Consider the following 72,089-nt stretch of genomic DNA (forward strand, 5'->3'; position numbering starts at 1 on the left):
GAATGGCTGAGTGCCATCGTGGACGTCCTCTTTTGTGGGAAAAATGAAATATTAAATTTGGGTCCCTTCTCAGAGTGGGTTCTTTGCTGGCCACACATTAGAAAATACTCATTACAAATTAAAATACTGAATTGATGACCTTCTCGACTTTTCTTTCTAACTGCAATAACAGACACTAAATTTACATTGATGGCCTTGACTTCTGTTCATATTTATTAAATTAAAACTTCTACCCAATTTATATTTCTTTATATATTATATATTCAACAATTCTACCTTTAATTCAAAGTTAGATTCTCCTTCTTAGCACCAATATTTTCAAAATTAAACCAAGAGAAATGAAATGCTCATATTTAAGTCATGAGTTGGTCGATTTGAGGATTTACCTATTTCAGTTGGATCTGAATGACATTATATATTTGTAAATAATATAAAATTATAAAATATTTTGCGTGACAACTCAATAACATATATTAAACTAACAATGTAAAGAAAAATATTTAATATGATTAAAATGTTCTTTCCAACTAAATTATCACAATCAAAAGATAAAATCATAACAACAAAGTTAATATGAGATCAAACAAAAAAAAATATAACCCTACATAGTTTTTCAAATTTCCATCTAAAATAAATAGCAAAAATTTAACAAGTTAATCACAACATCCATACATAAATATGAAAGTCTCAATAAATCAACAACATAGCTAATAAACATTTTCATCTAATTTCTTATGATTAATAAAGTTCGTAATTACGTAAAACCAAGTCATGCTGGTCTCGATTGAGTTATACAGTGAGTAAATTTCTACGCGAGTTAATCAAGCAAATCACCAAAGCTTTGTCCAATTATCACTTCAATCACCGAACTCTTAAAACTGATCAGCTACCACTCAGCTCACTTTCTTCTTTCACCGCCAACACCTATACGAGCTTCCAACAATAACTAACATCCTCAAGGTCGTGCTTTGTAGATCAGCCCGACCTCCGCGTACCATCATCCACGCTATATTTGTCTCACCTCCAGCCTATCCACGCTCAAAAGCAATCTGACGGGACTGCAAACTACAAAAGACCTCACGCCACTTTCTTCTTTCTTTCTTCTTCGCTCTTCCCTTTATCCAGATGGAATCAGCCACAATATCTTTGGAAAAGAGATGGATCTAATTTTTCCTAATCAAGTGTCAGTAGAAGACATGGATATTTAAGACACGTAAAGAGTAATTTCGCCAAGCACATCAATGTGGTTTGTCGTCTTATTAGCCAACGCAATAGATCTCGCCTCCTACTAGTACGCTTTCTTCTGTTTTCATCAGTGTCTTCCTAACTTCTCGATCGCTCGACCGCTAGTCAGTAGTATTTAAACTTGTTGAATAACATTTGTTAACACCACCGGGTCGAAGCTTTATTAACCCACTAGGTTGTTGATAATTGAAATTTGCTTCTGAATTTTCATATGGCCATACTCACTGCTTTCATTAAGCTCTCTTCATCAAACTCAAGTTCTCATCAACAAAACATTCTGGCACATCTTTTGTTCTATGGGATCATAGCATTTATGTTCTGAGATAAAATAAAATAGAGTGAATTCTCGCCAATCAACTGGGTCAGATTCACGATCGGCTTTTGAGGATTGGGAAATAAGGGACCTTTTGTTTGAATCCATCCCTTCAACTCGAACCAAGAAAGCAAGAAGAAAGTGGACGTGGGAGCTCGGGGTTAAGTTAGCAAATCGCTTTCCGACGCGGATGTGCTGTGTGAGATAGATGATGTAGCATCGATGGCATGCTGAGTCAGCAATTCGTACCGCCACGTAGGATTTAGTTGAAGGAACTTCTCTAAAGCGATCATCTCTGTGAAAAGAAATCACGTTGATGTGACTCATTTTGATATGCTGGAAGTTCTCAGATCAAGCGATACTGTAGACAAAGTTAGGTGATTTACTGATTAACCAAATGGATGTTTTCATACACTTAAATCGTTAAAGAATAGATCTTGGAGAAAGAGGGATTTAAGTTTTCTTTATACATGACATGTATGACATCTATGGCTTTCTCTCAAGGTTGATGAAAAGAAAATAGAGAGAGGTCTTTGGTCACTGCACTGATCTAGAATGCTCTTGATTAGGTCTCTTCCTTTTCCTTTCATGAGAAAGATTTATCCCTTGTAGTAGGGCACAGTCTAATTCTCCTCTTTTTAGCAAATGGATGAGATTGAAATGGAGAACCAGCCGAGACAACGATGACTATGAAACGCAAGGAATGATGAAAATATAAATGAGGATGTAAGTCCGCAACTAAAAGCATATTCAAAATCTCAAAATGCAAACCTAATTCATAAACCCGGTTTTCGCCTGGATTGATCTTGGGTCAGCACGTCGAGCATTAACCCGCACTCGTGACCGAGTGTCCGGTTCCCCACTTTTTCAAGACCCGATCGCCTGGCCCAGCTTTTACCTCGCCCAAAGACTGACCACCGTCGATGGTAACGACTGGCACCTCACGCCTATGTATGCTACATGCTCATTCGCTACAGCGGAAACACCATGCGTAGATGGTCGTATATTAGTACCTTCCGAGATGAGGCCAATACGTACGCACCCTCTCGTACCGCATGCTACAGTGATGAAAGGAATCTCTCTTGAGCATGGATGATGTCGTCACTCTATGTGGCCACACGCAGACTCACATCGGAGCTGTGACGCCCTCGTGGTGGAAACCAGCTCTTTAGCAAAGGATAGCTCCAAGTCTATACCCTTTAAATGATGCAGCGCCCGTGCCTACTCCGACGCGTGTCGAGAAATGCCAGTTAGAGTGGTACTTCGCATGGACATGGTCATTCTCGCTTCACCCCACATCACGGAAAGCCAACCTCGCTCGATCGGTTGTAAACTCAATATAGGTTGGTGGATCTACACTCGCATCAGTGCGAGGTAAGAATCGCACCTCAATAGGGCTCCACCATTGTGACAAAGCTTCAAACGAAGTCGTTCTCCAAGTGAGAGGCCTCATGTTCTCACCATCTTCGTCCATGTTGGAAAGATTGAAGCTCAAGAAAATTCTCACAAAGTCGCAATTAATCCAACCGGTCAGCGAATGGGAAGCACCCCAGTAGCCTTGATCTTGCTTCTCAGATGAAACCAAAAATCACCAAATTGGAGCTAGATCTATGAGAAAACAAGGATAAGAGAGGGGAAATCTAGAGAAGAAGAAGAAGACTTGATTTCATTGATTCAAAGCTTTTCAAAATTACAGAGAAAAGAAAGAGCTCTATGTATATATATGAGCTCTCTGTTGTACAAAAGCTGAGAAAGAGAGCAGTTATAATAAAATGCTAACATGGCATAAGTTTGCCAGCTTAGCCTAACAACCTCTAAGAAATATCAATTCAGTTACAGCACATGTTGCTCACATGCTATTCAACATAACAAAATAACTGGTTGTTTTCATCTCACAAATGAATAACTCTGTTGCTTTCCATTCTTCAAACCATATGAAAGAATGTAATATTCTCCTCATTTATTGAATAATTCTTACTTCCAACACCCCCCCTCAAGTTGGGGATGTTCTAAGACATTCCTAACTTGTATAAAATAGAATTATGAAGAGGACCCGGTAATGCTTTAGTAAATATATCTGCAAGCTAATGTTTGGAAGGAACATGCTCAAGAGAAATCTGTCCAGAATGTAATTTTTCTCTTACAAAGTGGCAATCAAGCTCAATGTGCTTGGTTCTTTCATGGAAGACCGGGTTTCTTGCTATGTGTATTGTTGCTTGATTGTCACACTTTAAAGGTACTGGTATAATGGATGGAACTGTTAACTCATTAAGCAAACGAGTTAACCAAGCTAATTCAGAATAGACTCTCCTCATTGACCTGTACTCAGCTTCAGCAGAAGATAAAGCTACTGTGCTTTGCTTCTTGGATTTCCAGGACAAAGGGGTGCTACCCAAAGTAATATAAAAACCACTAACTGAATGTCTGGTTTGAGCACAAGCAGTCCAATCTGAGTCACAATAGGCTTGTAAAGAAAATTTTGAATCAGAAATCATGAGAATTCCTTGACTGGATTATTCTTCAAGTATCTTAGAACATGAATTGTAGCTTCCATGTGAGAAGTATGAGGATTAGACATGAATTGGCTCAAATGTTGGACAGAGAAAGATAAATCTGGTCTGATGTTGGTTAAGTAATTGATTTTACCACATAACCTTCTATACAAAATGGGATCAGGTAATGGATCTCCCATAGCAGAAGTCAATTTAAGACCATGTACTAAAGGACTTCACACAGCAGTTAAATTGTGACAGTCAAATTCACTCAGTAGATCAATGGTAAATTTTCTGAGTTAGAATCAAATTCTGTCCTTGGGGAATTGCTTCTATCTCAAGAAAATAGTGTAAAAAACCCAAGTCTTTGATTTTGAATTCATGATCAAGGAACAGCTTCAAACTGATCATCTCTTCTTCACAATCTCCAGTGAGAAGAATGTCATCCATATAGATTGCTAGGAAAGTTTCATGTGCATTGGAACACTTGTGCAACAAAGAGTAATCATTTTTAGAATTCTGGTAGCCTCTTGATTTCAATGCCTCTGATAACTTTGAGTACCACTGTCGAGAAGCTTGTTTAAGCCCATAAAGTGACTTCTTTAATTTGCAAACCATTCTAGAATCAGGAATTTGTAAGCCTGGTGGTATCTTCATGTAGATGTCTTCATGCAAATCACCATGCAAAAAAGCATTATTCACATCTAATTGAAAAGGCTTCCAATTTCTTTTAACTGCTACAACAATTAGGCTTCTTACTGTTGTCATCTTCACAACAAGTGAAAAAGTTTCAGTATAATCTATGCCCTTCTTTTGAGTAAAGCCCTTGAATACCAAACGAGCCTTATATCTTTCAATGCTCCCATCTGAATTGTATTTTAACTTGTAAAGCCACTGACGACTAATAGACTTCTTTCCTTTAGGCAAAGAAACTATCTCCCAAGTTTTGTTTGTTTCAAGTGCATCAAATTCTTTCTTCATGGCATTCTGCCAATTTGGATCAACTAGGGCCTTTTCATAAGATTGTGGCTCTTGTGAAATGGTTAGTGAAGCAAGCATTTGTTGTTTTTCAAGATGCAATGAAGCGAAGCTGACGTGTTTTGGTATAGGAAAAGAGTTTGTGATGGTATGTGAACAATTGATAAGACAGGAATAGGAAAGTGATTGTGAATCTAAAGGTGAGTTTGTTTGGGCATTACTACAAACATAATCTTGTAGATAAGAGGTAGTATTATGAGCTATACATGATTTGCGAGAAGGTAAATTGGAACCATAAACATTTGGAATTGAAGATTGAGAATGGTTTTGTGACATGTCTAATGGAATGTTAACATGATCAATTCTGTGAGGAATATTTGAGGTATTTAAAATAGGATAAGATATATCTTGTGTGAAAGTAGGTAAGTAAGTTGAACAATTTGTGGATTGAGAGGAAGTAGAATTATGTAGAAAAGGAAAAATTGTTTCATGAAACATTACATTTCTAGAAACAATGATCTCTTGTGTATCAAGAATCAAAACTTTGTAACCCTTTTTTCCAAAGGGATAACCAAGAAAAACAGTAGTAAAGGATCTGGGTTGAAATTTGTCCTTATGTTTATCAACATTTGTCACATAGCATAGACAACCAAAGGTTCTAAGATGTAAAAAATTAGGCTGTTTTCCAAAAAGTATTTCAAAAGGACTCTTGTTATGTAAAATTTTACTAGGAAATTAGTTAATAAGATATGTAGCAGTCAATACACATTCTCCCCAAAATTTTAAAGGCAAGTTGGATTGAAATAAGAGGGCGCGGGATGTTTCTAACAAATGCTTGTGTTTCCTCTCAACCACTCCATTTTGTTGTGGAGTGTGAACACAAGTAGTTTGATGTATTATACCTTTATTGGCAAAGAATGTTTTAAGATCTAGGCTACCACCCAATTCTAATGCATTATTTGATCTAACCTTCTTAATTTTTGTCATAAATTGTGTTTCAACCAGTTAAACAAAGGTTTTAAGAACAAAAGATGCATCCTTCTTAGTTGTGAGTAAGTAACACCATGTTGCCCTACTAAAGTCGTCTACAATAGTAAGAAAAAATTTATAAGCTTCATGTGTAGGAGTGTGATATGGACCCCAAGTGTCGATATGAACAAGTTCAAAAGGTGTAGTGGTGTGTATATGGCTCTTTGGGAAAGGTAACCTATGTTGTCTAGCCTTAGGACAAACATCACAGAACATATTTTAATTTGTAACATTCCCAGATTTGTTTATTGAAAGAAATTTCATTTTATTGAAAGGAAGATGTCCCAATCTCTTATGCCACATTAAAGTGGCTAAACAAGAAAGAGAAGAAAAGTTTTGAAAAGAAACAACAGAATTATGAACAAGTAGCTGAATTGGAAGATTGTGCAGAGTCCAAAACTCCCTTCTGTAAATGTAGTAGATAAAGCCCATTGAAGGATCTACCAAGAACCAGTGGCCTCTTCTGTGAAGGGCCCTGTACAATACAAGATTCAAGAGAAAAAATGATATCACAATTCAATTGTTAAATCAATTTTCCTATTGACAGCAAGTTATAATGGAAGCAAGGAACATAAAGAACATCTGGAACTGTAAAATTATCTAAGAGTTTAACTGTTCCATATTGAGTAACAGAAATCTCATGACCATTAGGTAAAGTAATTTGGAAAGGTTTTGACAAAGGTTGCAGGAATTCAAAAAGATTTGTAGCATGACACATATGGTATGAAGCTCCCGAATCTAATATCCAAGTATCAAAAGTGGTAGAATGCTTGCAATCACTACTGAAAATGTAAGAGCTATGATTTTTATTAAAGAGTTCAGACATACCTGCCATAGAGGAAGCCAAATTTGCATTGCCAGTAGCTTTTCAGAATCAGAATTTTGAATAGAACTACTCAAGAACTCCATCAATTGCTTGCATTGCAAGGGTGTTAATTCAGGAAATTGTCCTTTTCCAGAAACTCCAATAACCTGAAGTGATGAAGAAACCTCATAATTACTTGTTTGAGCAGAGTTGTTTCCCTGGACAGAAGCTACAAACTTCTTATCTCTCTTCCCTTTATAGTTATTAGGAAATCCATGCAATTTGAAGCACTTTTCCTTTCTATGTCCTGCTTTTTTGCAGTATTCGCAAAACAATTTCCTGAATTCAGACTTTCCTCTATTAGCAATTTGTGTCACATTTCTGTTATAAGTATTCCCTGCATTAAAAGAAACTCCATCTAATGTAAAATGTGATCGAGATCTAATTTCCCTTTGCTTCTCTTCTTGAATCAAAAGTGAATATGCTTGTCTAACTGTTGGGAGAGGCTTCATTATGAGCATATTCCCTCTAACATTAGTATAGGATTCATTCAATCCCATTAGAAACTGCATGAGTTTCTGTTTCTCTTCAAGTCTATACCAGTCATGTTTAGCCTCGCAAGTACAATGTGGAATCTCACTCAGAGCCTGAAATTCATCCCAAAACTTCTTGATATTGGTGAAATAAGAAGTTATGCTACTAGTGCCTTGGGAGATTTGGCTTAGTTCCTTTTGTAACTGGAATTATTGTGGACCATTAGATTGTCCAAACCTTTCTTCCAACTCCTCCCAAATCTCACTAGCTTCAGTCATGTAAATCACACTGTCAGAAATTTCCTTGGTTAATGAGCTTAAACTCCAAGAAATGACAATGTTATTGCACTTTTCCCATTCTTCATACTCAATCGAATCCAGATCAGGTTTCTTACAAGATCCATTGAAAAAACCTAATTTGCTCCTAGCCTTGAGAGCAATTTGAATAGCCCTCTTTCAAGATCCAAACCCTATTCCATCAAAGGGTTTTGGAAACCAAAAATACTCCCAGATTATCTGAAGACTGAATAGAGAAAACATCTTAAGCTCTACCACCATTACCAGAGTTTCCAGCCATGATTCAGAAATAGAAAAGCAAGAACAAGAACTATGGAATTCCAACAGTAAACAGCAGCAAGAAAACCAGCAGAAAACAATAAATAGCTTCAAGAAAAATTAGAAATCTCAAAGAATCATCTCTGATACCATGTTGGAAAGATTGAAGCTCAAGAAATTCTCACAAAGCTGCGATTGATCCACTGTTGTATAGTAACCTTGATCTTGCTTCTCAGATGAAACCAAAAATCACCAATTTGGTGCTAGATTTATGAGAAAACAAGGAGAATATAGGGGAAATCTAGAGAAGAAGAAGACTTGATTTCATTGGTTCAAAGCTTTTCAAAATTACAGAGAAAAGAAAGAGCTCTATGTATATATATGAGCTCTCTGTTGTACAAAAGCTGAGAAAGAGAGCAGTTAAAACAGAATGCTGACATGGCATAAGTTTGCCAACTCAGCCTAACAACCTGTAAGAAATAACGAGTAAGTTACAGCACGTGTTTCTCACATGCTATTCAACATAACAAAATAACTGCTGGTTTTCATCTCACAAACAAATAACTCTGTTGCTTTCCATTCTTCAATCATATGAAAGAATGTAATCTTCTCCTCATTTATTGAATAATTCTTACTTCCAACAGTTGAAGGAGTGGAGGAAGGGAGGAGGAAGGTGATCTAGGTGGCGGAAAGAGGGGTGGAGGAAGTGGAGATGATCTTGAAGAGGTTGAGCTCAATGGCTGCTTTGAAGGTCATTGGGACGGCGTAGGAAGTCATGAGTTGCATGGCATGGATGCCTGCTTGCTCATCGGTGGTGGCATCAATGATGGAGCCCATGATGATGGTGGTGGTGATGGTGGTGGAAGTGAAGAGATGTGGAGGTTATATATAGTGGGGAGGTAGGGTCCATTAGGGAGGGAAAATTTTTTGAAGACATTATTACATTATTTATTATATATTATTTGAAGGTCACATTGAGTTTCAAACTTGGAATGTTGAATGGAAAATTTTTTGTTTTGTTTTTTGTCAAATTTTTATTTAATTATTATTAATTAAAATTAAATATTTTATTTATATTAACATTAGATTTATTTTACTCAATATATATATAATGATAATAATTTTTTGTTATGAGATGTGGATAAGAGGCATTAGATGCAAAGTACTTGGTGTTAAGAAACTACAAGGTTATTGATAAAATATAATTATTTGATATGTTTATTTAAATAAGTAAATTATATAATTGTGCATTTATTCAGTTACCCATATTAGATAGTTACTTAATCAGTTATAGCACCTTGCATGTTATTCATTTCTTACCCATTTATATATTGCCTCAATGCTTACTTAATTAGCTGCGCCAACTAGGTGGTTAGTCATCTCTTACCTTGGTCACTGACTAGAATGTTATTGGTCTCTTAAAAAACTGAGCATTGACTTCTCGCTATATTTTTTTGGTCCTTGTCATCTTATCTTATGAAAAAAAGAATTAGCATTGTGAATAGATTTCTACCATAAATATAAAATAAAAAAAAGAAAAAAAAACATTATAAGCCCGATTTATTCTAATATTGTTGAATTAAAGATAAATCAATGTGTATATGTGTAGAGATGAGGAACCCCACCCTATTAGATAGCTTTTTTTGGATTATGAGTCTTCTGCTGTATACATCATTGGTGTTTTCGTAGAAAACATGTGGTGTGCCGTTGGGTAAGAGGATGACCGAGTAAAACACAACTTAATGAAATGTTATTAGTAAAAGAAAAGAAGAAAATAAAATATTGGCATTTTGAACATTAAAAAATTAATTTGATTTTTGCAATAATTACAAAAATAAAATTGTAGGTAAAAGAATAAATTTGTTGGCCAGTGCAAAAGTTTTAAAAAGAACCTTTTAGTGCGTACACGCAAATGTCCAAAAACAACAATACAATTCTCTTATTAATTAAAAAATAAAATTTTAGTTTGCTCAAAAGTTTTCAATTAACTCCCACCTCACACCTTCCTAAATTCATAGTTGGTAGGATTAGTTGTGAATAGATAAAAGAATTCTCTGGAATTTGGAAGTCTTATGAATATGACTTAAAATTTCTATAATTATTTAAAAAAAAACATATTTACCCTTTGCCCAAAGTTTCTTCAAAATTTCCTAACCTTAACCCAAATACAACTGTTTGCTCCCAATTTATTGTTCGTGATCAAATTTCCTCTAATATCTATTAATGAAGAGATTTTGGGAATTGTAGAAGATTGTTTTATTTTATTTTTATTTTATTCATTGTGCATAATTTTATTTTATTATAATATTTAATCATGTCAAATAAATATATTTAATCATTATTAAAAAAAACTATAAATAATAATCATTAATTAGAAAAATAAAATTTTATTTACGTAAAAAGTTTTCATCCTTTCAAACATTAATCTTTATCTTAAATTCCATTCAAACACAAATATTTATTCTAAATCTATTGTCGGTCATTAAAGTATTTTTTTTAATAACCATAAATGAAAAAAATTTTGGGTTGCCACATTAATAACTTAGCGGTTAAAATACCTGACTTTCATATAAGAGGGTTTAATTTCTTCCCAATATCTAATAAAAAAATGTGTGAATTGAAGTTTATATATACACTGTAAAAAAAATTTTTTAGAAAATTTTCTTAATTAGTGATATTGGGTGTATTGAATAGCAAGCCTGTGTCTTTTTGGGCAAATGGGACATGGCCTAAAAAGGGTATTCTGGTAATTTTTCAAGCGGTGTAGTTTTGATATTTAAGGGTCTTACTTGAAAGAAAACAGGTCATTGAGCACAAGTCACTAGCTTTTCTTGTGAGTCATGCCAGTTTTCGGCCGAATTCCATCATCTTCCATCATCTTGGCCTCGAAAACAGCAATTTTTCCATTTTAAGAAAAATTTGATTTGATTACATCTTAGGCTAGAAATCTCTTATTTGTAATTAGTTTGCAGCAATAGTCTTTATTTTGTTAAGCCTTTTATTTCTTGTTGATATTTGAGAATTTACCATTTTTGGTATACTTTCAAATTATCTCTTTTCTTAGTATTATTTTCATTCGCCTATTTATTATAATTATATTTTAATGAAAAAAATTTTAATTAGGATAAAATATCAATTATAAGATTATATTAACAATTGGCATACCATTATTTTAAAATTTGTTAGATTTATCATTTCTATATTTAACTATTTTATAATATAAAATAAAATTTTCACTTAATAAAATTAATGGTTCTCTAATATATTTAAATTTAATCCCCATCAACTAATATCCAGTTTGAAAAACATTATTAAAACATTATATAATAAATATTTAATAAAATAAATTAATAAGTACAAAAGTTTTCAGTTATTTCAATTTATTTGAAATTATTTTAAGTATTTTTAAATTCTTAAAAATTAAATTTGATTTATGGCAAATATATATATATAGCAGTTGACAAGGTTTGAAATCATGACTTCATGACACAAACACACTTAAAACATCACTCTAACTAATCCACCAACACATTTTCAATTGACATTGATCCTTTATTAAAAGATACAAACAATAGACATATTTTATATTACTTGCACCCCACATATGCTAGAATAAAAAAAATAACCATATAAATTGCCTATAAAGGCAATGTCAACTAATCCAAATATTTTTTGTGATTTTTCACATATTTTTTATTTTAAATTATATTTTATAATTATGTTTAAATAAATAAATAAATAACCCGGTGGGTTGACCTGTGAACCAGCGGGTTTTGGCCCAGCACAGCCCGCTCATTTTGGCACCCCCAAGATGATCTATGACCCGCTGGGTCAGTCAGGCCAACCCGGCCGGTGGATCAACACTATTGGTCAGGTTGCTCTAATTCACTATTGGCTGTAAACAAGAAACAAGAAAATCGTGTATGATCAAGATTTGACAAAGGCTCTGTCAAAATTCTTTGTAACCTGCAACCTCTGTGATGGGAAATTAATCAATGTGTGCAACAGTGATGCTATTACTGAGGAGCTTTATATATTTTCAAGAGTAATAAATTTCATATGCATCTTCACAAAAATGGGAACAAACACCCATCAAAGGTTAGCATGCAGCCAATGTTGTCTTTCAAGAACCAGGAAAGTACATACATTAGAGACAATAAGCGCGAAGACAGCATGAACGTCACAATAGAATACTCATTCGCTAAAAATAAGGAATCATGTAAAATTATCATCTGTCATTCATAGACAAATCAAATATTCTGTCATTTCAGAATCCTTTATTACAAGCTGGCTTGAAATAATGCTGTTTGAGCAGCCTGCATTGAGAATTGAAGACTATGCTAGTGCCCACCAAGATTTTTTGAAGTAACAGTGGTCATATCCCTGACTTTGTAACCGATGGCACAAAAACAAGGCATCTGGGTGCTCAACCTTCAGGCAGAACCCTTCAAGAAAAAGATATATGCTTAATTATCAATAGTAAACTCATCAAAAGGATATTTCTATTTTTATGCATACCAGTTCCAGGCAGGCATGCAAATTGCAGAAAAAAAGAAATATTTACCTGCCCAGAGAGGAGAATTTATCTGAGAGAATGGCATGCATCATCCACCAACTTCCGAATTTGAGTTAATGAAAGCATTACTCACTCGTAAACTGGTATATTTTTGTCAATCTTAAAGCCAGATCATATTCTCCATGCTTATAACAAATAATGAGCAGCTGTTTCTTTGTCTCAGGAACTGGAGTTTTTTGTTACACCTTAAAATCCAAGAGATACATAGAAAAATACCAAAATACTGATCAGAAAATAGCTAAGAAATTTCCAGAAATTACTCAGCTCCTCCCTGCTCTCAACACTGTGAGAGAAACCAGGGCCTCAAGTCTCCAAGTCCAAGCTGCCCTCTCTTTTCCCCTTCTCCACCTTTTATCTTCTGTTTATGGACAGGTAGAATGTACCCGCGGAGCCTGCAGTTTAACCTCTTCTCGCGCTTCCCTCTTCGACATGTGTCCCTTGCCTTTAATTCTCCACTTTTAGTCTCGTGCCCACCATGCTCCTCTGAATTAAACTCCCTTTTGACCAGGTTGACCGGTAAGTCAACAATGCCCCTCTCATAAGCAGTGACCTTGTCCTCAAGGTCAAGCTCTGGATATTCATGGCTTAATTGATCTACATCCTCCCAAGAGGTATCATCAGGTGCTAACCCGTGCCATTGGATCAGTACACGAGCCACTCGTCTTGCTCTGCGGAGAACTTGACGGTATTGTAAAATCATTGCCGGAAAGATAAGCAGACCTTTAGAAGAAGATATGAGCGGTAACGGTAGTGTTGTCGTAGTAGGATCACCTTGACATTGCTTCAAAAGAGAAACGTGGAACACCGGATGTATTTTAGCACCCTCAGGGAGATTCAATCTGTAAGCCACAGTCCCCACCCGTTGCAACACCTGGAAAGGTCCAAAGTATCTCATACCAAGTTTTTGATTCCGGCGAAGCAATACAGAATTCTGTCGATATGGTTGTAATTTCACAAAAACCCAGTCGCCTTCAGTAAAAACTAGCTCTGAACGCTTGGCATCAGCATATCTTTTCATACTTGACTGAGCGCAAAGGAGATTACTCTTCAATTTAGTTAAGATTTTGTCTCTGTTTGTTAGCCAATCAACCACCAAAGGAGGATCCGTATCCGTTGCCATATATGCTACTAACCCCGGTGGGTCTCTACCATAAACAATACGGAAAGGAGTCATTGCTGCACTAGATTGATATGACGTGTTGTACCAATACTCAGCCCATGGTAATAAATCTACCCAATTGCCATGATAATCAGTAACAAAGCATCGAAGGTACATTTCCAAGCACTTATTTAGAGCTTCTGTTTGTCCATCAGACTGTGGATGATACGCCGTGGACATTTGAATAGAGGTTCCCATTTTAGAGAAAAGGTGCTGCCAAAATCGACTAGTAAAAGTCTTGTCGCGATCACAAACGATCGATCTAGGAATGCCATGTAGTTTGAATACTGAATGAATGAAAACCTCAGCCACTGTTACACTAGAAAAATCACTCTTCAAGTGCATGAAATGGCCGTATTTTGAAAGCCTGTCAACGACAACAAGAATAACAGAATAACCCTTAGAACTTGGTAACCCACAGACAAAGTCCATGGCAATGTCCTCCCAGATTTGCTTAGGGATTGGGAGCGGCTGTAACAATCCACTAGGAGCTGTGGACAGGGTTTTAGCTTGTTGACACACCATACATCGCTGAACAAACTGATGGATATCTTGACGCATGCCCTTCCAGAAGAACTGAGCAGCAATTCGCATAAAAGTGCGAAGAGAACCAGAATGCCCTCCCAATAATGAGCTATGGAAATCATGCAATAACCTGTGCTTGAGACTGTCGTCATCTGGTACGACCAATCGACCTTTCCAATATAATAATCCATGTCTCAGAGAATATGCAGAATCCCCATTGTGCTTGTCATGTATTGATTGTATAATAGGGCCATAGAAGTTGTCATGTGTTTGCAACAATTTCAATTCAGAGAAGAAGGATTCTTGTGGTTGAGACGATGTAAGAGCAAAACACCGCGACAAGGCGTCAGCAGCAACATTGTCCCTGCCTGTTTTATACTCGATGACAAAATCGAATCCTAATAGTTTTGGAAGCCAGCGCTGTTGCTCAGGAGTCTGGATGGTTTGTTGACAAAGGTGTCGCAATGCTTGTTGGTCAGTTCGTATAAGAAATTGATGACCCAACAAATAATGCCGGAATTTAATGACCGATTCTGTTACTGCAAAAAGCTCGCGAACATATACAGATTGGTTTTGCATTCGAGAAGACATTTTCTTTGAAAAGTATGCAATGGGATGATTATTCTGACTTAACACAGCACCGATAGCCACTCCTGACGCATCAGTTTCTAGAATAAATGGCAATGAAAAATCCGGTAATGCCAACACTGGGGCTGACGTCATTGCAGTTTTCAAATTGTCAAATGCTTGCTGCGTGTCTGCAGACCAAAGGAAGGAATCCTTCTTAAGTAAATCAGTTAAGGGCCTAGACAATGTAGCATATTGTTTAATGAACCTCCTGTAGTAGCCACTTAAGCCTAAGAAGCCCCTAAGCTGTTTCAGTGTTGTAGGAATTGGCCATTGGAGGACTGCTGAAACCTTAGAAGGGTCCATTTCTACACCTTTACTAGACACCAGGTGCCCCAAATAATCGATTTGCTGCTGTCCAAAACTACACTTAGACAGCTTAGCATATAGTTGGTGTGCTTCCAAGGTCAAGAGAACGGTCTCCAAATGGTGCAGATGAAGTGACCAAGACTTGCTGTAGATAAGTATATCATCGAAAAATACCAAGACAAATTTTCTCAAAGCAATATGGAAGATTTGGTGCATGAGGGACTGAAAAGTGGCAGGTGCATTAGAAAGGCCAAATGGCATCACTAGCCATTGATAATGTCCTTGATGAGTACGAAAAGCAGTTTTATACCTATCTTGTGGATGCAAAAGAATCTGATGATAACCTGAACGAAGATCCAATTTAGAGAAAAATTTTGCTCCGTGAAGTTCATCTAAGAGTTCATCCACAGTGGGAATAGGATAGGCATCTTTTACTGTAATTGCATTCAAGGCCCTATAATCGGTACAGAATCTCCATGTTCCATCCTTCTTTTTAACTAAAATCACCGGAGAAGAGAACAGACTTGTTGTATGTTCAATTAATCCTTCAGTAAGCATTTGTTCTACCATCTTTTCTATTTCAGCTTTTTGGCTGTGAGGATATCTGTATGGCCTCACTTTAACTGGGGAATTATCAGGAATAAGTGGAATTTTGTGATCACAGCTTCGAGATGGAGGCAGTCCAACAGGTGTTGAGAAGACATGCTGATATCTCAATAGCAATTCAATTAATTCCTGTGGAGTTGAAGACGGCAGTGAAGCTGAAATTTCTGTCACCAATTCCGGTTTGTTGCTATTCCCTGATTGATTGTCAAGATCATCCTGATAAAATTGAAGGGAGTAACATTCCCGTACAGCATGAGTAGAACACAGACGTGTTAACTGAGGTACAGTAGTAGAAGCCGGTCTTTCCATTTGTTCGCCTTTCAAAACCATATACTGGTTGTTGTGGTAAAATTTGATAATTTTCTTGTCATAATCAATGACATGTGGCCCTAATTTAGCCAACCAAGATGCTACTAAAATTAAATCAGCCCCTTCAATAGGCAGCACATAAGCAGGTACAGAAAGGGTATAGCCTTGCACTTGTACAGATAATTCAGGAATTTTCCCTTCCACTTGCAAACTTTGTCCATTACCAACCAATACTCTTAATGGAGTCGAAGATAGAACATCCAAATGCAGAAATTTAACCACTCTAGGTTGAATGAATGTATCATCGCTACCACCATCTAACAGAATTTTAATCTGTTGTCCCCCCAATTGGCCTGTGAAACGCATGGTACCCGACACAGTGACACTAGACATAGCATTAAGAGACATCTTAGTACTAGGATCTTTACCAGGGTCGTGTACCTCCTCCTGTGGATGAGGATCAATGAATATTTCACTGTCAGAAATCCCTGTATCATCATCATCCCACTGTAATAACAAGAGACGTTTGTTAGGACAATTATGGGTGGGAGAGTATTTTGCATCACAATTAAAGCACAGCCCTTTCACTTTCCGAAGTTGCATTTCTTGTAACCCCATCTTTCGAAAAGCTGTTGGGGGCTTGGCATTCACATTTCCTGAGTTAAGAGATTGAGTGGTGAGCTGACCATGTCCAAATGGTACAATGGAAGTAGAATTAGTGGCAAGAGGAATTCCTGGAAGAGCTTTAAACTTAGTATCAGGCAGATATATATTTTTGTTCCCCATCGGTTTCCTTCCCAACTGAAGTTTTTCTTCAAATAATTTTGCCAAGGTAACAGCCTTGTCAAGATCTTCTGGATGCCAAGGAATCAATTCAGCTTGTAATTCCTTGGTTAAGCCACTAACAAAGCAATCTAATAAAACTTGTTCAGGTACCCCGTCAACTCTATTCGAGAGGGCAATAAAATGAGCATAATAGTCCGCTACAGTGCTTTCTTGAATCAAACGAAATAGGGAATAACTTGGGCAATCAAAAACTGAAGGCCCATAAGCACATTCCAAGGATCTGGTAAGAGCTTGCCATGTAGTTAGTCTGCCGGCCTTTCGAAGTCTTTGGAACCATGGAACGACCTGTCCATCCAAATGAACTGAAGCAATCTTCAAACGATGATTATCAGGAACCCCATAATAATCAAAAAACTGCTCGGCGTGGAAGATCCATTGTAATACATCCTCACCGGCAAATCGTGGAAAATCAAGCTTGATATTTCTGATGGAATAATTTTCCCCAGTAGTGTGAACTGTTTCAGCTGAAATTTCCTCCAACAATGGAGTAGAATTTGAAGTTTCTCCCGTGTGTTTCACCAGCTGAATCGTTTCCATCATTTGAGATAACCCAGCTAAGGACTGTTGGATTAATGGTAAGGTAGTGAGAGATTTTTCAATTGTTTTAAATCTCTGTTCCGTATTATCCATTAATGTAAACAAAGTTTCTACTTTAGCCTATAGCTCCTTCATGCGGGTGTTATCAGCCATGGTTGAGATGGACAACGAAAGCACCAATTGTTACACCTTAAAATCCAAGAGATACATAGGAAAATACCAAAATACTGATCAGAAAATAGCTAAGAAATTTCCAGAAATTACTCAGCTCCTCCCTGCTCTCAACACTGTGAGAGAAACCAGGGCCTCAAGTCTCCAAGTCCAAGCTGCCCTCTCTTTCCCCTTCTCCACCTTTTATCTTCTGTTTCTGGATAGGCAGAATGTACCCGCGGAGCCTGCAGTTTAACCTTTCTCGCGCTTCCCTCTTCGACATGTGTCCCTTGCCTTTAATTCTCCACTTTTAGTCTCGTGCCCACCATGCTCCTCTGAATTAAACTCCCTTTTGACCAGGTTGACTGGTAAGTCAACATTTTTCCTCTCTTAAGCATCATGTCGAAGATTTTGTGAGCTGCCTGCAAACTTTCCTCTTCCATATAGCCAAGTGAGACCATTTCCTCAAATAACATAAATGCAAGATCGCCGGCATGACTTTGACAGAGGCAGTCAAGTAATCTACGACATGAAAATTTGCTAGGGAAAAACCCTCTCTTTCGCATCATGTGAAAAAGAGATAATGCCTCCATCCCTCGGTCAGCAATAGAATAACCTTTTATAAGTGTATCAAGAGTAACATTATCAGCCATGCAACCATTCCTGTTCATCTGGTTAAATAATTCTGTCGCACAATCAATCTCACCAGAATTGATATGGGCACCCATTAAGATGTTACATGTTACTTGGTTAACGACAACACCGGCTTTGTCCATAGGATCTATGAGGGCATTAACATTGTTTCTCATATTACCTCGGCAAAACCCATTAATCATCCCATTGTAAATATGCAAATTCGGAACCAAGCCAATATCCGGCAGATGTAGTATATACTCCCAAGCTAGCTCAATTTTTTCTTTAGCAGTTCCACATCGAATATTTTGAGTTAGCTTTCCTGGCACAATAGTATTTCGTGATAACAACTTAAAAAGTAAGCACCCTGCTTCTCCAAATTTTCCAACTAAAGAAAGTTCCATTTTTTCATGCCGCGAGACATTTCTGCATATACCACTGATCACAACTACAAATGTAGCAAGATCAGGTTCAACCTGGTTCCTCACCATCAATGCAAATATATCTAGTCCAAAGCGAACATCCCCTTTCTTAAGGAACTGGTGTATGAGCATTGTGTAAAGGACTGTGCCTGGCACAAAACCATCCTCCAGCATCATACGCAGATATTTGACGGCCATTCTAAACATGTTAGCCTTTACCAGTCCATTAATAAGAGCACAGTAAGCATGGCAACTCGGTCGAATATCACGATAGACCATCACATCAAACAGGTATTGAGCGTCAACAATCTTTCCCATCTTTGAATAACCGTTGATGAGTGCATTGTAGATCCTTTCACCTGGCATGACGCCTACCTGTAGCATCTTGTCAACGGTGAGCTCAGCTTCCAACATCCTACCTACTTTGCACAAAGATCTTATGATTGAATCATAAACATCAACAGGAGGCCTAAAACCCTGCCGTATCATCTTATCAAAAGCTCTCAATGCTAAATCTATGTCTCTTCGCTTGCAGTGAAAATTTATAACAATTGAATGTGTAGTCAGATTAAGACATAAAAGAGAGTATAATGAGAAAGAAGCATCCTCTATTCTACCCTCCTTGCACAAACATCTTATTAAGAAATTATAATGAGAAATTGAAGGCACAGATCCATGATCAACCATATTCTCCAATAAGAGATGAGCAATATTAAACTTACCCCGTGAGCACACAGATCCTAACAAAATATGGAGAACCACATTCAATGGGATTATATTGTTTCCTGCCATCTCATCAAAAAGAAGCTTGACTTCCCGCTGCAATTCCTCATCTGAATCAGAAGTAAACAATCTGACAAAGCTCAAAACGTTGATATTGCAACCATTCCTGGACAGACAATCCAAAACCTTGCCCATCATCCAAGGCACATGATCAAATGGAAGATACTTAATCAGCAACTGAAACATATGGTCATCAGGGATGAGCCCACAATCAAGCATCTTCTCAAACCACTTTTCCACCTCCACCAATCTCTTTGCCTTGCAAAGTGCGGTCATCACTGAAGTATAGGAATGCAGATTTGGGGTCACATCATAATGCTTCATTGTGTCAAGAAGCCTTAAAGCAGAATCCACATCAGAGTTGTTACAGTACCAATTTATCATCGTATTGAAAGTAACCACATTTGGCTTGAGGCCACATCCCACCATTTCATGGAACAACTCCCAACCCCCATCAACAAAATTAAGCTTCAAGAGCCTGAAGATCATTATATTATACGAGTACACATCTGGTGGACAGTCAATCCTCTCTTTCATCTCCTTAAAAAGATCAAGAGCCATATTTACCCTTCCTTCCTTGACATACCCATGAATCATCATCATGCACAGCCTACGATCCAAAACGAACCCATGTAACTTCATTAGCCTACAAACTCGCTCAGCGTCCAACATTCTATGCCATTTGCAAAAGCCATAGGTCAAGGACCCCAACAAAGGAAGTGAGGGCCCAATGCCATCACCAAGCATTACATCAAACAGGACGCGTGCTTCATTCAGGTAACCCTTGTAGCACAACCGAGAAATCAAAGCGTGATAAGAGGACGCAGGCGGGAGAACACCAGCTTTGGCCATGCGGAAAAAGAGTGAGAGAGCGTGCGACACCTGTTCTTTGACACACAATAGCCGAAGCAACGCGCTGTACGAGGCTAAACTGGGCAAAGTTCCAAGCTGTATGATGGAACCAAAAAGAGATTGGGCCCGGGGAAGGTCTCGGAGCTTGCAGTAACAAAGGAGCATTGAGTCAAGAAGAGATGGGTCTGAGATGGACGGAGATGTGAAGGAGAGGAAGACCTGGGACGCCTTCGTGAATTGGCGTGACGAAAGGAGGGAGCGGAGGAGGCGGGCAGTGTCCACAGGCATGCCTGGCATAGCGGACAGAGAGGGCTTCAGAGGGAGAGCCACGGCGGTGGAGGCGGGCAGGGTCCACGGGGAGGCCTAGGTGTGATGAGGAGGAATAGCGGACGGAGAGGGCTTCAGAGGGAGAGCCACGGCGGTGGAGGCGGGCAGGGTCCACGGGGAGGCCTAGGCGTGATGAGGAGGAATAGCGGACGGAGAGGGCTTCAGAGGGCAAGCCACGGCGGAGGAGGGAGGCAAGGAGGGAGAGGCAGTGGTCAATGTGGGTGGGCATGGCAACAGGAAGAGCAGAGGAGGAGGAGGAAAGAGTTTTGGCTGTAGAGAGGAGGAAACGAAGCAACGAAGGCATGGAGAGGGCGGCTAGGGTTTCTAAATGAGGGTAGGAAATGAAAGGCGCGGTTGGGTTAAATCCCCAATACAAAATTACTGTAAACTGCTTATCATTCTCCATATCAAAACAAATAGGGAAAAAAAAAAAATTGAAGAGCAAGTTATTTATTAGATTGAAAAATATTTGTTTTATAGAAAATGTAAATCAACAAACAAGAAGTTATTTAAGCATGATGTTTTTTAGACCAATTTGCAAATAATAATTCTTTATAAAAAATGTGAAAATAATAATTGAACGTAAGTTTTTGTTTTGGTTTATATATAAGTAAATTAAAAAAATTAATGACATCAAAATATAAAATACAAAATATGAGAGATAGTGAAACTCTATAAATTGAATGCATATTTAAAAGGTATATCTGGATTTATTCTCTCTTGGGTTGCTCTGCTTGGCTTAGTCATCTCTTTCACGAAATCGTCGCGTGAGTTCGTTTCGAGAATAAAAGACTAACCAGGAGGCGTTCGAATAGAGGGACTCAAAGGGCAGAGTGACCTATGTAGAGAGATCGTTTAGGTTATTCTACCTATTTAAAAATTATGATTACAATACTAACCTCATTAATTTTTATTTTGATTTTTTTTAATGAATTGTACAAGAGGATGTAATAGCTATTATTGTGTAGTTAATTTGTTTTACTTTTTTTTTTTGTTTCTTTTTCTTTTTCTTTTTCTTTTTAAACTTTTTTTTTATTGATTCTCCTTGTGGATATTGTCTTATTTGCATTTTAGGTTAATTTTTTTGGGTAAATCATTGAATTTTGGTCAAAATATTATTTTGATCACTGAATTTTAATTTGTTTTTGTTGTTGCCTAGATACAACAATGAATTTATATGTAATTGACCTTAAGCTTGTAGACCTTCGAACCCGGAGGTTGATCGAAAGATGTTTGAGTTACTTTTTCCTTAAAATGTCGAGACTTATAACAATGTGGAGTTAGTGAAGAATAAATGCTAGTCTTTCCCTTCGATGACTACAACGAAAACCTCCTCTTTGTTTAAATGAGATATGCTATTTGTAGTAGTAGGGTTAACAGTTACATAACAAGTAAATGCTTTACATGTTTGAGATCCTGAGTGTTATATGAGATAGTAGGTATTACGTGGTTTAATGGAAGTTTGACTCATTCTACATCAGTTGATTCCCACTTCTATCTTTAGAGTTAGAATCCTAAGGATGGAGGTAAGTCTTTATCTGCTTCAAATTTTAAAACTTCCTTTAAACCTATCCTGATAATAATAATAATAATAATAATAATAATAATAATAATAATAATAATAATAATAATAATAATAATAATAATAAGGAAAATTATCATTACCCCTTTGGAATTTTAAATATTCCTAAACATGCCCTCCAACTTTGTCAAACCCCGGACAACCCTTCAGATTATTGTTTAAGTTCCCTTTTTACCCCCTACCATTCACTTCAAATGGGTCCATGTATGAAATTTCATTTTTGCCCTTTGAAAATGGTGGGAATAAAACCGCCTAATTACATCACGTCCGAGCTTTTTGACTAATTTTGCATTTTTTTCTTTTTCTTTTCTGCTTGCTTTTTTGTGAAACAAAGTTTACAAGGCTTAATCACATATTCTTCTTCTTCTCGTCATTTGGTTTTTCAATTTGAGTTCTGCCGATTTTCTGATAAGATGAGACTTTCTTGAATGCTATCATCTATGATCATTCTCGCGAGGGAGGAGAATAACACAATTTAGAAAAATGCAGATTTATTATGGAGACTTTTTGTGGTATTCGCAGATCTAACCCTGGGAGGCAGTGCTTAATGTTCACGATGTTGACTTGTGGGGAATGGATGTTAGCTGAGATATATGAGCGATGGGGTCTAGATATTTCATGTGTCAAATAAAGTATACTTTGTGATGCATGTGTGCTTTTTGGGGCCATTGGAAGCATGTGCTCTACCAATATCATTGTTTCATTTGCAGGCAGACCTTTCCAGCAATTTTTCAAGATTTTCAGTCCCTTCTCATCACACCAGTCATGTAGAATCCACTATAAAGTTCAACACATAATTAATGTTTATTTATATTAATAATAAAGGATATATATATGGTTTCTTAGTTAATGTTGCAAACGCAATATATATATATATATATATATATTATGATAAAATATTAAATATATAAAAGCTTTTTTTTTAAAAAAAGAGCTTACTTAAGAAGGTTTAAATAAATACATGATCAAACATTAGATTCAAAATTCTAATAGATCTCGGAACTTATAAAACAAAAAAATTAATCAATATTATTATTTTACAAATTAATCAATAAATAATCTTGCATGCTTTTTATTTTTTTATTTATTACTCTACATATTTATTTTGTAAATGTGAATAACTGTGTATATGCATATACCAAATTACAGATGCGTATATTTATGTAAACAAAGATATTGCAGATACTTAATTTAAAAATAGAAAATTGAATTAACTTTGCCTCTTCTATTTAGTTATTTTCTCTTTTCTTCCCTATTATGACACCCTTTTTCTATTGTTTATGCATTAAAACATATTTTTAAAATAAGATAAATTAGAGTATTCATATAGAAAAAAAAGAAATAAATAAATAAACAAAGACAGAGAATATATATATATATATATTATTAGTAAGGATCAAAACAAAGTAAAAGTCCTAATTTACATAAATAATTTAACCCGTCTTCATCCAATTTCTAAGAGCTTGTTTGGATGTAAAATAAAAAAAATATGGCATAATTTTATTATGTAAGAAGTGTAAGTGATTATTATCGAAATTATAGCATATTTTATTCCTACAGAATTAGTGTTTGATTAACAAAATAAAAAAATTACGAAAAATATTCCATTCTTTTATGCCATAATTTTATATTATGCCATAATTTTATATTATAAAATAAGCACCCAAACAATAAATATGGCATAATTCTCAAAAAAAAAATAAATAAATTATGATATATTATACAGATTATATCATAATTCTGACCTATCGAAACAGTCCCTAAGTCTACAACAACACTTCAGTAAACTCAAAAAAATATATGGTTCATGATCAAACAATTCTCCTGACATCTAATAAAAATTCATATAATAAAGAAATAAATAACCAATGCTGTCACAACTTCAACTAATTAAATAAATATCATATTTAAATAAAAATATCGAGGAAGGCTTAAAATCTCATTTAGTTGAATATAATATAAAAATATAAGCAAAATTCATATTTCTTTTCTTCTTTAATATGCCTTTGACCAAACTCACTAAATATTATAATAATGCATAACAATTTTCTACTGAATTAAAATAATATTATCTCAAATAAATTTATGAAGAAATGAAGAAAAAGATTAAACCTTCATGAAGATGGCATCACCACTTGGGACACTCTCAAACATGTCCCCACCAACATGCTCCACACCTTCATCAAACACATACAACCAAACAAACACATCAACATTTACTAAATTTATTCATATTACTACCAGTCTACCATGCTTTTTTTTTTGGTTATAGGTTGTTCTTTCATTTATGAGTTGAAAATGTGAGAAGAAAAGCTAGTATTTGCTTTTTGTGACTATATAACACAAATTTAAATCATTAATAATGTAATAAACATAATGGGTCTATTTACTATGAGGAATGAAAATGGATGGAGATTAAAAAATATTTCATTTAGAGATAGAGAAGGAATGGTTAAGAATTCTCTTGAGCGAGTAGTTTTGTTGATCTACAAGCTTTCTGCAGTATTGAAGAAAAGGAAATCAGATCTGAAAAAAAAACTCACAGCTCCAGCAGCTTTGCATTTCACTTTACTGAAATTCTGTACATAAAACATTATGTGCAGAAGCAATATATATTACATTGTGTGAGAGAGAACTGGGCCTCTATCATGACATGAATAAGATATCATGGGCCGAAGCTCTTGAATAGAAACAACAACTTATAAACTCAACACCCCCCCTCAAGTTGGAGGGTGAGAAGATGATACAGATACACCCAACTTGGATAAAACATGCTGATGTTGAGGACCTGTGAGACTCTTTGTGAAGATGTCAGCCAATTGATTTTGAGTGGGCACATGTTGAAGATTAACCAGTCCTGTTTGCAATTGTTCTCTAACAAAGTGACAATCAAGTTCTATATGTTTGGTTCTTTCATGGAAAACCGGATTTTTAGCTATATGTATGGCGGCTTGGTTGTCACATTTCAACGGCACAGGAAGAATCGAAGAGACAGTAAGCTCATCTAATAATCTGGTTAACCACGCAAGCTCTGCACAAACCCTTCTCATTGATCTATATTCGGCCTCTGCAGAAGATAAAGCAATTGTTTGTTGCTTCTTTGATTTCCAAGATAGAGGAGTCTTGCCAAGCAAAATAAAGAATCCACTAACTGACTTTCTGGAGTTGGGACAGGCAGCCCAATCTGAATCACAATAGGCTATTAGTTCAAAGGATGAATCTGCACTCATCAATATACCTTGATTTGGGTTATGCTTGAGATATCCAAGTGTATGCAAAGCTGCTTCCATGTGAGGTTTCCGAGGCTTGGACATGAATTGACTTAGAAACTGCACTGCAAATGTGATGTCTGGCCTGGTATAAGTCAAATAATTAAGTTTGCCAATCAAACGTCTATATAAGACAGGATCCTCAAGTAGAGTGCCTTCATCAGGTCTTAGTTTTAAACCTGCAGGCAATGGGCTGTAGAAAATAGCATGAGATTCACATTTAAATTCAGAAAGAAGGTCCAGAGTGAACTTGCGTTGAGTTAAGATCAAACCAGTAGCTTCTTGGAGTACCTCAATTCCAAGGAAATAATGTAAATGTCCCAAATCCTTTATCTTAAACTGTGTGTCAAGAAAGGACTTCAAGGCATCTATTTCTTGCTCATCATTACCAGTGATTAGAATGTCATCAACATACACGGCTAAGAACACTGCAGAATTCCCTGATTTTTTGTAGAACAATGAGTAATCATTCTTTGAGTTTTGATATCCTCTAGTCCTTAAAGCATCTGAAAGTTTAAAATACCATTGTCTTGAAGCTTGTTTTAAACCATACAAGGATTTTCTTAGTTGGCAAACTATGTTTGGATTATGTACATCAAGACCTTGGGGAATAGTCATATATATCTCCTCATCCAATTCCCCATGTAAGAAAGCATTGTTAACATCTAATTGGAACATTTTCCAATTTTTTTTAACTGCTACAGCAATCAAGCTTCTCACAGTAGTCATCTTTACTACTGGAGAGAATGTTTCTCTATAATCCACTCCTTCCTTTTGTGTAAACCCCTTAACAACAAGTCTTGCTTTACATCTCTCTATCGTTCCATCAGCATGATGTTTGATTTTATATACCCATTTGCAATTAATGGGTTTCTTCCCAACAGGTAATTCAACCAAATCCCAAGTGTGATTAGCAATTAAAGCATCAAATTCCTGTTGCATTGCATCCTGCCAAATTGGTTCTAGAACTGCCTCTTCATAAGTGTTAGGTTCATGTATAGAAGTAATTGAGGCAAGCAACCTTTGATTGTTTGAATTCATGGCATTAAAGCAAATATGATTGGGTACAAAAAGATGATTTGTTAAAGTATGACAACAATTCAGAAATGAGTAGGGTGAACTGGTATTGACACTGTTGCAAACATAATCTTGAAGATAGGTAGGCATTGACCTTGTCCTGTTAGATCTTCTCACAGAGGGAATTGGCTCAATAGAAGAAGAGGAAATTGGTTCAATTGAAGGTACTTCATTGGATTGAGGATGAAAAACATCATGAGCACTTGCAGGGAGATAAGAAGGTTCAGTAAAATTGACATCATGAAAAGGAAAAATGTCTTCATGAAAAATTACATCTCTAGAGATAGAAATTTGGTGTGTTTTGATATCTAAGACAAGATATGCCTTTTTACCAAAGGGGTACCCTATGAAAACTGAAGAATTGGCTCTGGGTTGAAATTTATCATTATTTTTCCTAGGAGGAGACACATAACATAAGCACCCAAAGGATTTAAGATGAGAATAGGTTGGCTTGGTCCCAAAAAGAAGTTCATAAGGAGACTTTCCTTGCAAAAGTTTAGAGGGGAATCTATTGATGAGATATGTGGCAGTTAGAACACATTCCCCCCAAAATTTTAAAGGTAAATTGGATTGAAAAAGCAAAGCTCTAGCGGTTTCCAATAAATGTTTGTGTTTCCTTTCAACAATTCCATTTTGTTGTGGGGTGTAGGTACAAGATGTTTGATGTAGAATTCCTTTTTCAGCCAAGAAAAGTTTGGTTTCATGACTTGTTCCTAGCTCAGCAGCATTGTCAGTTCTTATGGTTTTGACATTTACATTGAACTGAGTTTGAACCATATTAATGAAAGTTTTCAGGACAGAAAAACCATTACTTTTGGTGCTAAGAAGATGTGTCCAGGTGGCTCTACTATAATCATCAACAATTGTTAGGAAGTACCTATAACCTTGGTGAGTGAGAGTATGATAGGGACCCCATATATCGATGTGAATCAGTTCAAAGATTGAGTTGGTGTTGATTTGACTGTGAGGGAAAGGCAACCTATGCTGCCTAGCTTGTGGACAAACATCACAAGTAAATGAAGAATTAAAAGTGTTGATACTGTCATGAAGGAATTTCAATTGTTTCATTTTACTCAGAGGCATATGACCAAGTCTATGGTGCCAAATTTTCATAGAACCAAAAACTGATCTACTAGAGATGTTACATGAAATGTCTGACAAAACATTATTTTGAGAAGAAAAAGAAAAGGGATTACAACCAAGTTGAGCATTACCAGGACAAGCATGAGAGGTAGAAGAACAGGACAAGGCAACCTTACTATGAAGATGCAGCAAATATAAGCCCTTGTGAGCTTTACCAATCACCAGTGGCCTCTTCAGAAAATGGCCCTGCAATATGCAATGATCAGACGTAAATATGACCCCACAATGCAATTGTTTGGTCAATTTTCCAATGGATAATAGGCTATAATGAAATACAGGAACATGAAGAACATTTTTCAAGGTTAGATTTTCAGCAATTTTGACATCACCAAACTGTACAACTGAAATTGTTTTGCCATTTGGTAATGTTATGGGAAAAGGTTTAGGGAAATTGGTGAGTGTGATGAACATTTGGGCATTATGGCACATGTGGTTACTCGCGCCGGAATCTATTATCCAAAGCATTGGAGAATCATTAAGTTGCTTGCAACTATTACTATATGCGCATGGGCTAACAATATTATGAGGTAGTTCAAGAATTTTACCAGCAAAATTGGCGGCATTAGTTGAATCAGTGATTTGAGAAGAAGCACCAGAATTGCCTTTTACATTTAAGATATCCATCAGCCTCGTATACTGCTCCATGGTTAACTCAGGAACATGAACACCAGAAAGGTTGTCACTGTTCTGACTTTGTTGAGGACCAAAATTTACAGGATTTGTTTGCACTTGACCAGCAAAACTTTTCTGTCTCAGATCTCTATTTGGAAATCCATGTAGCTTGTAACATTTCTCCTTTGCATGTCCAGCCTTCTTGCAATAATCACAAAAATTAAGTGGTTTGCCTCGTCCAAAGCTTCTACTCCTCTGTGAACCTCTACCCGCATTATATGTGTTGCTAACATTCATAGATGCGGCTTCAAGGTTAAATTGACTGCTGGAGGACATCTCTCTTTGTTTCTCCTCTTGCATTAATATTGCATAAGCTTGATTGACAGAGGGAAGGGGTTTAAGCATAAGGATGTTACCTCGCACTGTAGTGTAGCTTTCATTTAAGCCCATAAGAAACTGCATCAGCTTTTGATCTTCTTCAAATTTCTTACATGCTTGCATTGCCCCACAAGTGCATGGTGGAAAAGCCCGTAAAGCCTGGATCTCATCCCAAAGTTTTTTTGATTTTTGTATAATATGTGGCAATGGAGTTTGAACCTTGAGATATCTGACTCAACTCCTTTTGTATCTGAAATAGTTGGGCACCATTAGATTGACCGAATCGTTCTTCCAATTCATCCCATATTTCCTTTGTCGTGGTTGAATACAACACACTTTCAGATATTTCTTTGGCTAAGGCATTGAGAATCCAAGAGATCACCATGTTGTTGCATTGCTGCCAATGTCGCAGATTTGGAGAATTCTCCTCCGGCCTCTTGCAGTCCCCATTAATGAACCCTATTTTATTCTTCGCCGAAAGAGCTATTGTCATGGCACGCTTCCAAGATCCAAACCCTAAGCCATCGAAAACCTTGGAGACAAGGATCATGCCGGGATTATCCGAAGGATGAAGATACAAAGGGTTTGCCATGTTACTGATGGAGGAATCTTGAGAAGATGGGGCTGCCATGGATGTGGAGAAAAGAGGAACAAATGGAAGACAAAAGAAATGCAAATTGATCTGAAACCAAGATCAAGAGATACCCGAGTTGATCGTTAGAATCTCTGATACCATGTTGATCTACAAGCTTTCTGCAGTATTGAAGAAAAAGGAAATCGATCGAAAAACTCACAGCTCCAAATGACTTTGCATTTCACTTTATCGAAATTTGCATATGAAAACATTATGTGCAGAAGCAATATATATTACATTGTGTGAGAGAGAACTGGGCCTCTATCATGACATGAATAAGATATCATGGGCCGAAGCTCTTGAATAGAAACAACAACTTATAAACTCAATTTGAATTTTTGTGTATATAAATAAATAAATAAAAACACATCCATAAGATAAATCTATTTTTATATATATATATATAGAGAGAGAGCTCTCATACTTCACTCTCAAAAGAAATAAGTAAACTAAGAGAAATTTTTTTTTTCAGTTATTCACTCTTTTTAATTTATTTTTAAAACTTTAGTAAAATCAATATATTATCATAATTTTAAAAATTTTAAAATAAAAATTATTTTTCTATGATTTAAAATCATAAATAATAATTTTAATAAACCTTATTATAAGTAATAAATTATAATAATAATAATAAAAATTATTTTATATAAATATTAATAAAATTTAATTTACCCATCATATTTTCAGCTATCCTAGTCAAACATTCATAACTTTTTGAATAAACTCAATTCATTATTCCCACATCAACATCCAATTATTCCTATCCATTGATACACCCTAATAATTATAAATGCATAAAGTAATAATTATAATAATAATAACAATAACATAATAGCCAACGGTCGATTAGTCAAAGTGGTAAATGTTTTGGTACCTTAAACTTATAGTTTTTAGTTTAAATTTACGTTTAGGTAAAAAGAAAAGAAATGTTTGAGGGATACCAACTCATTTACAAAACTTTTAGTATCTCTTTTCAAACTAGTTTAAAATGAAGTCATCTCATCTGATTATGGAACCAAGTTATAATTCTCTTATCCTTTCTTATCACAATTTAATATAAAAACATACATGTTAGGATATAATAGAGGATGATCAGAAAATACCTTGTTTTTGAAACTATACAAGATGAACACATGATCAAAGAATATCCTAGACTTAAAACTAATAGTGAGTTAAAAAAAAATTGAAAAACATGCAAATAATAAAAGAGAGGAAAGAATACCTGGAATAGTGAGAGCTTCAGAGATAACATGAGGGAGGTCAAAATTATTACCCTTAATATGTTTATGTTTAGCAATAACCTGAGCAAGAGTTGCATCAACAAGAACCTTAACATCATCAAACCCTCTATACTTTTCAAGAATCCCATTCATTACAATCACTGAATGGCTCTTCATGGCTTCATTGAATAGCTTGTTACATCTGGTACTCAAACGAAGTCATGCCATGAGCCATGTTGAAGGAGTCCCCTCCATTAAGATAGTACCAGGGTTCTACTAGGACCTTATCAAGTAACAGACCAACAGTGGATAAAGAAACACCATCTTTGTTTTGGACTAGGAATTTGACGATTGGGGAAGGGCTGCAACGGTGGGTGATGGCGCCGGAGATGGGATCGTCGGTGGAGAGGGAGCAAGTGAGGATGGAGTGGCTGGAGAGGAGGCGGAGGATGCGGTCAAGCATGAGTGGGGTTGAAGGGGTAAAGGAAGGGAGGTGGGAGGTGATCTAGGTGGCGGAAAGAGGGGTGGGGGGAGTGGAGATGATGTTGAAGAGGTTGAGCTCAATGGCTGCTTTGAAGGTCATGGGGACTATGTAGGAGGTCAGGAGTTGCATGGCATGCATGCCTGCTTGCTCGTCGCCGGTGATGTCGGTGGTGGCATCAAAGAAGGAGCCCATGTTGATGGTGGTGGTGGTGGTGGTGGTGGTGAAGAGATGTGGAGGGTTGTATATACAATATAGTGGGGAGGTGGGGTCCATTAGGGAGGGAAGGAAAATTCTTTGGAGACATTTTATTGAGTGAAAGGAAAGAAGAAGAAAAGAATATCGGCATTTTTAATATTCTAAAAATTAATTTGATGAATAATTACAAAAACAAAATTGTAGGTAAAAGTATAAACTTGTTGGTCAGTGCAAAAGTTTAAAAAGAAACTTTTAGTGAGTACGCAAATGTCAAAAGACAGCACAATTCTCTTATTAATTAAAAAAATAAAATTTTAGTTTGATCAAAAGTTTTCAATTAACTCCCACCTCACACTTACCTAAATGCATAGTTGGTAGGATTAGTTGTGAATAGAAAGAAGAAAAAGAATAGTTATTATTTGAAGATAGTAAAAATTCACCAAATTTAATTGTTAACAATAATCTCTGGAATTTGGAAATCTTATGAATATGACTTAGAATTCCCATAATTATTTTTTTTTTAAAAAAAACATATTTACCCTTTGTCCAAAGGTTCTTCAAAATTTCATAACTTTAACCCAAATACAACTGTTTGCTCCTAATTTATTGTTCGTGATCAAATTTCTTCTAATATCTATTAATGAAGAGATATTGAGAATTGTAAAAGATTGTTTTATTTTATTTTTATTTTATTCATTGTCATTATGTGCATAATTTTATTTTATTATAACATTTAATCATGCCAAATAAATATATTTAATTATTATTTTAAAAATCAATAAATAACAATCATTAATTAGAAAAATAAAATTTTATTTACGTCAAAAGTTTCCATCCTTTCAAACATTAAACTTTATATTAGATTCCATTTAAACACAAATATTTACTCCAAATCTCTTGTGGTTCATTAAAGTATTTTTTTACTAACCATAAATGAAAAAAATTTTGGGCTGCCACATCAATAACCCAACGGTTTCTACCTGACTTTCATAAAAGGAAGTTTAACTCCTTCCCAATATACAGTAAAAAAATATGTGGATTGAAATGTATAAAAAAAGATTTTAAAAATTATCTTAATTAGTTTATTGTTATTTTATTTTATTGCACATGTGTATACATTTGCTCATAGAAAGAAAATTGTAAGGAGGTGAAATAAATAAATTTCGTCTAATAAAATCCTTTAAGAAAATTTTTTTTAGTGATTTTCAGTTGAAAAGTATTACATGTGATAGACTTTTCAATATAGTTTTCGTGTTCATATAAATTACAATGACTTTGTTTCATACATATATTCAGCTATATATACAAAAGTAGAAACGTGATGTTTCTGGCACCGACTGACATTCACAATCACTCATTTTGTTTAGTTTCCAAGCTTGAGTTGACTCGAAGGCCGTTCTCAATTTTAATGAAAAGTGTTTAATGTGAACAATTTGACAAGTCATGTTCATTTTTTATTAGATACTTGCATTGTGTAACAATTAACTTTGGATTTATTTATAAGTTTATATATGTTCTTTTATAGTCGATGTTTGCCAGCTTTCACTGTTTTTGGACTGCTACTTTGTAAGTTTCACTGTTTTTGGACTGCTACTTTGTAACTTGACGTGCATGTCATGACTATGTAAAAACTTCAGTTTTTCAAGAGAAACGAGTTGATACGCATGTCATGGTCATATTAATTACTAGTAATATTTCAATTTTTCCACATACAAGAATTAATGCACATATGAAATATTTCCACATACCAGAATTAATGCACATATCATGATCATAATGTTATACAGTTTCTTGCCCAAATGAGTTGCTGGTAGGCCACGGTTCTAGTTTGTGGGGCCAGCAGATATATGGACACAGAGATTATCCATAGTTCATGGGATAAAAGTATCAGCTGGTGGCATGAATGTTCAGTAAAGTATAACATCGTGGCCACATGTTTTTTTGTAATGATGTGACTAGTGAAAGCATGTCCGGTCAGCACTCATCGTAGCGATTTCATGTTTGAGGGCTTTTTCCGTGAAGGTCTTGAGGTGGCGTCCGAGCGTGGATGGCTCTATAATTGGCCACCTCGGCATCTTGGCGAAACAACCCCGCAAATATGAAATGTGTGCCATGTGCTGACGAGACAAGTTCGTGACCGTCATTACTAACGATATGAGCCATGACGTTATACTTACGAAACATTTTGTGGCCACCAGTGATACTTACCCATAGTTCACGCTTAGGGTTTAGGGTTTAGGGTTTAGGGTTATCATCTTTTATAAAATTGATACATCACTAATAGCAAAGCGATTCCACAAAGCAAGTTGATCACAATATTAACTTTATTCTTCATGCCAAAATTGATTTTTACATTAGTCTTCAAATATTATTTAGTAGTGGATTACGATAGGCCATCACCATAATGCTATGAAAATTCAATTTTTTTCATAAAAGAAGAAGAATTCATAGACATGTCATGATAAAAATAAATTTTTCATATAGGTATGGAGGTACGTTAGTTACGATGACTTACCTCTAAAGATTTATTAACTCGACCACACGTTAAATGGAATAATAAAATCTATCATGTATACGCCCAGAAAATTTATAAAAATTATACCAAACTAATAAATCCTCAGTGCTATACAATTTTGGAAGAAAAAGATACACCTCCTCTTATATGGAACCCACCGGGCCTACTCAAACAATATTATAAACAGTACTTTGGGAATAATTGATGAATGATATTGTGGAATAAACAGTACTTTGGGAATAATTGACATGAGTGCGAGCCGACGGGCGCAAAAACCCAGAAGGCGCAAGGAAGCTAAAAGGCGGGATCCCCCTCAAGGGGTGCACCGCCGACCAACCCGAATCTTCTGTGCGGCAGCCCGTAAACAGTCGGGTATAAATAAAACTTATAAGGATTATTAGGGCATTCCATACTTTTCTTTTGGGTGCTTCTTAGAGGTGAAATTAGGAAAAATAAGAGATGAATCTCCAGCACTTAAAAGGTGATTTCAAAGGGAGTTCATACAACATTCAAGGGGATTGAAAATCGTAGCCATCAAGTTTACCTTGGTGGCATGTGTTGAAGCTTTCTTGGGGATTTTCATGACTTTCATGCTTCCTCCTATTATTTGTATCTTGGATGCTTGCCCCCATTAATGGAGGACTAATTTGTAGTTGTTTGGACATAGTTGAACTCTAGGGTTATACATTTAATATTGGTTATTGGATTTTTTATGCTTTAATTTTTTTTTAATTGTAATCATTTCTATTTGAATCTAATTGCGTGTCTGAATGCTTGGTTGATAATGAGGTGAAAGTCCTAGCTATCATGTGTCGGTGTACTATTTGATGAGAAGAAATTCCCACATAGCATAAATATACGACAATTCGAGAGGTTAGTGAGTATACCTTTAGTTAGGGTACTTTGGAGTCTTCTTCTCCCGCAATCCTTCCTAGTGGGTTAGTGATAATCTCCATGCTCTTTGCAATTATATGGAGTGGATTTTAGGAGAAATCGCATCTCTACTCTATATTCGGATTAGAGATAATCTCTCTACAGAAAAAATTATCTACTTAAGAGATTGTCATTAGCTCACAGTAAGGTTTCATAGAGTGTTAATGCAATTGTGTAGATATTTGTATCAGCTTTGCACTTATTCAGTTACTATTTACTTGAGAAATCGAGGTTTAGTACAATTCTAGAAACCTCTCGGTTCAAAAAGGATTGCATGCATAAACAACCTTTGTCATGTACTTTATAACCCTAGAGGGATGCTATCCCTGGATATCGCTTTCTTCCTTAACTTCTTTCCTATTATTTTTCATATTTTCTTATCTTTGCTTGCTTTTGTTCACACACACAACATTCAATCACTTAGGCTATTTTTCAGATTTAGGGTTACTACTAGTATTCACTTTCTTCCATGTGAACCAACACTCTGCTTTTACACACACTTTATTACATGATCAGCATGTACACTTGCGTCCCTATCATCTTTGAAGCTCTTTGAAAACTCTCTATATTTCTTTGACTAAACTAATGAGGTCTAATGCAAGATGGACTCTCTTCTTAAGAGTTTATTTTTCCTTGCCACTTGATGCTCACAGGGATGTCTTGAAAGCTCTTTAAAAACTCTCTATATTTCTTTAACTAAAGTGTTGAGGTCCAATACAAGGTGGACTATTTCTTGAGTATTTATTCACCCTTGCCTCTTAACGCTCACAAAGAGGTATTGTAAGCTCTTTGAAAACTCTCTATATTTTTTTGACTAAACTGATGAGGTCCAATGCAAGGTGGACTCTCTTCTTGAGATTTTATTCATCCTTACCTCTTGACACTCACTGGGAGATCTTGGAAGCTCTTTGAAAACATTTCCATCTCTTTGACCCACTGGTGAGGTCCAATGTAAGGTGAAAAATTCTCTCTTGCATCTTGACACTCACCAAAAGGCCTCTAAAAAAAAGTTCATATTTCTCATGACCCATTGATGAGGACCAATGTAAGAGTATTTTTCCACTCTTTCCTCTTGATGCTCACAGAGAGGGCTCTAAAATATTCATGTTTCTCATGACAAACTGATGAGGTCTAATGCAAGGTCAACTCTCTTTGAGAGCTTCCCACTCCTGTCTCTTGATGCTCACAAAGAAGTCATATGAAATTCTCCCATGACCTACTAATGAGGTCAATGCAAAGTAGATGCTTTCTTTTGAGAGTTTTCTTACTTTGCCTTCTTAACGCTCACAGGGAGGTCATTGAGAACTCTTCTTTGAAGGTATTGGTCCAAAATATGGTCTAATGTAAAACATAACACCCTCTTGGGTAAAAGAAATGATGAAAGAAAACTTTTCTCCAAGAAAAGATAAAAAGAATTAATGCTGATTGAGAAACAAGGCGCAAGCAATAGTCTATAAACTAATGTAGGGGGCTCTCACATGGAAGAAAGGTTCTATCATTAGTCAATGGACATGATATTTCAAGTAAAAGAAAAAAGAAAAAAAAAATTCAAACTTCTCAAAGAAACCAAGATAATGACTCGACAATATGCCTCATGTCTTGGCAAACTCAAATGAACTGACAAATAAAACTCCAAAGCTCTAAGATATAACGAAATCAAAAGCTTAAAATGTTTCACAAGTAAAAATCCTTGCGATTTGACAAGCATGAAATGTCTAAGTCCTCAAATACCAAACTTAAAGGAGATCAAGTTTATGATTACAACTTGAGATCCATTCCAAAACTAAAAAAAGCAAAAGCTACCACACAAAAGGTTGCAGCTCGATGATGTGCGAGTCGAGGCTCAAACCAACCATAAAAAAGAATGATGAATTAACTCTGAGGTCTCAAGGCATCAAAAGTTAGAGAATCAAAGAGTCTCACAAGTCAAAGATTTAAAGGCTTGACAAGCATGACATGCCTAAGTCTTCAAAAAAAACAAAAGCAACATTGAAGGGAAATCAAGTTTATTATTCTCAAATATGATGAGATCACAACTAGAGGCCGGATGATTCTAAAAAAATGAAAATTCAAAGAAAGAAATAAAAGAAGACCAAAGTCAACAAAGTCAAAAAGAAACATTGAAGCATGATTTTCGGCGAAAGAGTCGGGAAAATTGAAATCGAATGGGCTCAAACCACGTGAAAATAGAAGAAAACTAAGAAAATAGTGTTAGGAGGACTAGGTCCCTAGTTTTTCGTATTTCTGGTCATGCTTATGTACTTGTTAGTTCAAAAGCACTTTAATTGGCATGATTTGACACCAAGTCAAGGTAATGTGGCAACCTTTGTGGTGTGGCATAAATGATGACATGGGAACCTTGGTGACGTAGTAAGGAGTCTTAGATTTGAGGCAAATATCTTGGGAGATCTTGGTGGAGCTATTTTTGGTATGTATTACAACTTAAAAGCAAGATCTTATCAATAACATATTTAGGAGATTTGATTAAAGACTAAATATGGATGGAGCTAATTGAAGACTATTAGAGGTATGATTAAAGACATGCCAAATTGGAGAGATACCTATTGTTGGTATGAATGGCATGATTGATTGAAGATATTTTTTTGGGAAGATTTGAAGGCCAAACTTGGGTGAATTGAAGATCAAGTTTGGAAAGTTTCTTGAAGATGCACAAAGTCGTGTGCCCCATGCAAGGGGATTGCGTGGTGAGAAACTGAGGAGGTGGGTTAGTTGCTGGTAGTCTGGATCAAGAGATCTGGCTACATCAACTCCTACTCAGCATGACAGGGAGGTTGATGGATCTTGAGGTCACTTCGCAATGGAACTAAAACTTAGTCAAGTCAGTAGTCAAGGCCATGTGATAAGTTGTATTACAACAGGAGTTGCAACAGTTAATTTTGGAATGTTCTAAAATTAGTAGCCGCGGAGATTCTAAAAGAAATATGGGCTATTTTTGGGACATTGAGGCATCTATATAAGCTATCTTGCTCTGAGATTGTGTGTGAGTGTGAGTGACAAAGTGTAGTGATCTGTATTTGTGAGTATGAGTAACAAAGTGTTTGTACTCATTTATTTTCACCTCTTTTAGTGGATTGTTTATCTCCGGTCTTGGACCATCAGACGTAAGCGAGTGGACGCCAAACTGGGTTACCAATTTCATATGTCTTCTTTTGTTTGGTTTATGTGAGATTTCCTTGAGTGTTTGAGTGTTGTCTAAATCTACAAACACTACACCATATGGGGCTTTCAGCGGCATTTTAATCAGCTTTTCGCGTCGTTTATAAACGCCGCTAATTTACTGGCCGGCGTTTCTAATAAACGCCGCTAGTAGTGCCGCAGAAGACAATGTCGTTATTTTAGCGGCCTTTATTTAAATAAACGCCATAATGTTCGCGGCGTTTTATTATAAAACGCCGTCAAATTTGTAAGGAACGTATACATATATGCGCATCAAAATAGTGGCGTTTACCAAACTAAACACCGCTAATATAGCGGCAATCATAAGTATGAACGCCGTGCAAAAGTGTGGTATGTAAATTTCAGAAAAGTAAATTAGCGGCGTTTAAGTAAATAAACGCCACTAATATTGGCGTTTTAGCGGCGTTCATTTATATAAACGCCGCTATTTGGAGCTGTTTATTTCAGAAATGGCACGAAATTACCGGCGTTTTAAGGATAAAGCGCCCGATAATGTTTCCATCTTCTAAATGGTGTTAAAAGCTTTTTCTTGGCGTTTATATATAAAAACGCCACTATATAACAGCGTTTTATTGAATAAACGCCCGATGAAAAATGATATGTTTCCGGCGTTTATAGTATAACGCCGCTAAAAATTTTCTTTAATACTGATTTCTTCATTTCGCACTTTTTATTTACGCGCATTTTTACAAAAAAACAATGGTACTATAAAGACACGTAATCGAGCATTCAAGATAAGAATAGTCACATTGTTATCTACGCACCAAAACACAATAGTTGATAATTAAAAATTTCAAAACAATTAGAAGTTACAAAAGAGATCGATATTAATTAGTACATAATTAGGTTTGTGATTCTTGTCTTCTGGCCTCCAAATAATACAAAGGAAAACAAAGATAATTAAAAATCAATCAACACTTGATGAATGCCACTACTCATCTCCGAGAAAATCTGGGTTCTCGCAATTAAAAAAATAATAATAATAAGAAAAAGATTCCACGATGTTTTTAAAAATTTTAACAAATAGCTACAAACATAGAAACATTGCCACTTTCGAAATCACGTGCACATGTGTGAGAAGTTGAGCCAGTGGGTCAACTCCGGGGGATAATAACTCGGAAATCGAGTTTGTAAAAATCCCAAGAAGAGCATTATATCGAGCACATTCTTGTGCACGTTCTTCCTCACGTTGTGCCCGTTCTTGCTCTCGCTCCTCTTTCAATTGTTGCATTTGTTGCTCCATTTGATTAAACCGCTCAACAAACTCACTTGATTGGGCGCTTGAGGTAGTAGAAGTTACGCTAGTCGCATTCCCCCATAATAAGTTTTTGAGTGTTGGACCCAATCCAAGCCCTCTTACTCGCCCACATCGTTCTTTTTCCAATAACTTGTGTCGAAATTTCAGTTTCAACAATCTGCATATCCTCATCTCATGTTTCACATTCGACTAACTTCTCATTTGCTTTAACCTGTATATATTGAAAAAATTTATTCTAAAGTAGTCTTATATTGTGCACCAAATTACAAAATAAGGAATACATAAGACATAATTATTACCATAATTTGTTCAGTTTCCACATTCATGTGAGAACCATCCTTTTTAGTGTGAGTTGCTTTTAAAAAAATTCGAGCTCGTCCTACTTTTTCTTCCATTGTGAACCTCCCTACAAGTGTTTAAACCAAAAATTGTTTGAATCACAAACATCAAGAGATAAACTTGAAGACATCATTAAAAATACAAACGAAAGTAAAAACAACAACATTTTTTTAATTCACACCTACAATTTAATTCTTAATATATATTTGCCTACCATTTCCTTTTCCTTTTCTAGCAAAAGCTCTTTTGATCCGAGGTATGAGTATATTTTTTTGTTGTTTTTACGCTAGCAACCCCAAGTCTTTCTGAATCCTACATAATGACATGTATAGTAACGTAGAAATAAGAAAGATATTACAATTTTTAGTAAAAATAAGTAAAAATACATATTCATACCTCTCCTTTATTTGAATACCAATAATCGACTAATTGTTCCCACTTGCCATCTAATGGTTGCATTTGGATGTTTATCTTTGTTCACTTGCATACCATCTTCTCGTTTGAATTGACGCTTTTTTTCAAATCATGCTTGTAATCTCTCCATTTCTTCCCCGAGTGACTTGAGCACATACTCTTTTTGAAATCTCAAGTGCAAATCGTAACTAGTTGAAGACATTATAAACAATTTTTGTTTATCAATGTAACTTGATGTTTTTATATTTATAGAAATAACATTTGAACAATTCAATTATGTGGGTTTACCTCAATGAATTTGAACAATTCATCCTTCAATGTTTTTTTGGCACTTTATGCCAACTCTCATAATGGATGCCAATTTGTTGACCGGTTCAAGCAAGCATGCCGAGAAATCCGACCCGATGAGTTGCGCTCGGCCCAATTGGTTGTCCCAAATGATTTGCACTCACCACAATCCTCTCTTCTGGTGGTAATGACCACAAGTCTTTCAAAGTAGTTCGGCCTCTTTTTTTTTGTTGTCCATTTCTATCAACTACATATTAGTATAACATAAGAATATTAACACAAATATAATAAATTATGATTAAGTTTCAAGATATGAAAACGAACACGCATTTAAATTTTTTTGCTTCACTAGCTGCAGAGCACGTTCTCTAATCTGGGTACTATTATTTTTGGTTTGGCACTTGTTCATTGTGATTTGAATCGACTGAAGATGATGTGATCGAGCAATGAGGAGTAACATGAAGTGATGGAGCGGATCTAGTAGAACCAATAGGGGCTGCTGAATTGGAGTTGTTGGTGTTGCTCATTCTAGCACCCACACCATCGTCACACCCACTACCATTATTTGGAGCATTAGTTGGAGCGAGGGTTACGACACGACCATTTTTCATTTTGTTCAATTTTTAATTTCGGCATATTTTCTCTTATCGCATCATATAAACAAAGACATGTTATTGTTTTGAATGAATCTCCCATACATGGAAGTTCTTGTCTAGTGGAACAAAAATAAATAAATAAATAAAAGCAAGACATGTTCTCAGAGGTTCTAAATTAATCAAGTTCTACAATAAAAATAGCAAAGCAATTTAACCGCATCATCGTAAGGACATCGAAGTTTAAGAACAACGAGAGGAAGGACATGCTCGAATGATAATAATTTAACAGTCACAACATTCAAAATGATGCGGTTAGGATTCATCTCGAATGTAAAGATGATTAAGTGAACAATATCATGGAGAAGATTTCACATGCGCTACTAAAGGAAAGAAGCATGTGCCACTAATCCTCGTTCATGAACCATGCTTTTAGATTGTTATTTAATGAAGACATATACGCACTAACACAAATCCCAAAGGCTCGATAAGATTACGAATAATTTTAATGACAAGCATTAGCATAGAATTAGACATCACCCCGAAGCTCCAAATGTTCTATCAAGAAAACAAAAGAAAAAAAAGAAGAGCTTCTCTAAGGACATATTCGGACGATGAATGCACACAACAATGATCTTAACAGTACAAATGATCACAAGAATATGAAATGATTCAACTACCAATATCTGTGGCATGAACAGGCTTGTTATCAAACAATATGCTCATCATAATATACACCATGTATGTCTTTTCTTTGAGAAAAATTGACCTCCATTAACACTACAAGCATGAATGCTCCATTCAGTATAGTGTTTATGAGCAATTCAAGCTTTTCTATGTGAGGTACAATTAATTCAGTTCTCCTAAATTGCACTAATCATGAGATTTTTTTCATATTTGCACTCTCTCAGATTGTCGACCAACATCTTGTCAATGCTTTTCATATTTGCATTAGTCCTAATGGAAAATGAACTGTTAAATATCACAACCAAAGTTAGTGGGCTGCAAAAACAGAGGTTGGAGTTGATCAAATATTTTTTTGAACCAAATCACGATGATCGCTTGAGTGGAGGTAGGCCCCTCAATAAAATTCATCAAATTCCTCGTCTTGGGCGAAATAGTGATATGATTTCTCGGATAAAAAGGTTCGAGGGAACAAAAATATCACGGAATCGAAGATTACATGTCTAGCTTGGCCAAACTTTTAAACCGATAGAGATGCATTAATACTACTTTGAGATGACATCAACGTTTTGAGACACGCTTAGGGATGTCAACGGGCGGGATTTACCGGGGATACATTCCCCGCCCCGCCCCGATTTTTCCACCCCTATCCCCGACCCGGCCCCGAATCCGAATCGGGGATTTTTTCCCCGTCCCGTCCCCTGCGGGGATTTTTCGCTCGAGGGATTCCCCGACCCGGACTAATAAATTAAATTATTATTATTATTTAATTTAAAATTTATATTATATTATAAAATTCTCATAAATATGAAATGACTATATCAATAATTTTCCATTAGATGCAAATGAAACATACATTAATGGACTTGAAATTAAATGACAAATTGGCTTTGGAGCAGAATTCATCACATTTGATCTTTAATTCACCTGTCCACCACACTTAACTTATTTATGAAACAGTTTCATAATATCAATCAAATGGAGTAAAAAGAAATCTGAAAACTTCAGTGAATCAGTGTCTCTGCAGAAAATTACATTTCAATGTACTTTTAAGTACAAGCCCCATATAGAACTGTAAAATAAAGTTCAGTTTTCAAATGCTTGAAGTTGATTTCAATGACTTTTCTGTGGATGGATACCTGATAAATCCAAAATCATTAATTAATTATGCAGAGGAAAGTCTGCATGCAGGTTTTTCGATCTGGCTGAGTGTTATAGGACTTGCAGTTTAGACATTTCTGAGCAACTATGTGGAATTTGACATTAGAGTTCACACACCAAAGTCATTGCACAGAATGTGGAACTGCAGGAAAACATGGAAAGGTAGCATTAGTAATTTTAACTTGGATTCATTGAGCACTCTTCAGTTGTAGTGCAAGTACCATTTTGTAGTAGTAAACAACAAGAAACAAATTTATATATATTAGTAATAAATTGTGATGAGACACAATAATACTTGATCTTATAATTCAAGGTCAATCATCTAAATGCAACACCCATGATGACCACATAGTATAATTAAAATATACCACATAGTATAATTAAACATAATCCATTAACTTAAATAAATAAAATATATTTAAATAGAATATTAAATAAATTTATTAAATATTAAATATTAAATATGTCTATTTTGTTTAATTTTTATTTAGATATTTCATATTTATAATATATATATATATATATATAAATTAAATATTTATTATTTCGGGGCCGGGGCTGGGCGGGGAGGGTATTCCCCGACCCCGGCCCCGACCCCGACGGGGAATTTTTTCATGCCCCCGGCCCCGGCCCCGACCCCCAAAAAAATTCCCCGACCCCGGCCCCGACGGGTCGGGGAATCGGGTTCCCCATCGGGGCCGGGGCTCATTAACATCCCTAGACACAGTGCCATCACAGAAAGTAGAAGTCAAGAGGAGTAATGAAATTCTATCATGATAATCTGCAAAGTTAACATACCTCTTGCGAGGGAATTGTTAGTATTTCTTGCAGTTAGTTTGATGAATCATGCTGCTCCGGCATCCGATCGTCAATGTTTGAATTTTTAAGCTTAGTGCAAACTTTTTATGATCTGTTCCTCAAGCTCCAAGTTTCAAGTGCTCAACAAAAATCATAAACTTCGAAACTCATTGAGGAAAACCATGCATATCATAGAAACTCGATGAGCGTAATGATGTATATAGATCAAGAGCCTCATATGTCCAACGGTAGTATTATCGAGACGATTGCTCATCATGTTCCCCTATAATTTTTGTCGAATTCCGCCGCCTCAAGCATTGTGACCACAAAGAGAAGTTGATAAATAAATAAACCAGAATTTGGCCATTAATCTCTAAAGATTGAAATGTCATTCATTACCAAAAGTCCCGACAAGAGCATGATCCACTCCTGAAATGATGAAATCTGTTATTGTTACTTGATAACACATAACAAAAGAAGACACATAAATCATATGTTATTGTTTCTTGCTTATATTCCTTATATCTAATAAACCAAATCTTGCACAACAACATATATAAAAAGAAAGAAAGAAATGAGATTAAAAAAGAAGGCTTCTAAACAAGAGATGATGATTTCCACCTACTTTTCAAAAGTGATAATGTTGATCGTGAGCATTTCACAAAAAGGCACATATATAAGAAATAAGATACTCTACTTGAAGAACAGAGATGAATTGAACTTTATAAACAACTGAGCAATAGAGGTCGATAGTCCTAAAGTTATCGGGTTAAATGCCATCTGCTGAATCAACAACTAGGTTTCTCAAGTGTTCATCAAGAGAACAAGAACCAATGATGCAAGGGATCTCTTGCAATTTTTCAGAGTACAAAATACAAATATATAGAATACAAAATCCAGCTACCACATTCTGCTCGCACAAAAATATCCGGCATTGTAAAAGTATTCTACCGGAAACTAATACTTGTGCACCTAATTCTAATTACATTAGGAAAAATAATTCATTTTGTGCTCTATGGTGTTCTTGGTTCCAAAGAAAGGATTTCATGTGCTAATGAAGTAGAAAAAAACTTTGTCATCTTCGGAAGAATATAAGAACTAGACAAGTTATAATTCCAATCCAATAAAGGAACAAGACCATTGATCAAATCTTGGTTGCTCAACGAAACAAAAATAAAGATTCTTATGTTGGGCAACAGGAAAATTACCTAAATTTACAATTATAGGACAATCTTACAAGCTAAAAAAAGACTTAATTATAGAGATGAATGCAAATTTTTGCGATAGTGGGGACTTACTTGTGATAGTGCATAGAAAAAATAAAGAATTGACGTGGCTTGTGCTTGTTTTTCCCACTTGGCAATGCTACATAGGTTTTAGAACTCTCACTGAAATAACAAATGCTTTGCGACCATAAAGACAGATTAACAAATGGAGTGGTGTAGGAAGCTGTGCATCTATTGATCAGTATACTGTATTTACTAGATGCAAGAGAGGCAAGTTAAAATCTAATGTTATAATTTCAATCAATGATTAAAGAACCATCAGTGATTTGGTGTATAAACTGAAATATACCACAGTTGTGTATTAGCAATATTACACATTTTTTAGGGGTTATGCAACCAACAAAAAAAAATAATCCAAGATTCTGTTATTCTAGCTTTGTATTGAAGATATTTTCATGTACATGACCAGCATAAGATTTGTCAAAATCACAAGATCATAGATGACTCACAACACCACATTTAGTTGATCTAATGGAGATGATTAAAGAAAGAAAATGATCAATATACATGAATTTTGATGAAATTGATTCTTTTTTAACATCAGTTTTTTTTTTTAAATAATCTTACATATAAAGCCATCCATCATTGAAAATACGTAAACCCTCCCATCTATCAGTCAGATATTGAATTTATATATCAGTAAATTATGCAAGTTAAACTCAAATGTTGAAATCATAACTTATGAATAAAGAACCATCAATGACCTGGTGTATAAATGGAAAAATGCCTCACCAGGAAAACTCTATTCTTATTGGCACTGGTGGATCTAGCTTTCTTTCCCAGCTTGCTCTGTCTCAGCAGATTCAATTATGAGCTATACCCTGCAGATAAGCAGTAAATGTGGCATGCATGAAGTCCAGTTCCTTGAGAGAATAAGCATCAATATGTGGCAAAGGAAATTAGAAATAGAGCCCGGGAAAAAAATCACAATCTAAATACATGCCTTGGCTATGATAAACCATATTCACTAAAGTACTTATGCTATATTTTTCTAAGGAACTTTCACCGCTTCAACTTTGTTAACCCTGGAGGTCCTTGTTCATGGAAGATGAAACCCGAGCAGGAATTCTTAGGATGCCCCTCGCATATAAGCAGTGAAATGGTCGAGGAATGAAAGCAAGTTACTTTAAAAGAATGAGAATCAACATATGGCAAAGGAAATTAAAAACGTAACCTGAATAAAAACAATCTAATTGCATGATCTGGCTATAATAAACTACATTCACCAAATTAGCTAAAAGTAGCGCATCGTCTTTTTGTGATGGACTTATAGATGCGTAAATAGTTATCAATCAAATATGCCACTTGTAAACAATTTTGTAAAACATAATGGTTGACTTTTTGGCAGTAGAATGAATGGATTTAGTTATCTAGTGATAAATTACAAACAAGATGTGAAGAAGACATTAGAAACAAGATATAGCTTTACCTTTAAAAATAAAGAAAAAAGTCAATACAATTAGTATAAGACATTGCTAAGAGTCAAAAGTCGTAAATGTCCTCGTCAACATCTTCACGGGCCCATTGACCCTCATTATTATCATTGAAGATACTCTCATGAGAGGAAGGGAAACATTCAGTCGGGGTCCATCATCTCATTATTTCATCACCCATGTCGTACACTTCTCTTGGTTGATTACGTATCACAACAAAAACCAACCGTGTTCTTTTGGATCCTCGGAATAGAAAAACTTGCTTTTACTTGTGATGAGAACACATAAGGCTCATCGAGGATATGTTTGCAAGTGTGAATCGTAGGCAGAGAAGTTGACCATTGTAAACCCTATATCTATCTTTCTTGAGCCCCCTACTATTATTCACATCAGCCCAATCACAATGAAATAACACAACCTTGAACTTGTTAAAGTAGTCTAACTCAATTATATCATTTAGCACACCATAGTAGTCAACATTTCCTTCCAATGGATTAGCATCCCTATCATCGGGCGTAGCTCATAGTAGAAGAAGTAACAAGACATCCGAATTTTGAGTTCAGCCTAAATCTTTCTCGAGATTTAGTATGGAATCGAAATCCATTAATGACGTAGTCCTTTATATCTCTTGACAATCCCTATTTGGACCTTGCGTAAAGAAATCTTCCGACATATTTTTTTCCCATGAGAAACCTATACAGGTTACATGAATGCAATTATAAAAATTCTTAATAGAGAATTGTTCAAGAGACTAAGATTTTCTAGTTGCTTACCGTTTCTCCCAACCATTCATGAAAAGTTTCGGTAAATTTCCTATCGAGATCACGAGCATTTGAACGTCGACCTCTTGTTTGATCTTTCAAGATATTTCTATACTCACTACAAGTAATGATAAAAAATGTTAAAAACTTCCAACACACCAACACACCAAATAAGAAATGTGAAGTGTTTAACTTACATTTGGAGTGAGTCAATAGCTTTATAGTGGAATAACACATAACGATGTGCTTGTGCCCATGATCTATCATCTAACTGTGCCACTTCAACTTTCCCTATTGGTTCTCCACCACTTTCAAATAAATACGACTTTACAAGTAGCTCATGGTGCACTTGTGTTAAATTTCTCCCGTGTCTATCAAATATTGTTTCAACATCAACCAAATACCTAAAACAAAAAGTGACACATTCTTTCCGCTAGAAATCCTTCAAAGAATAGATCCTTCAGATATCGCTTATTCCGCTACATAAGATTTTAACTTGAGCAAAAACCTACAAATGTATTCTTGTCAGATTGTTAACCTATAGAAGTTTGTCCGACAAGACATTATAATAAAATTGATGTTTTACCAAAATAATACCTCTCGATTGGATACATCCATCGATAGTACACTGTGTCCACCCGATTTTTGGCCTCCATTGGTAGATGAACAACCAAGTGCACCATTACAGTGAAGAATGCAGGTGGGAAAAGTTTTTCTAAGTGACACAAAGCTATTTGCCGCTCGATATTGAAGGTTGTCAAGATCTTCCACCTTAAGAACTTTACATGAAATAATTTTTGAATATGTTACAAAAGCTCGAAATGGCGTGAGTCACTTGCTTTTGACATGGATGACCTCAAAGCAATTGGAAGCAAATCATGCAAAGAATATGTGATAATCATGTGATTTTAAAGACTGAAGTTTTCGCTCCTTCTGATTTACACATTTTGATATATTCGAAGAGTAAGCATCTGGGACTTTTATAGTCTTCAAGACTTGACAAAATAGGTCTTTTTCTTTTTGTCATGGAGAAAAGAAGCCGGTGGTAGTCTTGTTTTGCCATTGGGAAGATATTGAGGATGAAGCTCTCGACGAATTCCCATGTCAACCAAATCAAGTCTGCATTTTAGATTATCTTTTGATTTCCCATCAACATTAAGAATTGTTCCAACAATATTTTCACAAACATTCTTCTCAATGTGCATCACATCCAAGTTGTGGCAAAGTAGGTTGTGCTGCCAATATGGTAAATCAAAGAATATGCTTCTCTTCTTCCACAAACTTGCTTCATTTGATTCCTCTTCCTGTATTTCATCATCATCAGTATCCAAGTCAATATTGGATAATTGCCGTGGTCTTTTCTTTGAAGAGTTATTATTGTTTGATTTTTTTATTTTGCTTTTGCCATGCTTTCCATAAGAAAATTGCATCTCTTTCAACATTAATAAAATATAATATCCAGTAGTAACTGAAGGAGCTCGACGCATCTCTACATTACCATCAAACAGATGTTTCTGAGATCTGTATGGATGATTATGTTCTAGCCATCGCCGATGTGCCATATAACAAAACTTCTGGCCATTAGTTAACCATTGTGATGAAGTTTCCGCAGCACAACAAGGACAAGCATATTTCCCTTTAGTGCTCCAACCTGATAAATTTGCGTAAGCAGGGAAATCATTAATAGTCCATAACAAGACAGCCCGCATATTGAAATTTCTCCTTACAGATGCATTGTATGTCTCTACACCAACCCATAATTGCTTTAACTCTTTAATAAGAGGTTGTAAGTATATGTCAATATCGCTTTCCGGTGCCCTTTGTCTCCGTGAATAATCATTGACAAAAGAAAAAGAAGTTTGTTTCATCCCAATCCACGGTGTGGCAAGTTATAAGGGATCAACACCACTCCGGCCAAGTGTCTGTAAGAAGTACTTAATAATTTGAATGGGTTAAACCCATCCGAAGAAAGCCCAAGCCTCACATTTCTAGGATCACAAGCGAAGTCAGGATATCTTGCATCAAATGATTTCCATGCCTCAGCATCAGCAGGGTGTCGTAACAGTCCATCATTGGGCCGACCATTAGCATGCCAGATCATATCAGCAGAAGTCCTAGTCGACATGAAAAGTCTCTGCAGTCGTGGTATTAATGGAAAATACCGTAAAACCTTCGCAGGTCTCTTGTGGACCACTTCATTGTCTTCATTCAAACGTTCACCAGAATCAGTGGACACCCAGTGAGAACGACCACAAATATGACAAGATTGCTGACCTTCATTATGCTCCCAATATATCATGCAGTCATTTGGACAACTATGAATTTTTTCATACCCAAGACCCAAATCCTTAATAACTTTCTTCGACTCACGACTACTTTCAGGAATAGCCACTGAGGGAAAAAATTCTTTTAAAAATTCAATCAAGTGGTCAAGGCCTTTAGCAGTCATCCCGCACATGCATTTCAAGTGGAAAAGTCGAATGCAAAAATACAATCTAGAATGTTGCGATCCCTCATAAAGTTTGTCGTTCATATCTTCAAGCAACTTGTAAAACTTTGCCGCTTCTTTAGAAGGTTGTTCATCAACTTCTATAGGAGCTTCACCTCCATCATTCACCTCAACGTTGAATTCATCGGCAGTAGATGGTAGGCCCTCGTTATCAACTTGATGGATGTTGAAAGCATCCCGCAATAATTCTTCCAAACTATCTGGTCTTGCACGAGAAGTTTGGAAGTGAGGATTGGAGCTTGATGGAGCTGTACATGTGTTTGTTGGCTCATGGATAGGTGACAGTACACGCTCTCCATGAAAAAACCAACATGTGTAACCTTGTACAATGCCATCACAAACTAAATGTTCAAGCACTGTTTCACGTGTTTGCCAATGGATATTCACACACTTTATGCAAGGGCAAATGATCCTATCATCTTCACTTGAGTTGGCAAATGCAAAATTGAGGAATTGTTCGACTCCATCTTCATATTCTTGACTCAATCGTGACTTACGCATCCAACTCTTATCCATTTCTGCTTAATATATTAAAAAATTATTCACAATATTGTAAATTAAAGCATATTTCGCCTTAACACATTAAGATATACGTCAATGTGAAACTATAGAATTTTTACTTCGTCGCTATTTTTTAATCGATGTAAACACATTAGGTCTTATAAATCAAGGTGAAACTATGTAAAACATAAGCTAACAAAGAAGGGAATAATTCACATGACTCATAAGTGAGAAGGGAACATCATTCCTTTTCCAAGCACTAGTTTATTGGAATGAAGTTTTAATGATGAAGAAAATTACAATTATTCCATAATGCGTCCTTTTGTAACATAAATTTTTAAAGATAAAAGAGATCACTATGATGATCATACATGTTTCACATGTTAATTTGTTCTTGCTTCCAGCTTCTCTAGAATTAACTTCCAAACTGACTTTGGGATTTTGATTTTCTAGACAGCATTGAATCATCTGCTCACCTAATTAATTGTAGTTAGAAACCATGCAACGTATTATAAATAAATGATAAAATGATCTAGTCTTTGAAGGGATTTTGAGGAGTCCATGTCTGCCTTTAGGGGAACTACATATTCTATTTTGCCGACCAACTACAAAAAGAAAAGAGTAACTTGGTCGGTGACTAATTACTCCTAACTCACTCTAATTTCACAGGCAAAAAAAAAAAAATCTTTGATTTCCATGACTTTGTTGCAGATACAGGAAAATTTAGTATATAGATTCTAGAGGGAAGTAACATTGATTCTAGATTAGATGAATAATGTCTGAATTTTCTAAAATCTACAAAAGTTAAAAGATTGTTTTTAAAGTCTTGTCAATCAAATCAGTTTGTGTGGACATATTCTAGAGATTGGACCTTTTTTGGTTGCCATTAGACTTAGTGAGATATTTCAATGAATACTAAACATAACAACAAATAGTTTATATAAAAAAAATACTAATAAAATATAAGAAATAAAATGCTAACAAACTAAACAATAAAAATGAAAATATGACCATGCACCACCAGCGCAATAACCCGATAGTAATGAGTTTATTTCGCATATCAGAGATTAAAGATTTAACTCTTTTAAAACATGATTAGGTATTTAGGAAATGTTAGGTCCCTGTGTATCAAGGTTTGTCCTTAATCATGACACCTATTTGTTTTATTCTGGTTGAAATCTCAATCTAATCTTCTGAAATGACATGCAAACTATATAAGAAAATAATTAAATTAAAATTTGATGCTCACGCATCAAGATTATTTCCTATCATGCTAATCAAATCATCTCCACAACTCTTTGTTGTATTCTGGTAGATTTCTCAAGCTGATCTTCTCAAATGATGAAAAGAATTATATAAAAAAGCCACAACTGAATGATTTACTAAAATCAACTCCTAGCACTCCACAAAAACTAATTTCTTTTACCATGTCGGTAAGATATATCTTAGCTATTGGCAAATTATAATGAAACTATGACATGCTTGCTAAATAGTAGGTGCCTAAAGGGTAAATAGTGAATTAAATTTCAAATTATACACACAAAGGTTTTCCATATTCAATCAGAAGCAACCACATCAATGTTACAACAGAAATAATTATATGGTCCATACCTACTAGATGTTGCTAAAAGAACAAAAATATCACAGTTGTTGATTAAAACAAACCTCTAAACCAGCACAAATCAAATAACAAAAGTTTATATTTCCAAGAAAAGAGTCAAGACCAGCAAAACACACAAACAAACACCATTTTGAAACACTAAACATGTTTGATATCTGTATCTCAAACATCTAAATGAGTAAACTAGCATGATGTTGGAGTACTTGCTAAAATGGTGATCAAAAGCATGGTGCTCCCTAACAAATGTTAAACAAGCATGGAAATTTCCAGTTTATTCCTTTAATTGTCAAACAAAAACTTCACATTTCAAGTAAGCTAATGATCTACAAATCATGATCTCTACTCTCTAATGTTCACAAAATTAAAAAACAAAAACAAAGAACCCATACATGCAATACCCAAGCGATCCCGCCAATCCTCAAAAAGCTCGATCAACGCATACATCCGATCTGGTCTCCACGCCTGCTCCAAAGAAGAGCATCGAGATTCATCCATACATCCGATAATTCCCAAGAACCACACAAGACGATAATAAAAAAGAAAAATCATGTCGTTTTTCCAATGAAGACGAAGCTCATCAGCTGCTCAACGATTCGGTAGTCTCGACGGTACTGGCATGCGCGGCAAAGGGCGGCCTTCTTCAAAAACCCCTAACAAAATCCCAATGAACCACCAAAAACCTAAAACAAGAAAAACACCCAAAAAAAAACCTAAATCAACAACACTAAATCACCTTACGAACTCGACAGCTTCAATTGTGCGCAAGAAGTCAAAGAAGACAAGGCGAAAAGAGAACAACGCGCAGGGGATATAGAGAGAAAAAAAGAAGAAACGGGGGAGAGAAATCGAAAGGAAACTAGCAAAGTTTTAATCTTTTCATTAAACTTTACCGGCGTTTATTACAACAAACGCCGTTATATAAATTTTATTTTAGCGGATAATTTTATCCCCGATCTCGCCAATAATTTTACCGGCGTTCATTCCTAAAACGCCGCCATATTCATTTAATATACTGGCGTTTATTTAATAAACGCCGGTACATTAAATATATATTTTCCACATGTTAAATTCTCAAAGTCCATTAATTACTTTACCGGCGTTTATTTATTTACACGCCACTAAATAAACACACGTGGCGGCGCCTATTAATATAAACGCCGCTACGAAAAATTATATTTTTGAATTTTAATTCATCCTAATTTCCCGAAATAATTTGGCGGCGTGTATTTGAATAAACGCCTCTATAATACCGGTGCTTTTTAAAATAAACGCCGCTAATGTAAATCTTTTTCCAAGCGAAAATTATGTAAACCCCAGAAAGAATATGGCGGCGTTCATTTATAATAAACGCCGCTAAAGTAAAAATAGTGGCGGGGTTTTTTGAAAGCGCCACTAATTAAACGCCGCAGAAGCCCTACTTTGGTGTAGTGAAACCACACCATGGGACTAACAAGTGGTATCATAGCCTAGGTTACCGTGTTCGCTTTGGTTTCAAATTAAGTCGGCAAGGTCCTAACAAGTTCCATTGATGGTCAGAAAAGAAAAAGCTTCCGTTACATGACCACCGTTGCTCGATGGACCAAATTATCCATACTGGAAGGCATGTATGAAGGCTTTCATCAAATCTCTTGATAAGAGTGCATGGGCAGATGTGGAAGAAGGATGGTCTCTCCCGATTGAAGTTGATGAAAACATGAATGAGACCATGAAGATAAAGAGCAACTAGAGTCCTGGAGATATGCTCAAAGCAAATGCTAATGTGAAAACACTCAATGCTATTTTTGGAGGAGTATATGAGAACCAGTTCAAATATATTGCAACATGTGAGTGTGCCAAGAATGCTTGGGACATTCTACAAAGAATTCATGAAGGTACAAACTTGGTGAAAATCTCCAAGCTCCAGATGTTGTCAACTAGATTTGAGAATCTCAAGATGAGAGAAGAATAGACTATCACCATATTCAACAAAGAAGTCGATGGACATAGCAAATCAAGTATTTCAACTTGGTAAGAAGTATCTCGATAAAAAAACTTGTTCGGAAAAACTCTCAAGTCTCTTCCAAGAAGATTTGATGATAAAGTTGCTGTAATAGAAAAAGCAAGGGACATCACAACTATGAGACTTGATGAGTTGATGGGATCTCTACAAGCCTATGAGATGAATCTGAATCCAAACAGAAGAGAAGAAGATATAGCTTTGAAAGTCTGAAAGCAACAAGGCCGACAGAGTTGCAATAGACTGCTAGATCAAGACAAAAAGAAGATGATGAAATTACCCGGTCTCGACCAGGGGAGCTATACAAGTATTTCGAGACAAAGTAAAAGATGTAACCAGCTATCATACTTCTTTTCCAGCCGTGATAAAGAAAGTCAAGATTTTCGAAAATTTCAATACAGTTGCAAGTCCAGTTACAACCTCAGAAACAACACCATCCGTTGTGGTCGCCCCGGGGGGAATTAGTTAAATTTTATCAATTTGCATATCAAAATAAATATTATACTTATATATTTAATGATTTAATTAAGAATAATATTAAAATTTTATTTATTTTAATTTTAACTTTTTAATAAATATTATACGGATCTCTTGATTCTTGGGAATAAAGGATGTGTTTTAGAAATTTTAGTTTATAAATGTCTTTAGGAATTTTAATTGTTTGTTTGCAACTTTACTTTCATAAATATATTGAACAAAAAGAAGAAAAAAAAATATGGCGCGGGATGAAGAAAAACAGAAAAACCGAGGTAGCGATTGTGGTATTTAGAATACCACCATTTGGGTATGGCGGGGCTAGGTGAGGTGCAAACACTGCTCCTCGGCCCGTCTCATTCTATTACAATCTAAATCACAAACTCAAATTAAGATTCAATAAAAGCATTGATAGACAAAATATAATAACTATTTATTTATAAAGTAAACCAACAAGTCAAAAACACCGGCTAAACTAAAATAAGGTTTCAGACTCAACAAAGACATGGACAGACAAAATATAAAAACTATTTTATTCATAGAGTAAATCAATAAGCCAAACACCGGCTAAACTAAAATAAGATTTAAGACTCAACAAAGACATAGACAGGCATAATATAAAAACTATTTATTTATAGAGTTCAATAAGCCAAAGACCGGTTAAACTGAACTTAGGTTTGATTGAAGAAAAACCAATCTGTTTGGCCATTGATTCAAACTCTTGTGCAGTTCTTTCTTTACCGCCAGGATTAAATGCTAACATGGCCATATCCAAACTAGACAAATATTGTGTTATATTTGTGTTATCAGGAGTCGTCGGACGTATGTATTCTACCGATATCAATTTTCCATTTTTAGGCAGAGTTTTCCAGCAATTTTTCAGTATTTTAAGTCCATCCTCATCACTCCAATCATGTAGAACACACTGAAAAATTCAACACATTATTAATATTTATTTATATTAATAATAAAGAACATAAACTTACTTGGTTAATTAAATATACATGTTAAATAATTTAATGTATACAAGATACAAAAGATAAGGGTTTTCCATACACTTCCAAGCTCAAATTATTACTAATGTTTGTTTGTTAACATATTATTATACAGAAATACTAATTCAAGCAAGTTTTAAATCAAAACATGTACAAATATTCTGATAGATTTCATAATTTATAGAACAAGAACATTAATTAATATTATTTTACAAATTAATTGAAATTAGTCTTGTTTTTACTAATCATATAACATAATCTTGTTTTCAGTTTTTTTTTAATTTATATATTTATTATTATAACAGTGCATAGTTGTAAATTAATATTAATATACCCAGTCAGAAATATCCATATTCCTATAAAATACTTAAATACATATATGTATCCATGTACCCATGTGATATTTTCTTTTTCTTTTATGATGCAGAAACAAAGAGAAAGAGAGCCACACCTTCATCAAAATGGCATCTCCCTTTGGAATACTATTAAACATATCTCCACCAACGTGCTCCACACCTTTGTCAAAACACATAACAAACAAAAACCATTTAAAACTTTTTTTTTCACAATGCAAACAAATCACCTTAAATATATACAGTTTTTATTAGTACACCTCAACTATGTATTAAAAAGGATTTGACCTCTTACATTAAAATCAAGTGCCTTAAAACATTTAAAATAGATTCCTACAAAATTTTATATATCCAATAAATCTCTATTTTTCAAACAAAATGTTGAAGGCATCCATATATAATTTTTTAAAATTAGTATTTTACTCTTACATAATTTTATTTAAAATTTTCATCCACTCTTTCGAGTGACAAGTTCACCCTCATTTTGGGAGCCTGCTCAACCATCCTTCACTTCTCTAGTGGATTTTTCAAAACCAAACAGTTTCATTAAACCACTAAATTAAAGAGACCATTTGGGGTCACCCCAACCTTAATAAACCATTATGGGATTGCACAAACTCATCAAAACCTGATTAAGGTGAGCTCGGGTGAAATAGTGAAGAAGATAAGTAAGAATTAAATTATAATTTCAAAATAATTATTTAATAAAAAATAAATTACGAGGGTCCTATACGAGGTCCAGGACTTCTAGCTAGGCGTTTCTAAGTCCATTCTCATATTTTTACCACAAGTTGTAATTTCACTATTTATTCAAAAAGTCAAAGAGATGCATGTGTCTAAACATTCAATTGATATATACAGATAAATATTTGCTTCATGGGATTGTACAAAACAAACTTAAAGATTCGGGGAAAAAAACTTGAAAGCATTAATAACACACACTCGCCCACACGCTCATATATATAATAAATATTAAAAAGATAATTAATCTATTGGTAACGGAATCTTTTTTAAGGGCCATTTAATAAAATGATCCTCCTTTTTTTTAATTAAACCAAATGGCCCTAGGGCCATTTTAATTGTCAAAACGGCCCTAGGACCATCACATCACCCACATGGGTGATGTGATATACTCGACCCAGGTGGTGAGTCGGTACCGGTCAGTACGATGGTACATGGCATTTTTTAAAAATCCCTCATTTTAACCTCGAATTGTTTTAATCGATAAGTTGAGCTTTATTTCGAGTTTTTCGATCAAAATTTTTTTAAAAATTTATTAAACTTTTAAATAATTTTTTAAAAAAATATAAGTGTGTTTTTTTAATTTAAATCCCTTATTTCTTTTATAATTAACAAATTATCTTTTCCTTTTGATTATTTAACCCAAATTTTATTTAAAAAAAATATGTATTTTTTTAATTTATTAAAAAAAATTAATTTTAAAGAATATATTTGAATATGAAAACACAAATTTTAAAATTTTAACTTTTAAAATTATTAAACCTTTAATGAAACAACTTTTTAAGCAATATATAAGTGTGGTTTTTATTTGTATTATAATTAACAAAAACTCTTTGATTACTTAACCCAAATTTTGCTTAAAAAAATAATGTAATTTTTTTAATTTATTAAAAAATTAATTTAAATAATATATTTGAATATGAAAACACAAATTTATTTTTTAATTAAATCGTTAAATCCAAATTTTGCTTAAAAAAATAATGTAATTTTTTAAATTTATTAAAAAATTAATTTAAACACATTGGATTCTTCATACACCTAATTATAAAGGGTTTTGCTTAGATTACACCCTTTCCATTATCTAAGCAAAACCCTTTATAATTAGGTGTATGAAGAATCCAATGTATTTAAATTAATTTTTTAATAAATTAAAAAAATTTCATTATTTTTTTAAGCAAAATTTGGGTTAAGTAATCAAAGAGTTTTTATTAATTATAATACAAATAAAAAGCCACACTTATATATTGCTTAAAAAGTTGTTTCATTAAAGATTTAATAATTTTAAAAGTTAAAATTTTAAAATTTGTGTTTTCATATTCAAATATATTCTTTAAAATTAATTTTTTTAACAAATTAAAAAAATACATATTTTTTCAAATAAAATTTGGGTTAAATAATCAAAGGGAAAAGATAATTTGTTAATTATAAAAGAAATAAGGGATTTAAATTAAAAAACACACTTATATATTTTTAAAAAAATTATTTAAAAGTTTAATAAATTTTAAAATTTTAATAATTTTTTTTAAAAAAATTTTGGTCAAAAAAACCCAAGAATAACCCAACTTATTGATTAGAAAACAATTCAGGGGTTAAAATGAAAAAAAATCAGGATTTTTTATTTAAAAATGCAACATCAGTAGCTCGGGTCAAGATATCATATTACCGCATGGGTGATGTGATGGTCCCAATGCTTATTTTGATAATTAAAATGGCCCTAGGGCCATTTGGTTTAATTAAAAAAAAAAAAAGGGTCATTTTATTAAATGGTCCAACTAATGTTGAATGTCTATAGCCTTCTAATATAGGGGGAGTCAACTCAAGTAAAGTGAGAATAGATGAATAGATTAACTTTCCATGTACATATCCTTTAATATTGGTAACAAATATAATAAAAGATAATAATTAAGAATATATATATATACACATTATATGTAATTAAAACAAACATGAAACTGAATAGATATATATGTATATATATATATCAGGGAGGGAGAGAGAAATACCAGGAATAAGTGGGGCTTCAGAGATAACATGAGGGAGATCAAAATTAATATGCTTATGCTTAGCAACAACCTGAGCAAGAGTATTACCAACACCACCACCAACATCAACAAGCACCTTCACATCATCAAACCCTCTATACTTCTCCAGAATCCTCTTCATTATGATGCCTGAATGGTTCTTCATGGCTTCATTGAAGACCTTGTTGAACCTTGGATCAGTGCCATGGTACTCAAACGAAGTCATGCCGTGAGCCATGTTGAAGGGTATCCCTCCATTAAGGACAGCATCCTTAAGATAGTCCCAGCTTTCCATTAGGACCTTGTCTTGGTTCATCAGGCCTAGAGTGGATAGAGTGAAACCATCTTCGTTTTGGGCGAGGTATTTGACGGCGGGGGCGGCGGCGTAGAGGTGGGTGGTGGCGCCGGAGATGGGGTCGGTGGAGAGAGAGCAGGTGAAGATGGAGTAGCTGGATAGGAGACGGAGGATGCGGTCAAGCATGATTGGGGTTGAAGGAGTGGAGGAAGGGAGGAGGGTGGTGATTTCGGTGGCTGAGATGGGGTTGGGTGAGGCGGCGGAGATGATGTTGAAGAGGTTGAGTTCGAAGGCTGTTTTGAAGGTCATGGGGAGGATGTAGGAGTTGACGAGCTGCAGGGCTTGGAGCAATGCATGCTCGTCGGTACCTTCAGAGACGGTGTTGTTGACGATGGCATCACTGGAAAAGGAGGCCATGATGGTGATGATGGCGGAGGTGGAGATGATGGTGGTGGTGGTGGAGGGAGTGAAGAGATGAAGGGTTGATTTATAATGGGAGGGTTGTGAGTGAAGAGAGGAGAAAGTCTTATGCAAAGCAAAAACACATGGGTTGAGTTTGATTATTCCATCCCTAGACCATTTAATTTGTTATATTTATTAAACTTTCCACAAAATAACAGTAAGAGAATGTTAAAATACTCCTGAGATTTACATACTATTCAAATAATATGATGTAACGTTCTGTATTAAGATAACCATGCAATGGAGGAATGTCGTGAGCTCTGACCCTATCTGCATGAGACAATGAAGACCTTTCTAAACACGCAAGTGTAACAGAAGACATGTGGCATATATGAGAGAAGCAAATACACATTACAAGGGGTTTGTTGGGTCAAGGTGTAAGCATAAAAAAAGACTAGAGGTAGGCAAGAAGTCAAGCGTGGCTGGCTGCTCGCTCTTGGAGGAAACCAGAAGGTTTAGCAAGGCGTCTAGATCGGGTTGGCCGTGGACAAGCTGCTGTGAGCAGAGGTGGGAACGGGCCAATTAACCGGGTCAAGCGGGTCAGACCTGACGGCTCCAGTTCATCAGTAGCTAGACTCGGAATCAGTTTTTTTGACCCACCGGATCCAGTTCATCAATAGCCGGACTTGGAACCGGTCTGTGCTTCAGAAAAGACCCGCCAGGCTAGGTTGACCCGGCTGAACCCCAAGTCCGGTTCACTCATAGAATGAACCGGACCCGGCCCGGTTATCACAGACTCGTCAGGTCGGGCCAGGCCCATTTGGCCCGACAGATTTTTACAATTATTATTATTATTATTATTATTATTATTATTATTATTATTATTATTATCTTAAATAATACTTTATTATTAAATTGAAATTTTTTTTTTTAAGTCAAAGTTGTTAAACTTTCAAAAAGTCAAATCACCTATGAGGGATTATCACATTAACCAATTGGCCTACAAATCTTTCTTGTCTTTGTATAATACTATGTTTGGATTGAGGGCCGGCGAGGGAAAGTAAAGTGAAGATTTTGGGGGGTCAGAGTCGGCCCTTCCCTCATTTGGATAAATGTTTTTAATTTAATGAAGGGAAAGGAATGGTTAACTCTGACCCTCCGAAAACCTCTTATTCCTGGTCTCCGGATTTGGGGTACCAGGGAAGGGAGAACCTCGTAAAGATTTTAAAATTTTTAAAAGACCTCATTACCCTTAATTTTTTAAATTAATTATATAACACAACTTCGTAAGTAATTTTTTCTTTAATAATAAAAGTATAATTGGTAAATCATATTATTATATATCCTTTCCTTTCCTTTCCTTTCCGTTATTAAACAAGGTTTATTAGAGAACTCTCCTTTTCTTTCTCTCCATAAAATTTGTCTATCCAAACGTGAGTCAGTGGTGGATCCAGGATTTCTACACTATGGGGTCCATATATGTATATCAATGGTTTTTTTCGTGCAAATAATTAATTGTATAATAATCATATCTATTATTCGATTAAATAGAAATTTGTGTTCATGTTTTGAAAAATAATATTAAAATAATACTAAACTACATATTTTTATAAATAGAAGTCATAATTAATAGACAAGAAGATAAAATTGTAGAATTGAACCATGTCAATATATTGCAACAAAAAAAACCATTAATTAATAGCATGAATAACTAGATAAAAACACACATATATATAGACTATGCCCTATAGATGAAAATTGAGAAGAAAGATGTTAGATGCGACAGATGCCAATTGTTTGGAAAATAGAGGTGCTGGTGGTTAAAACTAGGGCATACTAATAATTAAGCTTTTGAGAGAGTAAAAAAAGTTGAAAAAAAAAATAATAAATAATAAAATCATTAAAATACTCACTTAAAAATTAAAATGGGGTCCACACAGAATTATTATGGGTCTAATTGATGCCATATATGATATATACATACATATTAGTATATAAGGTAATTTTTTTTAAAAAAAAAGTGAGGATCATGGACCCCACTTCTCTTAATGTAGATCTGCCTATAATGAGAGTTGAACCCGTCCTTTCCTTTCCCTCACTTTCCCTCCCCTTACCTCCCCTTACTTTCCCTTCGACTTTTGAATCCAAATACTATGTAAAACATAAATAAATATAAAGAAGTTGCAAAATATTTTTTTTAAATTTAATCCCAAACAACAAAAAATTTAAAATAATTTAAAATAACTTAAAAATTTTGGGACATATCAAAAAAATTTTAAAAAGGATAAAAAAAAGTTACATTTGAATTTGTTTATCTATCAAATTAAATTATTAGAACACTTTTTTAAGTGCAAAAAAAATTAAATTTCAAGTAGTAATTTTATTTTAAATTGAAGTTATCATCAACTTATTTATTATTCATTACAATTAGGTTGGATCTCAGATTTCACTTTGGTCTCGAACTATAGGGTTATTATTATTGTTATTGTTGTTGTTGTTGTGCTCATTATGTTGTCATTGAAAAAAGTTACTAATCAAAATAATATGGTGTTAACCATTATTCAAAGATTTTTTTTTTACTAATATATTTTTTTTATAAATTGATATACATAATTTAAAAACAATTTTTATTTTATTTTATTTTTTATTTCATAAATTGAAACAAAATAATCTAATATATATGTGACAAATAAGAGTGCCCCTATTTAATATAATTTAAGAGTGTATATGTGTAAGGACTTAGTGCTTATGAGCCAAAAGGCGATTAACAAAATAATTATTTTTAAAAAAATATTTATGAAAATTTATTGTTTGGTACTTTGATATTTTACAAATTGATTTATATATTTTTTTAATTTATTATTTGATCTCTTATTTTTTATAAATTAAATATATATATAGTAAAAAAAATAATTTTAAAAAATATTTGTGAAAGTGTAATCCCATAGTTTAAGTTGTCTCCCAATAAAATATCCTACATCTATTTATATATAGTCTTTTCCAATAATATATTAGTAATAAATTGTAGCGGTTAGGTTTTTGCTCGTGGTTTTGACCTGGTCAACCCGTCTGGTCACGGGTTCAGAAACCCCTGACCTGGGCCCGCTATAGTGTGGGCCGGTTACAGGTTACCGGCTGGCTCACAGGGTCAGCTGACCCGACAGATTTTCTCAAGCTGGTTGCGAACGAGCCGGGCCACCGTGCCCCCCTCTAGCTGAGAGTTTGCTATCTTCCTTTCACAATTTCCTTTTATTTAATCACTTTGTGTAGGGTTTCTATAATGGGAAAAATATTATGGTTTTTATGATGTTATAGTTGTTGTTGTTCTTGATCTTATTATGGTTGTTATGTTTTGGTGGTAGTATTGTTATTTGGTTCTTTGAGATTCCCATTGTGATATTGACTTTCTTTTTATTGTGTTTGGAATGAGCTTGTTTTAACGGACTAACGTTTGAAGCTAGGTCCGTTATACATGATATGGAAATTTCACTTCTGAATTGGAATTTCTTCCTCTCATTAATATGCACTCTCTCTTTAGATAAACTACGTTAAATAAAATAGATAAAATTGAAAAAAAATCATAATTAATACTTATAGAATTTTTAAAAAATTTAACTAATTTTAAAAAAAATTTAAGAAACACATAGTTTTGATTAAGTCAAGCATATATCTGTATATTATAAAAATCTGGTTAGTAGAGAATTTTTTTAATATAAATTTATATTATTTTAATTTAAGTTAAAATTAATCAAATTAAGATTCCCGAGAGAATCATATCCCTTTAACGACTCTCAATATTTTATCTAGACAAGTTTATAATTTGTGGCTCCTAAAAAACTAGTAGGTCAAGGACAAAAAAAAATTATATTTTAAACTTAATGTTTTAATGTTTTGGTTAATAACACCTACTTATTAATAAAAGTAATGCTATTTACATAGGCGGAGCCAGAAATTGCAGGGGGAGTGGGGCAGCAACAAATTTAAGGCATCAGATTCAACAGCATCAGAGTGAAAAGAGTACCTAATTTAGGGATGAAAGTGCTTATAATTCCAATCATATTATGAACAGACTAATATGTAACAAAAACAAGCACCTACCTCAGCTTTAAAATCCTTTGGGCACTCATCCTTGGCATTCTAAACTGTGTCAATCTCCTCACCGTTGAATACGGCATTGTACATCTATTTAAATAGGCGAATTATCTTCCTGGAATCATTTCAAAATCAATAATTTTCAATTAAAAACATACACCAAAGATCATTCCTTCCAATAAAGTATAAGGGGGAGGTCATGGGTTCAAATCCCTCCCCCGACAGTACTGTTCACCGTACTGTTTATATACTGTTCACCCGGGATTCTTATATTATTCTCATACTGTACATATACTGTACATCCGGGTTCCAGTACTGTTTATATTCATATAAAAAGGGCATTTGTCGTCTATTATTAAAAAAAAAAATAAAGCCTAACCTGTCTGTAATGAGAAATTCATGTATTGGTCTTAACAGATGAGAACAAAATCTTAGAGCTTCTATTTGCTGGTGTCAAGGGTCCTGAACGTAGACACGAACAATTGGGCTGGAACCTTTTCTATCAAAGTTAAGAATAACACAATCCAAAAAGAAGGGCTTGTCATAAGTCATAAATACTAATATTATTTATGTGTACATGCAGTGAAATCCATAATTTTAAAAAAATTATTTTGTTATATCTATTTTATATTGTGTTATATTTTAACAACAGTTTAGTGAGTGAGAATATGAAGATAAAATAGTTTTCTTTATTAAATCATAAATATTATTAATTTCCTTCGTGTTTGTAAAAATACAATTTTTTTAGATAATGGCTTATAGATAATTATGTATCTTTATATATATATATATATATATATATTAATTCGACCATTCTAACTTGAATGGATATAGATAAAAATCATAAAATTTAAACCATGCTTGTTTCTTATTATTATGATAAATTTAAACAATAATTTAAATAATATTTAAATCTTTTTTTACTTGATATGTAATGTATTAAGCTATCACAAAATTTTTTATTTTGGTACATTAATTACACAACCACTATCATTTTTTTTTTATAATAAAAATATATTTACTAATATATATATATATATATATATTCACTTTAGTCCTTCAATGATATTTGAGTTAAGTTAAAAACTAAAATAATTTTGTGGGCTCATGTCTTCTTATCCAGCCTTTAATTACGATTAACCTGTTAAAACTCATGGATCACAAATAAAATTTTAATTATTTTCATATTTCAGATGATTGTAGGTTCATGACTTCTATTAGGGGCAAGCCCCTAAAATTAATTACTCCAGACAATGTCGTAAGAACCTCAGATTAGGAAATAAGTGTAAATGAAAAATGACTGAGCAAACATAAAATTAATTTTTTTTATTAATTTCAAAGAGCATATGAGAATACAAAAGTATTAAGAGCACTATTGTTTTATCATGCTCTTCAAACTCTTTTCTTTTCTTTTCTTTTTTTTACATGACTTGGCTGGCGCTCTTGATTTATTTACTAAAAGCATATTGGAAGACCTTTTAGATTGGTGATTGTGGCCTTCTTCGATTTTTTTTTTAATGTGTGTTTGTATCTTGACACATCGCATAACTCTCAAGCTGCGGCCACTCTACATTTATGAGTTACCTACTTGGTCATCTTTGTTTCTTTTATCGCTAAAGACTTTGGCGCTTTGTGCTTATAAATCTTTACTTCTTTGACTTGTGAAACTCCTTAGGTCTTTGACTTTTTTGTGTCTTAAGACTTCAAAGTTGCATTCGTCATTTATATGAGATATTTAGGTATTGACTCTTCGATACTTTTGAGCCTTGGCCATAAAATCTTCAAGTTGTGGCCTTTCAACATGATTAGGTCGTTAACTTGACAATTTTGACTTGCTTTTTAAATGGATCTAAAGCTGTAATAATGAACTTGATTTCTGTCAACTAAGTCATCAATTGAGCTCTCCAATTCATCCTTGTGAATGCGACCTCACAATGGGTTTCAAGGAAATTTATTCTTCCTTTCACTCTATGAGTGTCAAAAGACCTCAAAGTGAGTTCAAACAGAGATTTTCATAAAATTTTTCATTTACTCTTCCTTTCACTCTAATGAGTGTCAAAAAACCTCAAAATGAGTTCGAAGAGAGATTTTTATAAAATTTTCATTTACCCTTCCTTTCACTCAAAATGAGTTCGAAGAGAGATTTTTATAAAATTTTCATTTACCCTTTTTTTACTCAATGAGTGTCAAAAGACCTCAGAGTGAGTTTAGAGAGAGATTTTAATAAAATTTTATTTACTCTTCTTTTCACTCAATGAGTGTCAAAAGACCTCAGAGTGAGTTTAGAGAGAGTTTTTCATAAAATTTTTATTTACTCTTCTTTTCACTCAATGAGTGTCAAAAGACCTCAGAGTGAGTTTAAAAAGAGATTTTCATAAAATTTTTCATTTACTCTTCTTTTCACTCCAATGAGTGTCAAATGACTTCAAAGTGAGTTCAAAAACAGATTTACATAAAATTCTTCATTTACTCTTTCTTTCATTCCAATGAGTGTCAAAAGAGCTCAAACTGAGTTCAAAGAATTTTTTTATTTCTACCCCCAAGAGGGTCGAGACGTCAAGGTAGGTTTGAGAAAAATTTTATAAATTTTCTTCTCTACCCCTAAGAGTGTCAAAACCTCAAGGTAGGTTTGAAGGAATTTTATAAATTTTTTCTCTCCACACCTAGAGAGTGTCAAGACCTCAAGGTGGGTTTGAATAACTTTTATAAATTTTCCTCTCTACCCCAAGAGTGTCAAGACCACAAGGTAGGCTTTTAAAGAATTTTATAAATTTTTCTCTCTACCCCCAAGATTGTCAATACCTCAACGTGGGTTTGAAAAAATTTTATAATTTTTTTCTTTACTCCCAAGACTGTCAACACCTCAAGGTGCCATGCACTATAATCCGTTTCTCATCTGTCGTTTCAAAACCGTTTCTAAATTGTCAAACGGATTTAAAGCCGATTTGAAAAAAAATTATTATAGATATTAAAACAAAATTAATTTTATTTATAATCCTATTTTAAATATAAAAATAAAAAGTATTTCATATGTGAATTAATTTATTATAGGGAAATAAAATTATTTTTTTATTTCATTAATTAATAAAAATAACAGTTTTTTCAACAAATTTTTGTTTAACAAAATCTAAATTAATAATTTTATTAATCCAAATAAATTACAATTACTCCAACAAAATTTGTTTTACAAGACAAATAATGATCTTAATATATGATCCATATAATTACAATTACTATCCTGCATTAGATGAAAAAAAAAACTTAAAATACAACAAAAAGCAAACCAAAAACTAAGCATAAACGAAAACCAGAAGAACAACATACAAAACAACATCAAAATATATGATCTTAATCTTCTCAATCTCAAACTAAGCATAAACTCTCAGGCATTGCATTGTCTACCTTCTTTACCTTTATCTGTTAGTGCAACTGCACTATTTATTGGCATGATTTGACACCTAGACCAAATGACGTGGCAACCAAGGTGACAAAGCATAATTGATGATGTGGCAAGCATGGTGACATGGCAAGAAGACTTGGAGTGCAAGGCAAACATCTTGAAGATCTTAATGGAGGTATTTTTAGTATGTCTCTAACATGAAGCCAAATATCTTGAAGATCATGGTGAAGCTATCTTAAAGATCTTGGTGGAGTTATTTTTGACAATGCATTACAACTTGAAGACAAGATCATATCAAGACCATATTTAGGTGATTTGATTGAAGACTAAATATGGTGGAGCTTAATTAAAGAAAGATCTATTCATGGTGTGAATGAAGGAGATATGATTTGAAGAATCCTTGATGAGAATCATTGAAGTCTATTAACGGCAAGATTTGATGATCAAACTTGGGTGAATTGAAGATCAAGTTTGGAGAATCTTTGAAGACCAAACTTGGAAGATTGAAGACTAAGTTTGGCAAGTTTCATGAAGACGCACAAGGACGTGCGCCCTTGCGAGGGATTGCGTGATGAGGAGGCGAGGAGGTAGGCTAGTTGCTTGGTGAGTCGGGATCGGGAGATTTGGGTCAGATCGACTCGGACTAAGCATGACCCGGGAGGTTGATGGGTCTCGAGGTCGTCCAGCAGCGTAACCGAACTCGATCAAGTCGCGATCGAGGGACCATGTTAGCAACTTATGTTACAACGAGGGAGTTGCAATGACTAATTTTAGCGTGTTTTTTTAAATTAGTAGCCAGGAGATTCTAAAAGAGGTATGTGCTATATTTGGGACGTTGAAGCGTCTATATAAGCTACCTTGCTCGTAAATTGTAAGGTGTGACTCTTGAGTGACTTTTTGAGGAGAGTGTGTGAGCACCAAACAATCTAGAGAGGGTAGTGATCTTCATTGTTGAGAGTGTGAGTGACGAGTGTTTGTACTCATCTATTTTTTTTACCTCTTTTAGTGGATTGTTTATCTCCCGGGCTTGGCCCCCAGACGTAGGCGAGTGGGCCTTGAACGGGTTACCAACGTTAGTGTGTCTCCTTGTGTTTGTTTGTGTGTTTTTTCTTTATTGGTTTGTGTGAGACTTCTATGAGTGCTTAAGTGTTACTTAATACCCACAAACCACACCGGAGGAACTAACATTATCTTTTCCTTTGCCATTGCTTCTTCTCATCAACAAGCAAGAACCATTGAACAAATTAAGAACAAGAAATACTTCAAATCTTTCACACACGCACACAAATACCAAAAGAAGATAAAAAGAGAGCGAAGAGATGGAAGGAAGGGGCAACAGATCATTACCATTGTGTGCATATCTTCTTTCTCTTCTTTGAGGCCAAACGTTGAACACCTTATGTCCTCTTTTTTTCCAGGTCTCCATGCATGCTAGTGCCCAACATCCCTCACATCATCCACCCCTACGAAGAGGATCACCAAACCAGACCCTAATCGATCTCGGTGATCCAGAGTTCCAATGGCGGTGGCCTAAGAGCAAATGGGATCCAGCCATGCTGAACTACACCTCCAGCAATAGGATACGAATAATTTCATAATCAATTCATCATAATAAAATTTTGTTGTAATAACATATGATAGTAGACATTGTGTATTGTGGTCTCTAAACCCTAAATTAATATGGTCGCCAAGGACATTAATAAATCCGTAATCTACATATATCCCAAGAACCTTCATATATATCTATATATATATCATATTTTCTTCCAAGTCAAATATGAACCACAAGTAATGGTTAACACTTAATGGGTGATGCTTTCATCAACGACTAATGTGTTTTTTTTTACTATTTATGTATAGATATAAATATTCTTATATTTCTTGATAAGATGATGCTTTAGTGAAAAATGTTCAATGTGAAAAGTTTGATTTGTCAATGTCATTTGTGATTATTATTATTATTATTATTATTATTATTATTATTATTATTATATATGCATGGTGTAATCCAACTACTAATTGCTGATTCAAATTAAGTTGTAGAAAAACAAAAATACCAACTCTACTGTTGTATGGATGATTATTATATTAGTCTATGTTGTTTGAAAGTTATGTAAATATGACTGTGTGATTTGGGAATTTTTATTATTAATTTTTTAAGAAAAAATGCAGTCATTTGAATAGACTGATATTATACTATAAAGAACATGTTTATTATGCTGCCAAAAAAAGTAAACTAGGCAGGCATGTCACCATAATACTGTGAAATTTTCAAATTTCCTACATTGAAGGACTATTTGAAGATTACCTTACTAAAAATTTGATTTCGATAAATATATATACATATATATTCCAAAAGAAGCAAAGTTGATAGGCATGCTGAGATCATAATTTATTAATAAAAAATTATTTTAAAAATAACTTTTGATTGTATTTTTTTATTTTAAATATAAACAAATTACGTTGGAAGCTTGCATAAGTGTGGAGTTATTATCTCAATAGACATGTGCTTTCACCCTGTATGAGCTGAAATTCAAAGTTGTTTCCTTTCTAAGAGACAAACACCCCATGTCGAGAACTATGCTAATAAATCAAAAATTTATTAATGGTTATAGTCAATGAATATGTATAACTTTATAATCAGTTAATCATAATAAAATTTTATTCTAATAACATGATAGTAGACATTGTGTATTGCGGTCTCTCACCCCTAAATTAATAATAATAATAATAATAATAATAATAATAATAATAATAAATAACATGCTCATCAATATCCACTTAAGAGAAAACTAGAGATAGGCGCGGACCATCCGGAAACTTGGCCTGGCCCAGAACCAGCCCGCCGATTCAATGACCCTGTGGGCCGGTTCATTGACCAGTAACCAGCCCTTACTGTAGATGGGCCGATTACGGATTGAGGTTTTCCCAACCCGTGACCCGACGGGTTAAAACCCGGTTCCAAACCGGGCTCCAAATTCCAAACCGGTTGGGTTTTTTTAATGTTATTGTAATTTTTTATTATTATTATTAAGGTAGTGTTTGTTTGGAGGAATTTGAAGTTATAAGTAACTTGATTTACTTGGTTTTAAGAAATCCAGTGTTTGGTTCACAGGATTCTAAAAACTCATGTAACTCAGATTACATCCAATGAGGGATTTGATTTTATGCCTAAATTGGGCGTAAGTCGAAATCCAAGAGTTGAAAATCTATAGATGATGTATATATATATGTATATATACATATACATATATATATATATATATATATATATATATATATATATATATATATATATATATATATATATATATATATATGTATATGTAAAAGTGTATATACACATACACATGCATATATACACACATACATATACTTATACACATATATATACATATATATGCATATATATTATATATAAACATACATATGTATGTTTAGATATACATACACACATACACATATACACATACACACACATACACATACACATACACACGCATATATACACGCATACATATATACACATACACACATACACATACACACACATGCATATACACAAACATACATATACACATACACATACACATACACACACACACACACATACACATGCATATATACACACATACATATACTTATACATATATATAAATATACATGCATATATATTATATATAAACATACATATGTATGTTTAGATATACATACATACATATACATATATACACTTCTACATAAATACATATATATACACCTGCCTATATGCATATACACACATGTATACATATACCTATACATAGTATGTTTACATAAACATATTCTCATATACATATATGTATATATATACATATATTCATATATACACACATATACATAAATTTATATAGATATATATATATATTCTGATATACATGTACATAGATATGCATATATACACATATATACACATATATACATATATTCCAGATTTACAAATCCTTCTAAACAAACAAAACATATTATAATACAGTAATTCCAACTACACCTAACCAAACACAAGATTTGACTGCAGTATATTTTGAAAACAAAGTATTTCCAATTACATTGTAACTGGAACTTTACTGTATTTAGAATTACATCCAATCAAACGCCACCTAAGTACTTGGACAGCAAAAACCCAACCACTTGATCTACAATTTATTTTTTAACATTTATTGAAAAAATTATATATAGATAGATGTAGGATATGGATCAAAATATTTTACATATATATTTAGTTTATAAAAAATTAAGAGACCATATAATAAATTAAAAAACTATATAAATCAATCTTAAAATATCAAAGTATCTAACAATAAATTTTCATAAATATTTTTTTAAAAAAATAATTATTTTGTTAATCGTCTTTTGGCCTATAAGCACTAAGTCTCTGTACATGCACACTCTTAAATTCTCTTAAATAGGGGCACTCTTATTTATCACATATATTAGATTATTTTGTTTCAATTTATAAAATAAAAATTACAAAAAATTGTTTTTAAATTATGTATATCAATTTATAAAAAAATATATTAGTAAAAAAGAATATCTTTGAATAATTGTTAACACCGTATTATTTTGATTAGTAATTTTTTTCAATGACAATATGATGAGCACAATAATATATAACCCTATAGTTAGAAACCAAAGTGAAATCTAGAGCCAACCATAATTATTTATTATAAATAAGTTGATGATAACTTCAATTTAAAATAAAAATACTACTTGATATGTAATTTTTGTTGCACTTGAAAGGTATAATACCTGTAGTTGGTCCCTCTACTTTTCTCTCTCTTCCTTTTAGTCCCTTTTACTCAGCAATGCTCCCGACTAGTCCCTCTACTTTTGAAAATGTGCCCACTTAGTTAAAAATTCTCCCAAGCAGTCCCTTTACTTTTAAAAATGTGTCCACTTAGTCCCTCTAAGTGGGCACATTTCTAAAAGTAGAGGGACCTGGTTGGTAGCATTTTTAACTAAGTGGGCACATTTTCAAAAGTAGAGGGACTAGTCGGGAACATTTCTGAGTAGAGGGACCAAAAAAGAAGAGAGAGAAAAGTACATGGACTATTTTGGTGATTATACCCACTTGAAAAGTGTGCTAATAATTTAATTTGATAGATAAACAAATTAAAATGTAACTTTTTTTATCCTTTTCAAAATTATTTTGATATGTCTTAAAAATTTTTAAGTTATTATAAATTATTTTAAACTTTTTGTTGTTTGGGATTAAATTTAAAAAAAAAATATTTTGCAACTTCTTTACATTTATTTATGTTTTATACTAAAACAAAAAAAGTTTGTAGGCTAATTGGTTAATGTGATTATCCCAAATGGGGCCGGTTCCGGGTCCACCTTTGGTGAACCGAATCCGGCGGGCTCGATTAACCGGCCCGTGCCAACCTCTAGAGAGTAGAGACAACTAGAGAATTTCACTATAATCAAAATGTTTTTAAAAGAATATATTTTATTTGATACTACCATGTGATTCTATATATGTATATATTGATCTTCTTCTAGGGCACACACTCCACTTTCATTGCAATTTATATTGATCTTCTTCTAGGGCACACACTCCACTTTCATTGCAATTCATGATTGTATTAGATATAATAATGATTTTTTTAATTTAAAATCAATTTAAGCTGATATTTCAACACTAATTATTAGTTAATGAAAGGTTCCTTAAATTTGGGACATGAATTAACCAGTGTTGTAATTTAAAAAAAAAAAATTAAAAGCCATAAGCTACATATTATAAATTTATAATACTCCACAAATGCATAAAATTTTATTATAATA

At 34.3% G+C, this 72,089-nt stretch overlaps 4 protein-coding genes, 1 long non-coding RNA gene and 1 pseudogene across 5 annotated transcripts; all 6 read right to left on the reverse strand.

The window, feature by feature from the left end:
• Nucleotides 1–6,412: 6,412 nt before the first annotated feature.
• Nucleotides 6,413–8,272, reverse strand: LOC120272178. The gene is made up of 2 exons (XM_039278944.1): nt 6,886–8,272; nt 6,413–6,532 (listed from the first exon to the last, which is right to left on the reverse strand). Exons 1-2 carry the CDS (start codon nt 7,432–7,434, stop codon nt 6,413–6,415), a joined length of 669 nt encoding a protein of 222 aa, XP_039134878.1. The 5' UTR covers nt 7,435–8,272.
• A 3,854-nt stretch (nt 8,273–12,126) lies between these two features.
• On the reverse strand, nt 12,127–12,855 carry LOC120272351. Its single transcript, XR_005540175.1, has 2 exons — nt 12,515–12,855; nt 12,127–12,395 (listed from the first exon to the last, which is right to left on the reverse strand). It is a non-coding gene; the product is annotated as an uncharacterized LOC120272351 (long non-coding RNA).
• A 5,035-nt stretch (nt 12,856–17,890) lies between these two features.
• Nucleotides 17,891–20,449, reverse strand: LOC120272180 (pentatricopeptide repeat-containing protein At5g62370-like). Its single transcript, XM_039278946.1, has one exon. The coding sequence runs from the start codon at nt 20,447–20,449 to the stop codon at nt 17,891–17,893; it is 2,559 nt and encodes an 852-aa protein (XP_039134880.1).
• Nucleotides 20,450–22,637: 2,188 nt separating this feature from the next.
• Nucleotides 22,638–30,989, reverse strand: LOC120272181 (annotated as a pseudogene).
• A 17,741-nt stretch (nt 30,990–48,730) lies between these two features.
• Nucleotides 48,731–49,891, reverse strand: LOC120272182. The gene has a single exon (XM_039278947.1). It carries the CDS (start codon nt 49,889–49,891, stop codon nt 48,731–48,733), a length of 1,161 nt encoding a protein of 386 aa, XP_039134881.1.
• Nucleotides 49,892–54,479: 4,588 nt separating this feature from the next.
• Nucleotides 54,480–58,823, reverse strand: LOC120272373 (flavone 3'-O-methyltransferase 1-like). The gene is made up of 3 exons (XM_039279196.1): nt 58,060–58,823; nt 55,414–55,478; nt 54,480–54,892 (listed from the first exon to the last, which is right to left on the reverse strand). Exons 1-3 carry the CDS (start codon nt 58,787–58,789, stop codon nt 54,596–54,598), a joined length of 1,092 nt encoding a protein of 363 aa, XP_039135130.1. The 5' UTR covers nt 58,790–58,823; the 3' UTR covers nt 54,480–54,595.
• Between the last annotated feature and the right edge of the window lie 13,266 nt (nt 58,824–72,089).

Source organism: Dioscorea cayenensis, chromosome 11 (assembly GCF_009730915.1).
Source record: "Dioscorea cayenensis subsp. rotundata cultivar TDr96_F1 chromosome 11, TDr96_F1_v2_PseudoChromosome.rev07_lg8_w22 25.fasta, whole genome shotgun sequence".
Classification (NCBI taxonomy): Eukaryota; Viridiplantae; Streptophyta; class Magnoliopsida; order Dioscoreales; family Dioscoreaceae; genus Dioscorea; species Dioscorea cayenensis.

Bases quoted from the DNA above. Each gene is read 5' to 3' on its own strand.
- LOC120272178 (XM_039278944.1), bottom strand. From the start codon at position 7,434: ATGCAGTTTCTAATGGGATTGAATGAATCCTATACTAATGTTAGAGGG. The intron at 6,533-6,885 runs GTATGTCTGAAC...TGTATTGTACAG, and splicing joins TTTGGCTTCCTCTATGGCAG to GGCCCTTCACAGAAGAGGCC.
- LOC120272180 (XM_039278946.1), bottom strand. From the start codon at position 20,449: ATGCTCCTTTGTTACTGCAAGCTCCGAGACCTTCCCCGGGCCCAATCT.
- LOC120272182 (XM_039278947.1), bottom strand. From the start codon at position 49,891: ATGGATAAGAGTTGGATGCGTAAGTCACGATTGAGTCAAGAATATGAA.
- LOC120272373 (XM_039279196.1), bottom strand. From the start codon at position 58,789: ATGGCCTCCTTTTCCAGTGATGCCATCGTCAACAACACCGTCTCTGAA. The intron at 55,479-58,059 runs GTATTTCTCTCT...GTTTTGACAAAG, and splicing joins TGAAGCCCCACTTATTCCTG to GTGTGGAGCACGTTGGTGGA. The intron at 54,893-55,413 runs GTGTGGCTCTCT...TGAATTTTTCAG, and splicing joins GAGATGCCATTTTGATGAAG to TGTGTTCTACATGATTGGAG.